Source organism: Lupinus angustifolius, chromosome LG04, assembly GCF_001865875.1.
Source record: "Lupinus angustifolius cultivar Tanjil chromosome LG04, LupAngTanjil_v1.0, whole genome shotgun sequence".
Classification (NCBI taxonomy): Eukaryota; Viridiplantae; Streptophyta; class Magnoliopsida; order Fabales; family Fabaceae; genus Lupinus; species Lupinus angustifolius.
The window spans coordinates 5,424,010-5,496,098 of record NC_032012.1 but is presented as its reverse complement, the minus strand read 5'-3'; the positions used below and the strand labels follow the sequence as shown (position 1 = coordinate 5,496,098).

The following is a 72,089-nucleotide window of genomic DNA, read 5'->3' as shown; positions in this document are numbered from 1 at the left end:
CCTGTGATGTTTCCAGATACTATATATTTTCTTTACATGAAAAAATGTCTATTTGATAGCTATCTTCATTTGCATAATTTTCCCTTCATTTTGTTGCACACTACATTATACATCCGTATTTTTGGTTTTCATTAGTGATTCCTAATTAATCATATCTACTTGTTGAAAATAGTGTTGAGGGTTTCCCTAAATATCATATATAACCTGCTAAAGTACGATGAAACTTATAAATGTTGTTTCAGATAGACTAGAAGTAGCTAAACAAAAAAAAAATTCCTCTATATCGGAAAGGAACTTGTTCTAGAAAACAATTAAAATAGAGAATAAAATATATCTTGATATAAGGTAGGAGATAAATTATATCTTTTATCCATTAAAATTATGACATGTATTTTATTTAATTATTTTCTACATAAATTTATTTCTAAATTTAAATAAAATAGTGCACATATCATATTTTTATTGGTTTGAGAATATAAATTATTTTGTAATAAGAATATATACTTTATTCTCCTTTAAAATATGTCAACTCGCCAAAAAAAAAATTATAATCGATTGAGATTCCTAATGTTATTATTGAAAAACTTCAAATCACAACCTTACATTAATTTAATTTCCTCCAATGCACATTGAATTGACAAAAATAGTTTAAGAGAAAGAAAAGATTGAGATTCACAAAACAATACCTCTACTACTTTGAATGAAGATTATTTGTCTCAAATTGTGTTTCAGTAATGTCTCTACCAATTATAATATATCATTTAATTAAATAAATAAAATTTAAAAAATAGAATTATGTTAGTTGATATAATTTAATTGGATAGAGACATAATTTCTTAGAATATCTACTATTTTCTCATGAAGGTGGAGATTCTCATCCTTGACTAAAAGCAGCTAATAGATTAATGGAATTAAATTAAATAGGCTGAACTTGAAGAGTTGTATTAATTTATGTATTTAGATGCTAAACCGCTGATAGTATATGACTACATTATTTATATTTAATAATTAATAAATCTAAAATATAGATAATAATATAAATAAATGATGAATAATTTATTAATAGTATATAAGTTTTTACGACTGATTTATATATATATATATATAAAAGTGGATGAGTGAGTGTGAGTGTGGTGTGAGGGTGGAGTCCCATCCCATGTACTAATTTCATGCAAAGGAAAGGGGTCCAATCAAAAAGGGAAACTAGGAAATCCGTATAGAGGAATTTGGAGGGTTCCTCAAACCTAAGCCATGAACTGTTGCTATTTTTGCTTTTTTGACATTTATGCCTTTTTTTCTCCCTTTCCATACACATTAAACACACACACCAAGCCCGAGATAAGAAAAGAAAGAAAGATGAGGAAGAAATTATGATAGAGAATGTAAGATAATGAAAGGTAGTTTGATGTAGCTTGTTCATGATTCAATTCATGCAAATGCTTAACATTTTCTTTCATTATTAACAAGTGCTATCCATCTCCATCACCATTATGCCTCTCATCTTATCCCATTACACCCACCTTTTTTTTCTCATTTTTTTCACTCCCTAATTCTTCAAATATTTAAATAGTTGATTCAAGTGTTACATGTTTATTTATTTTAATTTTATGGAGAAATTTTATTTTAGGATAACTAGCCTCATTATAGTTTTAGTGTTTTTGTCTAGGATAACATTGCTTCATATGGTTAGACCAAAAAATGGAAATATTTCTCTATCTCCTTATTATAAGATATTTTTGAAGGATTATACATATAAATAAGAGTTGTCAATTTTCTTCATTTTAAAAAATATTATAATATAGCAATTTTATCTTCTTGAGTGTCACTAAAATGAGGTCCACTGATTTATTGTTTCTTATTAATGAAAAAAATGAAAAATAGGAGTAATGTTAAATGCCTTATAAGAGGGACCACAAAAATCTTTAAAATGACGTATTATATAATAAGAATAAGAAAGAGTAGTTATTAATTTTTCCATGTTATCTATTATCTTCAAAACTAATTAGTTATGACTAATTTTGGTTGATTTCAATAAACAAAATATCTAATATGATTAAGAAATAACTTAAGCAATTTCATACAGATATGCTTGTTTTTGTTTAAATTTTAAAAAAGTCATGTTATATTTTATATTTGCAAAAAAATTATGAAAAAATATTTTGTTTCATGAGCTATTAAATTAGAGTATAAAAACAATACTATTATCCAAAATGGTGAGAGATAAAGTGTTAGTTAAATGTTAAAATTTGATCTATTAGAACAATATTTATTAGGATGGACAACCCACACTTTAAAAAGATTAATTTCTTATAAGATTGATAGATTCATTATAATTTTTAACCCATGTTTGAAATATCATAAAATAAACATTTATTATTCTATATGCTTCACTTAATTATTAAGGACCCACTAGTTGTTGAGTTTCAACTTTCAACCTAATTTCTCTTGCTTCATTTCCTATATTAATATTGGCCCATACAAGAATTAGGTTGTCTAGTAAACTCAATGAACCTACTGCAACCCCATATATATCTTCATATCTTCAATCGGTCCCTCTATTCTAAATCTATAATTGTTTAAGGTGAACACATATGAAGAAATTATTAGTTGATGTAAAAAAAATTTGTATTTTGACAAAAACGCCTATATGTATTCCTTTTTTATTTTTCCATCTCTATATTACTTACTTGGTGTGGAACTATTACTTGGAAGACACAAAAATAGTTTGAAAAGAAAAAAATGTAAATTTTAGAAATCGTAGTCTTCAAATTTTATATTCTTTCCTTATTACCTTGCAGAGTAATACTAATAATTTTTGTGTGCATAAAAATATTACTAATAATTGAATATCAAAATCATAGCAACAAACACTTCTTTAATCAACAATGAAAATAATAAGAATGCTAACACGTGATTTAAAAACATTATTCAAGTTTTAAAACATAGAATTGAAAAGTAATATATTTAATATATTTTGAAGTCTTAAAATTGTAATTTTCAATGTAAAAAATCCTTAAACATTATCAATGTTTGTGGCATTTACCAATAATGTATTGATCTAATAGTATAATGTTTTGCTAGATCCTCAAAACAATTAAAATGTCAATTATTCAATTCCAGAGCGACATTTGTTGGGAGGACATTCATGCATTCCGAAAATGATTAGTTCCTTACCTAAAAGGGGTGATGATACTATTGGTAGTATCAAAAAATTGTTTGGGAATTTGTTATTGCTATAATTCTCCTTTATTAAATTAATTGATGAAGTAAACACAGCAATAATTGTTTTCATAATCATTAATCAGTATATGGATGTGTGGGAAAAATATTGCGGCTAGGGTTAGCTTCTAGAAATATGAATAATTAATGCTTTAATTTGTTCCTTAATTTTGTACATGATTCCATTAAGGATGGTAGTAATAATAATACAGAATAATGAAGATTCTATGTTTGAATTGTACGGAAATAGGAAGGGAAAGCACTGAACAAAATGTGCAGAAGTGTGGGGAGTTTTCAACAGATGTTCTTTGTAAATCCACAATCACACACAGGACCACAGAAACATCAAGGTTGTCTCATACTTTGGCTTAGCACACTTATGTAACTAGTGTCTGTCACAATCAAGTGATATCCAAATTTTTTGATCAAAGTAAAGGTCTAGTGCATCATTGTTTGAGCCTCTTAAAGAAATCAGAGAAAAGTCACATATTCGTAGAAAAATAATACATTTTTCTATTGTTGAAGTATGTTAAAACTAATTTATTAGAAGATATAATATTAGTATTATAGTTGATATATATAGCCATGAAACTCATGTTTATGATCAATAATAATTACCACAATTGCGCTTTAAGGTGGTATAAGGGTGTTTCCACTTAAATAAAATTATGTTTGGAGTTTTACATATGGAGATAATCTTACTGAAAGAAATAGTTACACTATACTATGAATTATTCCATCTATGTCAAAATTACTTCTGAAAATAAAACACTTATCACTAGAAAAAGCAATCTTACCTATCCTAGATAAATTGGGCACTAAGGTATGGAACAAATTGATCAATGTGTAGCATTAATTGTATAGAATATCTATTGCCCTACGTGTATCAATTTCAAAGTCCTATTATGTAATGTATGCCCCACTAAGTTTGTGACTATCATCCAAGTTATGAATGTGATTTTTGGGTACAAAAATCAAAGTCCCCATACCACATCAATTCGCCTATTCTTCTTCACGTTCCCTCCCCACACTTAAATTGGACAAACAACAATAAGAAAAGAGTGAGTTGTTATATATAATAAATAGAAGAATGAGTTTAATATGGACTAAAAAATATATCATAATATACTAATAAAGAGTCGGTCCATTAATGTTACACCTTATTCAATATTTCTAAGTAGTATAATACAAAAAATCAAAATTCAATCTTTAGAGGCAACATTTAATGGAATGGATAATCACACACCCAAAATAAATTTATTTCTTACTCATTTAGTTAGAGGTAGTGAGCCACCATTGATGGGAAAAAATATTCACCCAAAACAAGAGAGAGTAATAAGCTAATATTTTTAAATTAGTTGTTATATATATAATAACAAAATTAGAAATACTACTTAATTTTACAGAATATAATTAATTTACCCCAAAAAGAACCAGATTTTAAATGTTTGTTGAATATGGCTGGAAAAGTTCTTATTTTTTTTTTGTAGAACAAGAAATAGATATAAACCCATGCTTGGACAATAATACAATGGACAAGGATTATCTTACTCATAATTTCTTTGTCCTCATATCTGCACCAACTAAAGTTCATAAAATAATATTAAAATATTAACTTCTATTTTTATAATTTTTCTTTTTAAATGAATGGAGCTTTCTCATTGGCTTGGTACATCAAATGGGACATGATTGAGGATAGTGATCCCCATCCAATACAATACAAGGTAGATATTTTGGACAAGGATCTGCTGTCCCAAACTCTGTCCCAAACCAATCATATTATGTCACGTCAGTTAAAAAAAGTTAAATATTCATAACTTTACCAATTTTGCTTCATTGTGATTGGTTAGGGATATGGTTGGGTACAAGGTTGGGGACATCAGATCCCCTTCCAGATATTTTGTGTGTGATACATACCATATTCAAGCACGTGGCTCTCTTTGGACAATTCTTAGATTTATGTGTATAGAAATACTATTGGGTGATGTTCCTATTTAGGGTTTGGTTGTATTTTGGAGAATAGTCGATTGCTCATCGAGTGAAAGGATATTTTGACAAAAAATATTAATAAATAAATTCAATGTGGGATGATATTTTGACAAAAAATATTAACTAATAAGTTCAATTTTTTATACAACTGCCTTGATAAATGAAGACAGAAAAGTCATGGAAAGATGAGTTGTAATTTTTGAACTAAAAAATAGAAAGTTGGACAATTTTTTTTACAAATAAGTGGTATATATAAAATTTAGAGATTAATACTTTGCTAATGAATATGACTTATTATACAACATTACACTCATTTTGATCTCAAACCTAATGAAACCAATGCTTTAATGTTGTTTTACAAATAAGCTAAGTAGGATGAACTTGAGCCCTAATTAGGAGCATTATGCTTTAATGAATAATTGAACTTCTGATAATGTTACTAAGTTGGTCTAGTAATCGATATTCAGGGTGTATTCAATTCCAAGCATCAACCCACAAGATAGTGTTTCTGATAAACTATGTCTATGCACTTGTAAAAAAAGTTTCCATGAAAGATGGTCCACACTACATGCATTTAAGGAAACACAGAAAATCAATGGGTATTGTCCCAGCCACACGCTTCACATACAGTTACTACTTTTTGAGCTCACTATAATTTGAACAAAATACAGTGCTTTCATTGAACCATTTCGTGTACTCAAGTGATCATCCATGAAGAGAGGAAAGACAGACTATATATATATATATATATATATATATATATTTGTTTGCAGTACAAATGTGTTTTTTTTTTGTAAAAATATCCAAAGGGTTTCTATGGCATGGCTTTTACAATTAGTTTGGTGTGTTGGTTATTTTGATAGTTGAAGATTATTCATGAAATAAAAAGCATTTCTTATCATTCTGTTGTTTGTGTGATTAAATTCCTTGACATATGTGGCCTATGGCCTAAGTAGAGTGGTTTGTGTATGTGCAATGGACATTGATGCTTGAACAAATAAATGTTTCTAGAGAATGTGTAAGTTTGTATATACTTTGTTTTAAACTTTGCTTATCTGGGCTATATATATATATATGATAGTTTGTGATTTTGATAGTGTTTACAAATTGATTGTGGGTATAACAATCATATATGCTCACAATTATTCATAATCAAGGAATGATAATAATTAGGGTGAACACCAGTTAAGTAATCCAAAATGGAATCTTTTTCATTGAGAATTGATGATTTTATGTACATTAATAATTAAAAATATGTAACTTCTAATGCATTATTTTCATTTTTTGAATTACTTAATTAATGCTATAACACTAATATTCACTCACAATTATTTATAATTAGGGGAATGCTAATGAGGGCGGAGTGGCGGACACTACTTAAGTTAAGTAACTAAAATTTTAAACTTTTATTTGATTGAAAATTGATGACTTTATGTACATTAATGATTAATAATATGTAATTTTTAATGCAATACATTTTTGAATTACATAACTAATATTATTAGCACATTCATAAATCATAAACATTATTCCTATAGTTATACATGATAAATATAAAGATGAGAGTGACTCCAAAAATTTTATTTTTTATTTTTTTGGCATCTACTGAAAATTCTTGTAATACTTGCAATTGGTGAGTTATTTAAGAAGATCATGCACTGGTGTATTATATAGTACATTGGTTTATCCTCTAACTTCAATATTTCTGCTATTTGATATTTGAGAGTTTTAAATGTAGGTTTTCTGTTTTTTAATTTCATTGTCTGCTGGTTCATTTATTTCATTATCCTACTAGCAAGTTATGCGTGCATTTGCATGAGACGATATTTTTTGCCGCATGATTAAGAACACATATTACATGTGCATTTATGATTAAGAATATATATGTTGCTCGTGCATTCGCATGGTTAAAGCCATATAGGTTACCAGTGCTGTTAAAAATTATTAATTATATATAAAATCATACAGTCAAACCATACGTTTAACTGTTTAAATCGGATAAACATAATATGTGTCATCTACTGGTTTAACATCTTGCTCGACTTTCTCAACATTGTTTTTTACACATATATAACATGATATAGTTAGTAGTATCCTATTAATAAAAAAATCATCAATAAATTTATAATTTCATTACTATTTGATTCTAAAATAAGATTAGTATAAAAATAAATATTATTTAACTCTAAAATAGCTACAAACAATATGTTATGATTCATATTATTATCATTATTTTAATATTGATACAGTAACATTATATTTTAATATTGTATAGGTAATCATATTCATTTTATTTTTAAATAAATCACATGTCATGATGGCTTGAGAGATTGACACATGTCATGAGAGCTTGAGAGATTGACACATGTCATGAGGGCTTGAGAGATTGACACATGTCATGAGGGAGTTCTTGAGAGATTGACACATGTCATTGAGAGATTGACACATGTCATAAGGGACCTTTAGTGTTGATGAGAGGGAGTTCTTGAGAGATTGACACATGTCATTGAGAGATTGACACATGTCATTGAGAGATTGACACATGTCATTGAGAGATTGACACATGTCATTGAGAGATTGACACATGTCATTGAGAGATTGACACATGTCATTGAGAGATTGACACATGTCATGAGGGACCTTTAGTCTTGATGAGAGGTTGACACATATCATGAGGGCTTGAGAGATTGACACATGTCATAATGGAGTTTTTTTTATTATATAGGTAATAGATTGATCTTATTTCAATATATTTTTATCCCAACAAACAAATTTTCATTTGGATGGTTAGAGATAAGATAATGTGATTAAAGAACTAAGAATTTAACTTTAATTTGAAAACAATAAGTATTCAGACATTTTAACAATTTATAGCATCATATTAGTCTTACAACACGAATCCTGATCTATTCAAATAGGATCATCACATTATTTCTCTGGAGCAAAATTAATAGCGTAAGCTAACTAGTAGTTCATGCTAAATTATGAATCGGTTGGTTGACAATAAATTATATTTAATTGGGCAAATAATAGTATTAGTCAAAAAGTAGTGTAATTTCTAGAATAAGTAAAGCCGACATTAAATTAGTGTTGGCGTCGAAAATACGAACACTTGTTTCACTTCGATCAAAATAACTCAACTCTGTGGTTGACGCTAATTAGTCCCTTAGCACCAACTTCTCTTATGTGAGAGCACATCTACTATCCTAATGTATTATTATATATTCTTTGTATTATTATTAGTCAGAAATATAAAGTTGATATATTTTTGTTTTTGTTTTAGTTTTCACATCAATGAGAAACAAAATATACATATAATCATACAAATTTTGGGACAAAAAATGTGGCTCTAGCCACTCTCTCCAATTTTCTTGTAGTGATTAAATGCAAACCTTTTGTCCATGTGTCTTCCTACATGCCCTATTTTTTGGTCATGTGACGTCTATTATATTATTGCTTCCCTTTAATTTGTTGTGGAAGGACAATTCACATGTATACAATTACATTTCTCTTTGTAATGTTGAAGGTGTCATAGTATAGTTGCTTCAGCATTTTCCTGGTTAGTGTGATAACCCATTTGGAAAGGGTGGCTTTCATATATAGAAACACAACAACAAACGTTTGCCTCAATTAATTTAGATGAAGCTATATTTGACCTTCAATTTTCTTCCTCTATGCCATGGTGAACTTCACAAAAATATTGATTGAATCTTTCCACACACAAGATGATGAGGACGTGAACCGCTTTGCACTTTGAAATAGGCAAAGGATCATGTAAAAGGTGTAATGGTTGCCATGAATGTTTACTAGGTGGGATGAAGAGGTTGTTGTTAAATGTAAATAATAGCCTAATAGTATTGAGCACGTAGATCAACCGATATAAGATTCTTCAAAGTTAATCACAAATTTCTAATTCAATTATATGAGAATGCAACTCTATTAAATAATTAATGCTACTCCATTAAGATATAATTGTTTCTAGTGAAACATCCATCATTTATTATACCAAATAAATAATGGCCATTGGAGTTGAAATTGATTGATAATGTTAGTTTAACTTAAAATAATAATTTGAGCAAAAATAAATAAGAAGTGGCAGTTAAACATGAAGGCTAACCGAAGCTTAAATATCGACTGAACTAGCTTTTAAATCCTAAATATGAAGGCTAACTGAACTTTGAATATCGACTGAACTAGCTTTTAAATCCGAACTGGACCTTAGACCTGATTAAATATAATGCATATTTATTTTAGAGAAAATATTTTCAATATTTCTTATTATTATAAATATGTAATATGATATATGGAATGATATATATGTAGATATTTTACTAATCATTAATATATATGACAAAAAACTAGAGATTTAATGATATAAAATGATACACACATTGTGATAATAAATCAAGTGTACAATATTATCCTAAATATCTAGCAAAAATAATTGAAAAATATGATTAAAAATATGAAATTATACTAATTGATATGTTTTTATAATAACTATGTATTTTGGATCAAAAAGATATCATTATTCCGTATAAAATTGAATGAGACGTAAAAACATGAGTAATGAATGACTAAGAGATGAGTCATGTCATATTTGTTCCTTACTCAACTCTAAATATTGACCTAAGCTAATTTTTGAACCAGAAATCAACCTTTGACCCAATAATACCCGATCAAATTCAGGTTCAATCGTAATTAAAACATGAATAGGTAGGGTATAACCCTCCTCGCCCATATTTAAGATATTCTATACCATAGTTGGTTGATACATGGTACACGATTCATGGTGGTCATTATTTTTATGTTTTTATTATTGTCATCTTACACTTTCAATTGTCATCTTAAGATTCTTAAGCTTTTTAGTATGAGTATAATATATGTATCGTTAGTGCAAAGATTTATACATAAATATCATTTATCATTTATATATATTACTTATATTTAAAATCAATAATGATTAAATATGAATGATGATAAATGCAATGCCATTCCAAAAAAACTCTTACCTTGTTATTCTTGATTTCTTTTATATTGTTTGACATTTTAGGAAGTTTATGTGTTTGTGAGTTATTCTTTATATTAAATGAAGTGTGATAATGGTAAGTTTTAGAAATAGTTTATTCAAATAGATTAATATCTATACACAGTTAGTATAAAAATTTATAAGAGTTAATATATCATCCACCATTCATTTGTAATATTTATATTTAAAGTTGATAATGATTAAGAATGAATAGTAAATGATGTATTAACAATATAAAAAAAGTTTTACACTATTAATACATATATTTTTTCTGGTATTCAAAATACATTGGTAATTAAGATTTTTATTGGGAAGATGATGTAATATCTACTCACCTCTAGAATAACGATACTTATATATAGTCAATGCATCATGTACCATTCATTTGTATTAATTTTAGTTATTTAGTTAAGATCAGTTAACGATGATTAAATATGAATGATAGATGTAAAAATTCTTACACTGTCACTTAGAGTATCTCCGACAAATATTTATACATAGCTAATTCATTATACACCATTCATTTGTGTTAATTTTAGTTAAGATGAGTCAATAATGATTAAATATGAACTATACATGTAAAAATTCTTGCACTATCACTTAGAGCATCTTCACCAGAAAATAAAATCTTCATTCTTATTTGGTCTTACACATTATTTTATAATTACATGAAATAAGAACAACATAATTTTTTTTATACAATAACAAACATCATTCTTATTCTTATTTGGGTCTCACAATATCTATATTTTTTTCTCACAACATCTACCTCTCTCCTCAATTTCTATTGGCTAAGAAGAACCAAAATTTGTTTTTATTTAGGAACAACAATAAAAAAATGAGACAATGAAAAAACAAAATAAAAATGTTCTTATTTCGTTAAAAATAATAAAATAAGAAGCAGGTTCTTATACATCTTTTGCCCTTAGGAAGATGAGTATGACTTTGATTAATATTTTTTTTGGTACTGCAAATGATATATTTTCACATTTTTGATAAAGAACTAATCTCTTTCATGTCTTCTTTTTTCAATAAGTGTCGCTCATAGAAATTGAGCTTTTGACTTTAGAGTTCCACTAGGATCATACACGACTAGATCAACATGTTATTGATAATTTTAATTAATAATTTTTTGGGTACACTTTTATAATCAAACCTTATAAAAATGCTGTATCATTCTAATCTTTTGTACTGGCTCATGTTTTATCATTAGCATAATATAAAAATCTATCTCATGTATCATTTGATTAATTTAATAAAATAAAAAAATAAAAAAGCAAAACAGTGAAAACCTTCACTCTCTCTCTCTCCTTTGAAAAAATCTGACACACTCATAAAAAGCTTCCCCAAAGTAATGGCAGTTGTGTTCTCATTGATTGATGCTCTGTGTAAGAAAGAGAGAGAGAGAGAGAAAGAAAGAAAGAAAGAAAAGGGGTAAAGCAACAGTAGCAGTAGTAGTAGAACTGTATAAGTATGAATCACTGTGTAGTAGCAGTATTAATCAATCACAAACCATAACACTATAAACCTCAGCAACAAGAAATCACTGCTTTTTCCATTCTCTTTTCCATTACAGGAAATGACCCAAACTCTAACCTCATCACTTCTCAACCTTGTTTCTCTGTCTCACCCTTCCTTTCATACCCAAGTATAAATAAGTACATATAATACCATAACTACTGCAAAAACTTCATCTTTTTTCAACTCCATTTCTTATCTTTTCTGGGTTTTTCTTCATTCTCTGAGATCCCTTGTCTTTTGGTGGTTCATTGCTCCTTTGAGATCTGTTTGTATTTATCTTACCGAGAAGAAGAAGCTTCGTATCTTTTGTTACTTGGTGTTGTGTTGGTTCTGAAAGAATAGATATTGTAGTATGAAGTGTACAGTTGAAGATTGGAACTTGGGGTGTTGGGGGTTAACTGGAGTAGAAGCTAATGAGGCATAAAGCTATTGTCTTTTGTAGTGATACTGGTTTTGGTTGAGAATTGAAGTGTGGGAATCTTGTGGATTTTGTTTAGATTTGAATGGGTTTTGGTTGGTGAATGAATTAGAGGACTAATAACAAGAATGATATTCTGCAATTGAAAGTGTTGTAGGTGTCATTTTCTCATAACTGTGTTGCTTAATTGGTGTACTTAGGAAGTGTGTTTTGGAATCATTGATTGTGGGCTCAAATTTGAGGTTCTACCAATTGCTTTTCCTTTTTTGATCAAATGAGACTTTCTTCAGCTAGTTTTAGTCCTCCACCCCAGGAAGGTATGTTAAGTTGTTAACTCTTGCTTCTAGAATCTTTTTTCTTCTCTTTTTCTCCATCTTAGCTTCTCTATTTTCAACCTTTTCTTCCTGAAACTAGTTATTACATCCTCAGTATTTGGAATTATTAACATGGGTGTGGTGGTTATATATTTTTGAATTTTTTGAGGTGGGTATATGGAAATTTAACCTTTTACTAATTTAGTATGGCTCTCTTTATGGCATAGTTCAGAGATCAGAAAAGTGATTTGGTTTCATTTGGCTTCTATTTACTGTGATATTTTGTTTTGAGATCTTGGTTTTGGGAGAATCAATTTATGCTTTGTGACAAGTTATGAACTTTATATTTTTCATAATATTCATGACATTGGGATAGATTTTGCAGGGGAAAAGAGATGTCTAGATTCAGAACTTTGGCATGCATGTGCTGGACCTCTTGTTTCATTACCAGCACTTGGAAGCCGTGTGGTTTACTTTCCACAAGGTCACAGTGAGCAAGTGAGTAAAATATATGCATTTCTCTCATAAAAAATCCTTCTGATACTGTCTCAACTTTCTCTTACTATGGTAACAATAAAATAATAACACAGAATCTTCAATTTCTGGCCAACAGCATCCTATATTGTCTCTTGTTTCTGTCTAGTGCTGCTTTTAATTTGGAGGATGTGGTTATTGTAATACTTTTATTTAGAAAAATCACTTTTTTCTTTCACTATGGTGATTCTTGAACTGTTGCAGGCTAATGAATTAGCTTCCACTCAGAAATCATAATATGAACTTTAAAATTTGATAGCATTCTCTGATTCAGAACTTTTTTGCTCAGGTGGCTGTGTCAACCAACAAGGAAGTGGATGCTCATATCCCCAACTATCCGAGCTTACCACCGCAACTCATTTGTCAGCTTCATAATCTGACTATGCATGTATGGCTTGTTTACTTTTTCTGTAATAAGGGTAGTTTGTTTTTGTTATTTTGCTTTTGTTTCAATTATACCATTTCTGGTTCCTTGTCCTCTTTTTCTTCTATTATCTGTTTGTTTATGTTTGATTCAGGCTGATGCTGAGACCGATGAAGTGTATGCGCAAATGACCTTGCAACCTCTGAATCCTGTATAATATCCTGTCCTACCTGATAACTGGTTTTGTATCTTTTATAGTTTTGTAACCTTTGACTATGGCCATGTTTGCAGCAAGAGCAAAAGGAGGCATACATTCCAGCAGAGTTGGGCACTCCAAGTAAACAGCCGACAAACTACTTTTGCAAAACTTTGACTGCCAGTGACACAAGTACTCATGGGGGATTCTCTGTTCCTCGCCGGGCAGCTGAAAAAGTGTTTCCTCCACTGGTAAAGCATTTTCATGAAGCCGTGCTACGAAACTGCTACTAATCAAATATTTTAGTTTCTTACTTAACTTTGGATTGTGACCTACAGGACTTTTCCCAGCAACCTCCATGCCAAGAGTTAATTGCAAGGGATTTGCATGGTAATGAATGGAAATTCAGGCATATCTTCCGAGGTGAGTTATATAAAGCTAAGACTGTTTCATTTCTTGCATGTTGTTGCAAATATTGGATCTTTCTTGTCAGTTAGGACTTATGTCTCTTGCCGGGGACAAATTATTTACAATGTTTGGATTCTTTTTTTCACCAGGCCAGCCCAAAAGGCATCTTCTTACAACAGGATGGAGTGTCTTTGTGAGTGCTAAAAGACTTGTTGCTGGTGACGCTGTGCTATTTATCTGGCAAGTAAATTTAATTTTCCTGCTCACTATTTTCGGGACAGGATTGACTTTATTCTACTCCACCCCTCACTTTTTCATGTACTTTTGTGTGAAATTTTTCCTTTGGCATTTATGTGGCTGATTGACATTTCTCCATGTGGTAGGCATGTGTTTTGTATGTCATTTGGCCGTTCATAAGAATATAGAGAAGCATTCCTGTTTGATGTGTGGCTCAGCCTTTCATAATTGTGGATGCTTTTTTTTCTCTTTTGTTGAACATTGTTAACTTTGTTAGTAATCATGTGATATCTTATCAATGGTGTAACTGTAGTGTATTTTCTTCAATAGGAATGAAAAGAACCAATTGCTTCTTGGTATCCGGCGGGCTAATCGACCACAAACTGTGATGCCTTCTTCAGTTTTGTCAAGTGATAGCATGCACTTGGGGCTTCTTGCTGCAGCAGCTCATGCAGCTGCAACAAATAGCCGTTTCACCATTTTCTATAACCCACGGTATAAGTATTTCACATTTATATAACATTTTAGTCATGATATGTTTCCTTTGATTGACATTATTTTCTTTTTAAATTTTCAGTGCCAGCCCATCAGAATTTGTCATACCCTTAGCAAAGTATGTTAAAGCTGTGTATCATACTCGAGTGTCAGTTGGTATGCGCTTCAGGATGTTGTTTGAAACAGAGGAGTCAAGTGTGCGGCGGTAGGTTCTTAACACTTTTATTGTTGAATATTATCATGTATAAATGCCCTCAGATGTAAACTTTATTTCAGAGTTTGTGATACATGTTTGTAATGTAAATGTTATACTAATATTTTTTCTGTGCAGATACATGGGTACAATAACTGGCATTAGTGACTTGGATCCTGTCCGGTGGCCGAATTCACATTGGCGTTCAGTCAAGGTCTGGAGGCAATTAATTTTGATATTTCATTAAGTCATATAATTAAATTGAATTTTCCTTACAACTCCGGATGTAATATTTCTGATATGTTGCTTCAGAATTTCAGATACAGTTTCTATCTGTTTAAAAAGGATTCTAAAATATTGCTTTGACTTGGATTGCAGGTTGGATGGGATGAATCCACTGCAGGAGAGAGGCAACCTAGAGTGTCTCTATGGGAAATTGAGCCACTGACAACCTTTCCCATGTATCCATCGCCATTCCCCCTTAGGATTAAACGGCCGTGGCCTCCAGGATTGCCTTCATTCCATGGTAAGCTTGCCACCTTGCTAGAAATATATCCACAAATTATTATAATTATTTATTTTTCTGTGTACTCTAGCTTCAGTTTTGAAAGCTTCTTACATTTAGTTGCATAACCAGTGCTCGGCCGAAAATTGGGGTTGTCGCACCCCGGTCGAACACTGGTTACGCGAGTCATTTCAAAGACTTATATTTAGAGCATTAATGGAAGCTCATTCTCATTGCTCTCAATTTTCCTTGCTTGAAATGCTAGCAGGCATGAAGGATGAAGATTTCGGCATAAATTCTCCAATGTTGTGGCTTCCAGACCCTGATAGAGGGCTTCAGTCTATTAATTTTCAAGGGATGGGAGTTAATCCTTGGATGCAGCAAAGGTTTGATCCGTCCATGCTGAATATGCAAACAGATATGTATCAAGCTGTGGCTGCTGCTGCACTCCAAGATATGAGGACTATAGATCCTTCGAAACAACATCCTGCTCCCTTAGTTCAATTTCAGCAACCACAGAACTTCCCGAACAGGACTGTGGCTTTGATGCAGGCCCAGATGTTGCAGCAGTCACAGTCACAGCAGCAGGCTTTTCAAAACAATCAAGAGAATCGGCAGTCATCTCAATCTCAGACACAAACTCAGATGCATCTTCAGCAGCAGCTACAGCATCAGCACTCATTCAAAAGTCAGCATGGGCATCATCACAACAAGCAACAGCAACAACCACAACAACAACAGCAGCAGCAGTTACCACAGCAAATGGTAGATAATCAGCAGATTTCCAATGCCGTCTCTACAATGTCACAATTTGTTTCGGCACCTCAATCTCAATCTCAATCACCACCTATGCTAGCTCTCGTTCCAGTGTCCCAACAACAAACATTTTCTGATTCCAGTGGGAATTCTACCGCTATTGTTTCTCCCCTGCACAGTATCTCGGGTTCATTTCCCCAGGATGAATATTCCCACATTCTGAACCTTCCTACAACAAACTCTTGGGTTCCTGTTCAGACTTCAACTGCATGGCCACCCACCAAACGTGTTGCAGTGGATCCTCTCCTTTCTTCTGGAATATCTCAATGTGTTCTGCCGCAGGTAGATCGGGTAGGGCAGCCACTTAGTACCATGTCACAAAATGGTATTACATTGCCCCCATTTCCTGGTAGGGAGTGCTCACTAGACCAAGAAGGGAGCAATGATCCACAAAACCATCTTTTATTTGGTTTTAATATAGAGCCCTCATCACTTCTAGTGCAAAATGGAATGACAAGCCTTAAGGGAGTCGGCAACAACAGTGACTCCTCAACCATGCCATTTCAATCTTCTAATTTCCTCAATAACACTGGCACTGATTCTTCATTGATTCCTGGAATGATACATAGCATTGGTGATTCGGGCTTCCTGCAGACCAAAGAAAATTTGGGGCAGGGAAACTCATCAAACAAGACCTTTGTGAAGGTGAGTTTTACCAGTGGGATTATTATGTTTCAAGTCATCATTCAGAAATTTTCCACTCATTTTTCTTGTCTTCCTTTCTTTTTTGATAATTTTTGTTACAGGTTTATAAGTCAGGGTTCCTCGGAAGATCATTAGATATCACTAAATTCAGCAGCTACCACGAGCTACGCAGTGAGCTTGCTCGTATGTTTGGCCTTGAAGGCGAGCTGGAGGACCCTCTGAGATCAGGCTGGCAGCTTGTATTTGTTGACCGAGAGAATGACGTCCTTCTCCTAGGCGATGGCCCTTGGCCGTGAGTTTTCAACTGCCCATGCTTTGTTATTTGTTTTTTTCCCTTTTCTTGTAAAGACCAATCTGAAAACTAGATGCACCTATTTTTCAATAATATGATAGTTTTATATTTTTATATATAACTAACTTCTTCAGAAATAATGGAGTCTCGTTGCTTTTTGGCCTTTCATATGATGATTTATATGTTGTATATGAGTACTTGTTAACTAGTGGACCTCTATTATGTATATCTTCTTGAACTACATCATCTTTTCTTATGACAGGGAATTCGTAAATAGTGTATGGTGTATCAAGATACTTTCACCCCAGGAGGTGCAGCAGATGGGCAACACCGGCCTTGAGCTTCTGAACTCGGTTCCAATTCAAAGGCTCTCTAATGGCATCTATGATGACTACATGAGCCGTCAGGACCCGGGAAGTTTAAGCACTGGAATAACAAGTGTGGGATCTTTAGAATACTAGATGGTGTGACTGTCAATACTATGGCATTTGTTCTATCTCATGTAATATCACCATTACTTCTCAACCCTTTGCCAATGGTAGGAAATGCTGCCTAAATGTAGTTTATAGACCTACTCTTTAGCCTTTTGTTTTCCTGTTTTTCCTGCTAGGACCATTCATAAAACTGATCTTGTAACTATATGACATCTTATCATTGTGCTAGCTACATTATATACCATACTTAATCTGTTAGGAAATCAATGTGTGAAGCTACTTCTCTCCTCTGACATAACTTTATGTATATCTTGTTTTGGCTAAAAACTTTGGGCATGCATGAATTCATTATGTTGACAATGGAGGTGATGTTGAACTTGTTGACCTTAATGAGTTGGGTGCAGCATGCACCTTCTTATTTTAGTTATGATCAATTTTTTTTGTAATATTAGAAAACAATACTAGATGGGAGTTTGACGCAACGGTAAGGTTGTTGCTTACTAATCATGGGGTCACAGGTTCAAATTCTGAAAATAACCTTTTCGCTTGTGGTATAAGGCTGCATATATTTACCTCCTATATCCCACTAAGTGAGAGTCTAGTGCATCGCCCGCCCAAAAAACAATACTCATTTATGATATTCTCACCCCAACTTGTTGGAACCACCAACTTCCAATGGTCACCTTGGCCTCCATGGATCACAGTTGTCTCCACCCCAAACCACACAACCCAGTAGCACCATGCCACCATGAAACTAACATGAGCGGCCATGTTTTGCGCCACCACCATGCATCTGAATTGTGCTTAAAGCATCAAAAGATTGGCTGGAATGGTGTACTTTGTGACACATCAAAGAAGGATGCTTGGAATATGAACACAATGGTGGATTTTTGCCTTCTAGATTTCAACTCTGATTGAAGATTTTCTCTAGACGAACATGAGTTTGATTTGAAGAGCTTTTAGCAGTGGTGATAGCCATATGAGGTTAAGCCTCAACACAACTTTGTTGATGCCTTGTGACATAGAGGTGACATATTCAATACTACGAAATATCTTCTCCACTTGTGGGATTAAGTGTTGTCATATACTCGTGAATATACACATTTTCTTAGAAAAATGGGCGTATATTAAATCGGGCCACCCTTTTTAGCAGTGGTTGCCATGAATGGAGGTGGGTTCCTGGTTGTTGGGGTGGAGTTGGATGAGTAGAGTTGAAAATGAAAATTATCTTAAACTTGTTCAACACAGTAACATCTATTCCACCAAGTGGTATCACTTAGATGGATTGAACGATAATATAATATTTTATTGAAGATTTGAGAAGCAAGTTTTGCTAGACCAGTCAAAACAGTGAGAAAAAACATCTTGTTGTGAAATGAGAGACTATGAAATTATAAAAAGATGGTGATAAGAGGTTCCTTTTGGTGAGTACGGAACGGTACTAAGTTACCACAAAACCCACCTAATGGAACAGACATGACAGCACTGCAGATGATGTTGGACTTGGAAGACTAAGTTGAGTGATGGATAAAGCATTTGAGAAAAAGAGGAAGATGTGACTCTTTTGAACATGGAGAGTACACCAAAGCCATGTGATGTGTCTCTCTGATCAATCAAGTATGGTAAACAAATCACTATGTCCTTCCATTAATGTGAGAATGGCCTTCTTTGTCGTCTTATTGGTTTTTAGCCATGCAAACTTTTCACCTTCCTTGTAATGCTTTTACTCCATCTCAATACCAAAGTGAAAGCTGTACATTTTGTCCATTTCTATCTTGTTTGATCAATACCACATACCAGTTTCATGCTGGAAGTGTCCCACATATTTATAATCTCTAAAGTTTTGGAATTCCTTGCCTTCATTGTCCTCTAAAGTTTCACCTTGGTTCACATATATATTACTAAAGACTCATGGGCTAAGAAAATATTTTTGATATCGATGTGGTATGATGCGGCCCGATACGGCTGCATTGTGGCCTACTGCTGTCCAAATATGGTTATGTTACGATCGCATCATTGTATTTCAGTATCACACTTCAATTGTAGTGTGATGCAGTTACAATGGCCGCCGCAACCGGAGTTTTGCGGGTGCATCAGATGATGCAGTCCACAATTTGAAAGACTGGTGCATAGTTAGGACTCTAACTCGAGACCACTGATTAAGTAGGATAAACCCTTGCAAGTTGATTGGTTGGTCATGCATCCATAGTCTATGGTGACTTTCTTGTTGGAAAGAAAAATAAGAAATATTTGTTTCTTAATGAAGTGTAAGGATGACTAGATTTAGAAAATGATTAACCAAAAGTAAAAGGACAGCAACAATGCTAATTGCTGCAGTAAAGTCAAGGATTCCTAGTCTTAAAAGTATTGGTTGAGCTTAGGTATATACAACTTCTACAAAGTAATACATTAGTGGGGGACCAAAAAGAAAATGATAACCATAAATTTGGTGGTAACTCTAGACTAGATTAGGAATATAAGTTGATAACTTTTGTATCTGTTATGAACTTGAAAGGCTGAGTTACTAGTTAAAGATATAGTGCACAATGATTGTACCAGTAAAAAATGGCACCAACAATAATTTATGGCTATTGAATCTGCCATTGACACACCAATCAATGTCACATGCATATAGAAGGTGGACCCTGATAGTGAAATTTAAAGGGCCCCTCTACAAGATACTTGATCATTCTAAACCTATCTTTGACATAATGCAAAAATCATTGCACCATGTACAACTCCAGCTAATATATATAAGAACATAAACAGAAAAAATGGTGGAAAAATAGGGGGTGTATAAGACTCAAACATACAAACTAGTTTTAAGATAGTTTGATTTTTATAGGTTACTTCTCATAGTGTATAACTTTTATTATTGTACATTTTTCATGTCCTCCTAAGAAATGAAAAATCAAGTTAAACACAATATACTTATATGAATCAGAATTTATTTTTATAGTAATGGTAGAAATTGAAATTTAAATGAATATTATAAAATTAGTATTGGACCCGACCGCGAAGCTTCCTACCATCTGACAGTTTCATTGTTATCTGGGACATGAAAGAGTAGAGAGCCACCGATGAGACACTATATCTTGAACCAAAACCATAATAATTATATGAGTCTTGTGTACTTATAAACTGTTTCATTAATCTCTAATCCAATGTGAGATTTCGTACTTAATATATCAATTGGAATATAAATGTTGAAAAAGAAAGCCTTGGATCTGTAGGTGTCGGCAGATATGACAGTAGGAACTTCACTTTCATAACATGCAATGTTATAATTCATTTAACCAATTTAGTTGGTAGTTTTTATCTTTCTTTCTTGCTATGAAAGGTGTTTCACATTTCAATGAACGTGAGAAAGAGGATGGAAGAAAGAGCCTAATTGAGATACTTTGTAGTTGTGGTAAGAGCTACTTAGCTTGTGGGCACTACTAGACATAAGAGGATAAAGTTGGAGTTGAGTGCAGGTTTGTGCAATTTGTTTTGATGCATGTTGTGGGGTTGAAGAATTGGTTGGGAGCTTTTTTATGGGTATGGAATGGTGACAAGGTAGGGCACTATCTATAATAATAATAATATCATTAAAAATATAGGGGTGGCAACCCAAAAACCCTATCCCTACCTTTTTATAATTTTAGGTGAGCTTTCTTTTTTTGAATTCATGGAACCTCCTCATCTACATTAATATGATTACTAGTGATGCAAAAAATATTCATTTAAAAAGACAAAATAGTAATGTTTTTAGTCATTATTTACTTAATTGAAAATGAGAAATTGAGTTCGTTCATTAATTACCATTTGAATAATCTCGTTAAGGGATTATTCTCACATGGATTAAGTAAATTTGTAATTTGGTAACTTTGTAACTTTAAAATCAAATAATTTTAAGCGAGTGGTCATAAATTTAATTATCGGATTCTGATTAGACAATGAGATTGATCAATTTTATTTTATGGATAACTAACAATGTAAAATAAATTGAGTTAGTGGTGTTTGGAATAATTTTTTGGTAAATTGAGTTAAAAATTGGTGAGAAATTACCAAAATGATGAAATTACTCCCAAATATTGTTGAAGTTGGCATCTATGATGCATAGTCTCTCTCAACTTTGTATATTTCTTTTTCTTTGATGTGGATGTGGAGTCACTCTACCTCAAGCGTCGCTGTCACCCATAACATGACCAAAAAAGGTTGTAATAACCTTGTTTAACACGTGCATGGATCTTGTCGTTTTTTGTTTCCCGCTCACGTAGAAAATTCATTATTTGATGTTTGTTCTATCTACACTTGTTTGTCATAATATTGGAGTTACAATAATAAGGCTTTATTTGTTTGCACTTTCTGAGCCCAAGTGGTTGCTGGATACAATACATATTGAGAAGCCAGTAGTGTTGATAATAGGGTAATGAGGTCTCATTTGCATATAAAAGGGCTTTATGGACTTGAAAAGCCGAGCTTTTCCTACCAACATAGCCTATTTCTCAATAATATTGACCATGACAATAAGGTATACATTTGTTGTCCGACAATCTATGTGCCATGAACTTGTAATTGGTTAAAAAATATATTTTATTTAAAATTTAATTATTAAATATTTTTCTGACCAATCATAACTTATAACACATGAAATTATACAGATTATGAGATAGAAGATGTGCTCCCGACTTTTAAGGCTTACACATTCGATCGAAGGAAAACAAGTAAATTTTCTATTGCTTAATATGAGAATAAGAGAAAATGAAAACTCTTTTCTTTTCTCCTCCATTTTTATTTGGTTGGATAGATAATAAGAAGAAATAAAAATGATATTTTTTTTAAGGGAAATAATCCCCTAATGAGAAAAAAAGAAGTAATTTTGAGTGTGAATGTAATGCATGTCTCTCTTTAATTTTTTTCTCCTCCATCAAACTAGAGAAAATCCCACCTTTTCTTTTTTCTCTTGAAACAAAGCAATAAATTTTCTTAGTTTGATTGATGTTTTATTTTAGTAAAAATATTTTTCTAGTCTATTATTGCAAAATGTCAAATATCATAATTAATATCTAATAATTCGTTTTTTAAGTATTCACATACATATATCTAACTATATTTTTTTAGTTGATCTTGAAGGGGGGAATTTGCTTTTTTCTTTTCTCCTCCTCATATTATTTGAAAGTATTCTTCTAAGTAAAAAAAAGAAAATTGGCCGAGTAAAAAAATAATTATTAAAATACTTATAAGTGATAAAAGAATAACCATGTACCCAAAAGAAAAATTGGGTTTGGGTTTTAGGCTCTATGGACCGTGGCCCTAAAATTGGGTTGCAGGTCTAATAGCCAATAGGGAAATGGTTGAATTAGGGTTTATGAGCTGAACCTCTGTGCTTACTTTTCTTCTCCCCACAGTCACTTTGAACAACAACACAATGGTTCTCATTCCCATTCTTCGTGGTTAATTTCAATTTTACAGATAAACTAGTGCAAGTTTGTGTAACACAGAGAATAATTGATTTGTTGAGGCTTAATTTATTCTAACATATTTAAAAATACCTGATTTAGATTTGAGAAATTTTGGGTAATACTCAAAATGACTTTAGTTAGAACACTTTTCATTTGATTAGTATTAAAAGTTATTTATTTATTACATGTCATATGCATATATATTTTAATCTTAATTGTTTAAATAAGATTCAAGGATCAATATTAATTGTTCTCCTTTTTTTCATAGTAGTGCATTAATACACTTTTCCCACGTGAGTCGCTCCCTCCTAAAAATTAGGACTTATATTTCAAATTTATCTGTATTTTCTTCATGGATGTAGATAACCATTAATTTTACTAGTTAAGTTGTAGCACTAATTTTTTTCCATTGTTAAGTTTCAATAAAAAGGTGGTAGCTTTGCTTATCTAGTATGCTTGTTTTGCAATTGTTGTCTTAATATGTGTCTGGTTTTTTTTGTTCATAGCCTAAGCAAATCCATGATATTAAGGATTTCCTTCTAACTGCTAGAAAGAAAGATGCTAGATCAGTTAAAATCAAGAGGAGCATACATGTTGTTAAGTTCAAGGTTCGATGCTCCAAGTACCTTTACACTCTTTGTGTCTTCGATACCGAGAAAGCCGATAAGTTGAAGCAATCTCTTCCTCCAGGTTAGTAATGGAAATTGCATTCTTTACATGTTATATTTTGTTGTAGGATAACTTTAGTTTTCACTTTATGCATATCAATGCTGATACATATGTTTAACAGATATTTGGATTAAGGGAGACACATTTCTTTAGCCAATTGAAGTTTGAACAATAGAAAACTTTTTAAAATTACTTCAATATTATTTAACATTGATAATGATTATATGCTTGGATATGTACTTATGGAGAAACTCAAAAGGAGAATAATTTTCTACTCAAACATACATTACATTGCATTTATGCAGTTTTTAATGCATGATAACAGTTAGTGCTACATAGTTTTGTACATAATATGAGGTGATGTGCAGCAATCATTTCTTAACTTATAATGCACTTGATGTTTTCAGGTTTGAGTGTTCAAGATCATTAGGGGTACTAACCTACAGGGTGAAATCAAGGAGAGGCATTTCATTCTTATTTCTGATATATGTTTCCTTGTAGCTTAAGTTTGAGAGTTTTGTGAGTTGGCCTTATATTTATATAATTTCTAAGAAGACATGGTTGTTTTCATGTTATAGGAGGTGAAACTTGATTTCATGTCAAATGAAAGATTGAGCAATGTGGGCTCTTCCTAGTCTTTTTTGTTTATGCAAGTTTTGCAGGATGGTGAAGTGTAAGAATTCATTGTAACCTGTGACTTTTTCTTCAAATATTTCTAAGGTTATAATGCCCCTAAGTTATGTCTGAAGAAAGATAATTCAATCCTATAAAACAATTTTCAATTGAATATATTATTACAATTACTTGATCAAATCTATAATCTAGTTTATAGTAATGAATATAGAGTTCCCAAGTTAAAATTTCTACCTGGAAACTTCATGCAGTATATATACAATATTTACTAGAAAAAAGAAAGAGGGGAAAACCTTTGCAGAAAATGATGGTTTATATTTAGAAGCTTTAGCAGCACCCTCAGTTGTGCATAGCCTACCCTATGATCTTAGTGCTATCTTTCTCATTTTCCAACATCTGATGAGGATTGAGGAACATAGTTAAGATTGGCTACACTGTCACCATTAACATAAACTACTCTGAAAATATCATACTTCATGTGAGTAGAGAAACGTTCAAGATATGGCATCATCCACTTTCTATGGTCTGAACTGAGAATCCATGAGTAACAAGAATGCAGAGACTTCCACACATGAATGCATACAACTCTTGGTATGCTTTGTCCCTTCAAGCAAAGGCCTGCAGTTATGCCTTCCATTTTCGCAAAACGACACGGAAAAAGTGCTAGGACAGCATAACATAGATCATTAAGGTCATCTGGGTTGCTGCTAGCGATGATGGCCGAGTTCATTGAAATTATGTCCCCTGTAGAGAATTTTGCAGTTGAAGAGCCCTCTATTGATTCTCCGGCATATGCTTCAAGGAAGCTATGTTCAGTTAACACAGCCATGCTTGATATATTGGGTAACATTGATTTCTGTCAATTATAAAAGTTGAACATTATTTTCAAACCACTAGTTGAAGTGCATGAAAAGCTTCTCAAAAGAAAAGGAGATGTCTCAATTCTTACAAGTTACAACCATATATTTAGGAAACAATATGATAACTAATCTTCATAGTTCTTTGAGAATGTGTTTAAAAGATGAATAATGGGATAGTAAACATGTGCTTCAGTTAATCATGCTAGTAGTTATGATCATACTTACAAGGGTTGAGGTTAGCTGCACTTTTTCCTTCTTGGACCGTTTCTTCCATGCTCCATACCATATGATCTGATTAAAGAGCACAATTATTCAGCTCAATGTGAATAAATGGAAAACATGAGTGCATGATATGCTTGGTGAAAAGGAGATTAACCCGATAAATCATTCATTGTCGTTTATTTGATTAATAACAAATGGCGTTGTCGGATTTAATTATGGTCAGGTTAGATGTATGAGCCCTTATACTTGTATCTCTTATGGCATTATGGATTATGATCTATGAACAAAGTTACAGGATTTTGTAAAAGGGTTTGAGTATCCTTGTATTCCATTAATATACTTTTGCTTATAAAAAAATTGTGGGATAGAAGAATGAAACTGACACATTAACTGAAAACAAGGATAACAGTGTTTTACCTGAACTTAACAACAGAAAGATCAAGTTGACTCCAGGGAAACTTAAATCAATATTTAGAAATTTTTTATTCTGATTTAGAAAATTAATTACTATTGAGAATCCATATGTTGAAAACACTATTATTAAGCACAAGTACAAAATGTTAAGCTATATATTTCAATGAATTTATGGCAGATTAACCATTATATATGGTAGGCTACCATAGAGAAATGACATTGAAGTTGTCACTCACTGAAATATAGAAGTTCCAAAGTAAACTCTTCAGGAAAATATAAGCTCCAAACTCCAAAACCAACTTGCAAAAAAAGCTAAAAAAAAGTATATGATCAATTTGGGGTGCAATCTTTCAGTTATGGTCTCCCCAGTCAATATGCAGTATTCAACAAAAGAAGTGGATTTTCATAAACTAATCAGCAAACATACCATATTTTCAGTCATAGATTTTCATGAAAACAGAAGAAAGCAAAAACATACCATATTTCCATGGATGCTCCTAAATATAGAGCTTTGAACACAACCAAGAGCCTCAGTGCTTAAGGAAAACTCTTCCAATCCATGAACAAGATCATCCACGATTACTACAGTTGGTTTGAAAACAAAGAAGCTTATTTCTAAATCCTTGTTATCAAAAGGCACAGAACAAGCCATATTCTTATCTCTTTTTCTTTCTTTCTAAAGTTTTAATCTCTTCTTCTGATCACTCATGCTACTTACTATATTATCAATGGCTATTTTTTTGTTAAGGAAATAAAGCCATCAAATATGAGAACAAAACCACAAGACACACATGCCCAAATCTTCCATGAATACTAAGGTTGCTTTCTAGAATGGTTACAAACTTTGACTTTGGCTCTAGAGGAATTCAACTATTGTTTTCTTTCTTCCTTCTCTCATGTTGTTTCTAGTAAAAGGTGACACTATAAAAGTAGTTAGGCTTAGAAATGGAACTAAAAGACAATAGTCACGACCATTGACTAGTTCAACTTTACAACATGTTTAATAAAATGTTGTTTGATATCTGGGATATTTCTAGTTGATGTTGTTATATATATATTTAATGAAATTTCTGGAAGTGAGCGTGTTTGAAAATTGATTAAGTTGATTTCAACTTTCAAATTTTTTTATTTTGACTTTTATAATTGAACAAATTGATAGGAATGAAGTTGACTAATCTTATTTAAAGTCTTGTGATTTGAATATCCAAGTGGACTCTTAGAAGATAGTATGGTGTAATGGAGAGTGAGAAGAGAAGCAACATAGTAAAACCAAACAGAAAATGATTTTCAGTTAAAGATTTTATTTATATCTACTTTCTCAGTACCTAAGTCCAGTATCCTTTCATGAGAGAGCAACTGTAATCAAACTCAAAATGTAACATTTGCAAAGTATCATCAAGGAGACATAATTTTTCATTTTAATGATTGAAGATACATCTTTTAGCCAGCAGATTAGTTGCCCTGTAGAGTGACTGCAAAAGAAATTTAGGAAATGATCATGAATTTTATAAGCTCTAAAAACTCATATTGCTAACTATAACAGCATCATGGAGCTATTATAAATTTGCTCCCAATACAGCTTTCACGAGTTCAATTAGAAAAATAGGGACTTCATAAGAATAGGTTGTCTTCATCATATCCAGAAATGCTATCTCTAGCAAAAATGTTAATTCTTCAGACAGATGAATAAGCTGGGGATATTCTATAAGAACATTAAGGTGTTCTACAATCAAATTATGACCACCAGTATGTGGTATATATTGTCACATGCTTCAGCCTGCAAGAACATGAAAGCATACGTTAAGATTTAAGAAATATTCATCCAAGTGTCAAAGGAAGTGGAGTGCTTACACCCTACCTCACAACTTTATCTACTTATATAGCATGAAAGTGATTTCGAAGTGATTTTCCACTGACCGAGCAACATTTCTATCCCACTCAAATTTCACTCCCCACCCAACTTTCTACCTACCTATTCACTTTCCATCACCTTTAACACATACTGAATGTTAATCACTCCATAATGTACAAACAACAACAATCAAGCCTTAATCCCATTAGGTAGGGTCGATATCACTTCACAATGTATTGAATGCAAATTTTAAGATCAGGAAGAAAAGGAAGAAAGGAAAGTGACACTATTCCAGAATTGTGATCATTTAGCAGGCACATCTGTTCCAAGAAGGGGGACACATCAAACCAATGCTTGCCACTGATCATAGTGAATAATTCATTTCCTAGCGCTGTATGTATCGCTCTTGATGTGAAAAATGGAGATTCAGTTCCACGAGCATTACCTTACTACAATTTCATGGGGACTCTCAAACCATCATGAGCAAGCTGCACTGGAATTCCTTCCCTGAGCACAATAAGAGAAGAATCAGCTCTATTTTCTAAAAAACAAACATACCATAGAGTGCAAACATGTACAGTTGAATTAGATTCACATAGTAGCTATTGGATTGTCAGGTTAGTTATTACATAATGTATTTGCAAAAGTTAAAAAAATGACTTCTTTAAAGATGGATAAGACATGTACCTTCTAGACCACTCTGTCAAAAACTCATTGTCCTTATGGTGATCAAACTCATGAGTCAGTCCAATCAAAAGGGTTTGCTTCGGACATAACCTCTTCACAGTTTCAAGAGTCTGTAAAATTACCCATTAATAACAACATTGCACCACCAGGGAATTATAAAAGGTAACACTTCTTTGTAAAATGCAAAACAAACCTGTGGAAAACAAAGGTGAACATTATGTGATCCATCCTGCAATAACACAGAAAAATATCAAGAAAGAAACATTTATCAATGAAAAGGTAAAGAGAGAAGAAAACTAAAGCATGGAATTGACAAACAAGTATAATAAAATTCTCACCCAAAAAAAGAACAACACATGCATAAGAAAAGGCAATAGTCTAAATGTTACTTAAAAAAGAAGCAAGAAAGGAATATTGGGTTTTATTACTTTATAGATGAAAATGTGCTGAAGAGCCTGAAAAGTGAAAAGTTTAAAGCATTTAGGATTTTAGGTCCAGTGCCAATGCATTGAGTATTCATATTATTGGCCTTCTTTGATATGGTCATTAACTTATTATACTAGTAACAATGAAGTGATTTCTTTTTTGTATAGGATAAATAAATAAATGAAAAATAACTCATGGAAAGAGACATAATATTCAACAAACAAATCGACAAAGGATTATGTCAGAGCAAGCCATAAGAAACAGCAATTAAGAACTGTATCACACTGCAAGCAGGCAAAATTCTCTCCCTAGGAGAGACCTGACGTGAAAAACCAAGAACTTGACTGGCAAGAAATGATGCAAATACCAGGTTCACTTTCCTTAAAAATGCCTATGAGATACTTCTGCATGTTGAGTGCACATGCATTCAAGCCTTTTGTGCGTGAAGACATAATTTAGTGGTATATCATTTACATTACGCAAATTCAGTAGCGGAATGTAATTAACCTATACATCTGGATACAGAATTGTCATATTTTTTCTCACAACAATTGAAAATGGAACTGCTGCTGACCTTATACAAACAATCCAATATAAGAAGATCCAATTGCCCAGCTCCACTTTTTGAAATGACTGTAAAAATAAATTACTGGTACATGTCAGATGTCGAAAAGAATAACTCAGCACAGGGTTTAATTATGTTGCATAAATGCTTCAAGAATGAAACTGACTTCTAGAATTGAAAATGTTGCAATCTAAAAAAGTAAGTCCTGTCCAAATTATAGCAATAATGACAGTGTACACCACACACCCCTAAGTGACAACAATCGTTGTTCAATGTTATTGCTCTTTTTCAATCCACAGATAAGAGAATCACAATTGACAATAAAACTGATGGATAAACTATCTCTCGTCACAGTTTTGTGGGATAGCATTGATGAAGAAATACGCACGTCCGAGCAGGAAGAAACTGATTAAAAAACGTACCATACTCAGTACTAGCAGGAATTCGTGAAACATCAGATATATATGCCACCCTACTTTTGTCACCAAAAAGAAAGCCTAAACAGATGTAATCCTCTCCATGCATAACCTACATCCATATATAAAGCAATTAAGTCCTGATAATAAAAAAGAGGATTGCATTCTTACCATTAATGACATAGAATCTGGTAATTAACTGGTAGTGGGGTAAATTTTAAGCCTGATGCAAAAAATGGTTGATTAAAGTCATCAGCAATAATGTTCCAGGCCATCTGGGCTACCCTTCGTATTTCTTGTCCTTCCTTGAGTTTTTTCTCAACCAAATAAGGAAACTTCTCTGCTATGCTGTTGCAAAAGTGTAAACATGGATTCAGCTGCTGGAGAGCATAAGAAAGCCATAAAATCAAATGAACAGGATATAGTGCTTGGACAAGAGATGCATTGTAATCAATACAACTTCCCAAGCATCCCAATTCAATGGTGGGAAGTGCACACAACATACTTGTTTCATCTCAAAGATTTAGATGCAAAAGTAGTTTTGGAAAGACTAATTATTTTAGCCATTTATTTAATTGAGTTCTTGAACATTACCATCCTGTGATAGCATACAACATGAATTGCATCATATATGTTGAAAATTGAAGAGCCAAGTGATTAATATTTAATAGAGTTCCTCTTGACTGATACACTATCACAGAATGTGGTTCAAATTGTTGTTTTTTAGTGTTAATGAGACTATTTTACATTGTTTGGTCATAAATACATGCAAATATGAGAACAGTTTGAAAAAATATGTGACAAGATGTTGTTCACTTATGTATATCTTCTAAAAGAAATGAGTTTATCTAGAGTTCAAGTGTAATGTCAGAGAACCTCTAGTTTTACCAAGTCATGAAAAGTAAAACTAATATTTTATGGTGGCTAGTCTGCACTTGGGCCTTTTCTAGGCCAATTTACCCAGTAAAGACTAAATTATTGAAGCCTTGATATTTGGCTAACATTTTGCCTTTGAACAAGGTATGATGGTTCTGTTACTATTCATGTTTAAGAAACACACCAATTGGGTTACTTAATGCCTCATTAAATCTTAAGAGATGCTTACATAAGTCAGAAAATAAGGGGTAGGTGTGTGTATTTCAGCTAAATCAGGGATGTAGTTCTATTTCTTCAATAAATTACATTAGTAACATGTAGAGGCAGGCACCTATTCATTGAATGCTGACTCAGGTATATGGGGGTAGGATCAATATCATTTACTGGACTAAAAGGCTGCACAGCACGTACATCATCCAATCCAAGGACTGCATCAGCATGTTCATGAGTCAAAATAATCTGCAATTTAAGCAAGAATTACTTTTTTCTCAATTGTGTGCTTGAGGTCATTAAAAAAATCATGGAAATAATATAGATACAAGGTAGAAAAAGTAATCTAAAAGAAACATTGTAATCAATCCATGTTCTCGGACTCCAAAGTATATAACATATACAATTACCATACTCCACGATTTATGATTCATCCATACGCTGTTTTCCCTAAAATGACTTTCTTCTCAATCAGAATGTTAAAAAAATATGAACTTCAGCATCACTGCTGTCAAAAAATTAATGTCCCTAACCGAATGGCACCATAGGTTTTTCACACAATGTTGTTTTATGTCCCTGAAATGACTTCCATATATTGTTTTACACAATGTGCCAACGGCACGGCACCTACATGTATTTATAAAAAGTTATTTTATAGTTATATAGGTTTTTAGTAAATCAGAATCTGTTTTGCATATGATTACAATTATAGAAAGTGGTTTTATTACAATCTCTCCACTGAAGCTTTTTTTTGAACCTGAATAATATAGCTTCTCATAAAACAAACTGAATTTCAGCTTCTCTCAGCTTCTACTTTTAGTAAAAGTCTAACCAAATATCCCCAAGCTAAGCTCAGTTGGTAGCACATATAGCCCATATAGCCCTGACAACTATTCTCTCCCCACTCCCAGTTACAGAATAAAAAATCTAAACAAACAAATTACATTTATTTATGAAAAAAAAAACTAACGGTCCTCAATATTATTTGTAGGTTATTGTTTTAAATCCCCAACTCCATATGTCCCAATATCTACATTGAAACATTGAGCTTAAAACCAACAAGGGCTTGGTCAAGTGGGGTAAGATCCCGCCCTAGAACGACTAAAAGGTCAATGTTTTTATTCCTGGGAGCGACACTGGTTGGAAGGGGTTTCACGCATCCCGAAAGGGATACCATTAACAAAAACACTGAACTTAAAAATAAAATGATAAATAAATAAAGGTGGAGAATAAACTAACAGAATCAATTCTTGGAATCCTATGAGGAACAAACCACCTAAGTACAGCTTCCCTGAATGATTTTCCAACATCAATCAAGATATAGTTATGATTCCCATTGGTTTCACAATAATCAATCAGAAGCGATGTATTGCACCTGTAATGCATGAAATCAACATTTATTCATTGCTAATTATAATTAACTTCAAGTTTCAACATCGTATAAGAATGAGGTAGGTACCTGTAATTAGGGTTTTGGTGGGGTGGAATTGAGAGTGATTGAAGACAAACGGGACAAGGTGGATCTGAGGGATGGAGAAGGCACATTAAGTTGGGAACCATGCTGGAACAACCTGTACCCATGAAGATCAATGCAGATTCGGTGGTTGTGCGGTGGTTTGAGTCGGAAGTGGCCATGGTGGTACGGTGGATCTAGAAGAGAGAAGGGAGATTTAAAGGGACCCCGCCAAAATCAACTGCTTTTCATGATGACACACTTTTTCTTTCACGTTTATCCTTTTCTCAAATGACTGGATAATTTCACGTTAGAGAGTCACGCCCTCTATTTTTTTAATATTTTCTAAAAATAATCAAATAGTTATTTTCTCCAAAAACTATATGGGTTAAGACTTTAAGTACCTAACTTTTTTACTCAATACTTGATGAAATAGTTCATCAATACTTGCAAGTTGAATTTTGGAGGAGAACGAAGAAAAATGGAACATCTGAAAGTTATTTTAGTGTATTTTATGGCTTTTAAATTTTCCTTTTTTCTTTCCCTTCATTTCCCTCCAAAATCGAACTCTCAAACTAATCATAAGAGTTTTATACTCTCATAGGATATCATATATGATATGTTAATTATTATTATTTTTATAATCAAAATTTATCAAAGGAACATTAGGTATACTTTAACCAAATATAAAAGGGTCTACCATAATGAATAATACAAACACAAATCCATATACAAATATGTAAATTAAAAAATGATGTTAATCTAGTAGTATAAGATCTAGAGGTCAAGAGTTTAATACCAAACCCCAAAAAGATTAGTTTATTACCCAAAAAATATAAGCTATAAATGGTAATCAAATTCATGGCGTGAAAGCCTAGGTATTAAAGATTAGCATGATTGAACCAACAGTAAAGACTAAGTGACTATCAACCATAAAATTATCTCATATCATAAGTATTATTTTTATGATTGGAAAAGATACCTAAAAATATTGTAATAATTACATACAAAAACAAATATATTGTTTAATTTGCTCATCTATTCCGTTGGTTTATGAAAGTGTTACTATGAAATGTCAGAGGTTAAGATGAAATAATTTTTTGACTTAATTGTATTTTAATCGTTCATTTTTTGTATGATTGTGTAACTCCACTCTATTTTATGATTTTTGATCTTTTAACTTATAAGATTGTGTTTATTTGTGTTTTGATTCCTCAAACCAGGACATGTAGAAAACATTCGTTTAACCCGATAAGGTTAAAACTTGGTCTTGCGTACCCTGAAGTGAGCAAGAGAATTTTCTCTCTTCAAGCTAAAGAATGCATCAATTCTTTAGCAATAATGCTCTCACCTTGCACTCTAATTGTGCATTGATTAAGTGATCATTGTATGTTAAGTGAGTTTATATGATGAGTTATAAGGTCATCAAGTGGTAAAAGTGGAGGGCTTAGGGAGTGAACTGTGAAATGATAAGAATGATAAGTATGTTGAGAATTCAAATCTCACTCATCATAGAAAAACTTGTTGGGAGATCTTCAACCATGGGTGGCAGTTGGCTTAGCCTTTCCTGGATCTACCGGCCACTTGCCGCTTCAATAGTCCGTTGAGTCGTCGAACCATCGGCTCTAATACCACTTGTTGGGACTTCATCCATGAGTTACAACATTTCTCTATGGGCTAAGTAAAAGAAACATAAAAGTGAGATTGACACCACCAAAACCTTAAAACATTAGGTCTATGGGTTCATCCACTTATATGCTCTTTAACTCGTCAATCTTTGCTCAATATGGAACTTCTTCATTCACACTTGGAATACACAACAAAACTAACATATTAACTCACCCATGGGTTACACCATTCCTCCATGGGCTAAGTGAAAGAAACATAGAAGTGAGCTTGACACCATTCAAAACCTTAAAACATTATGTCTATGGATCTATCCACTTATATGTTTTTTAACTCATTTATTTTTACTCAATATGGAACTTCTTCATTCATACTTAATACACAACAAAACTAACACCCTTTAAAAAGATGAGTTTATAGGACTTATTATTTATATCACTCAAGAGGCAGTATAAATATTAGGCTTTTTCCCTCTTTATCTTCTCAAAATTTTGGTAAATTCATCCATTATATGAAGTCTAACACTACACATCACTAGAGGAGCTTAGAAGACATCCTAGCTCTGAATCTGAAGCCTTTTGTAGATCTTAAGTTTCCAGCTCATACAATTTGTAATACAGTTTAGATCACTAGTCCAGAAATCATTCCACAACAATTAATGCATTCATCCATTCTTTAGGTGTTAACTTATTGAACTTGCTCTAACAAATTGTTGGTTGTTGTCCAAGTGATATCTTGTGTTAGGATTGATATGATGCTGGGTGCTAACTTGTGCACCTTTATTCTTGTATTCATCTCTTTTTAACATATAACTTCAAAGGTGAAAAAATAATGTGTTAGCCACATAAGAAACTCAAGTGATTTATGTTAGACAGAAAGATTATTTGGCACAAGTTGTGAGTTTGGTAAACCAAATCATCAAAAGAAATAGAATGCATCAAAGTCACACAATTATAAAAGATGGGCACATGAAATTTAGTTTATTTTTTACTCAAAGAAAAATCACACAGCCACATATATATCCATATCTGCTTAGCACACACACACACATATATGAAATGTGCATGTGTTATTATTTAGAGAAATATAAGATTTAATACGTGAAAATGAAATATGACTGGTGACATTGCTAAGTCCTATTGCTTATTCCTACAAAGGCCTCTTAGATATCCACCTACTGTACATAGCCAAACATTCTTCAGGCTTGTACTCTGGAGCTGTATGGCCTCCACCCTGAAAGCATATCCATCAAGAAAAAAAGTTATATATAGAAACTTGTAGTGATTGTCATATTCTCATTCAGTGCATTATAGGTTTAATAGATTCGGTAAGTAAAATCCATAGTTACATGGTATGCAATACTGGTCCCGATGTTCCATACTGATTATATATGGTTCATCAATTTTTATTTACTATTATAAGACTTCTGATATGATGAACTCGTTTCACAGTATGCGATGTGAAGGCTAAACGAGGGAACCATGTAATTATGGTGAAATATATGTGAGAATGTCATTAAGCAAAGGGGACATGAGACTTGCCTTAACAGTTGCAAATGTCATCTGATTGGAGTAAGTTCTTGTGTATCTACTTGGCAAAAAAACAAATGTTAAGTACATAAAGATTTTCGGATATTTCAAGCCTAGTTATTTTGTAAGTATAGTAAGGGGAATACCCTGCAACTTGACCATTTGTATACCATGGCCTCCAATCATCCACAATGGAGTAGTTTAAAGATCTTATCCACGCTTGAGTCCCGACGAAATTAACCTTCATGTCATGATCGCCACTGAAAGTAGTGTTTGCCATATGAAGTTCAAATTAGTTCATCTGTGTTATCTTACGCAATATTTGAGCAGAGAGAGGATATCGACCTGTATATCAGTGCACGGTAGCTTTTTCTACTGAGAATTACATGATATGGAAAGCTAGTAGGGATATCGTGCTCGTTTGGTATATCAAAGGTACATCGTTGCCATTTCCCTATAGTTCCCTGCCGAAATGCAGCCAAGCTTTTTATGTTATAGTTGTTTTGCTGACTATGTATGTAAGAATTCAGTTTCACTTGTGTCAGCTATACCTTTCGGACATTCAGTGCATTTCGAACATTAACATCATTGGCCCAATGACTGCAGAGGGTGTATGCATATGCCTAATGATGGAAAGGAAGGAACCAAGACTCAAATTAGCACAAAATATTAGAGAAGTTTTAGCTTCAAACATCACTGAGATAAGACAGAATTAGTATTCAAAAGGGATAAGGAGCAACCATTGCATGGCATAACTAGATTATTATCATTGCATAAATACCTGGAAAAGATGCATTAAGGAAACAAGGTATGAAGATTACCCGACAGTTTAAGGCCGGCAATGTGAGATGTGTATCGGTAATATTCGGAGGGTGTTTCTCATTTAGAGACCTCCTCCAAGAAACTTCAAATGGCTTAGGAGAAGCAAGCTCACATTTCGGTTCCAAAATATGGACAGGATTAATTCCTGAAGTAAGCTGCAGAAATAGATCAAGAATGGTTTAACTTTGAGACCGAACATTTAAGACTAGAAACTCTACCATAAAAAATTGATAACAAGGATAGAAGGGACAGAAAATTAATGCAAGCATACCTCATCATATGACTGGAGGTCTCTAGAACATAACTCATTTCTCGTAGTTTCGTGTATGTAATCTCCTCTACAATTCTTTTGCAGTGACTGTTCATTATGTACATAATAGAGATCCATTAGCAATATCATTTGACTTTTGTTTCTTTAGTACAATTTTTTAGCTAATGAGGACTAATAATTAATTTACCTTGTAGAGTTCATCAGAAATAAGTCCCATTCCGTGAGCAAAGGCGACTTTGTAGTTATTTTCGATTGAATCTGTTATCGCATTTCCCAGCAAGTATCCCTGACAAAAGGAACATTTCATAATCAACTCAAAGACCATGGACACTGTTTTGTCCTATACCAGTAATTCAGTATGTTTGATATAGTTAATCAAACAATCTAGGCTCTTTCATTTCTCTTTCACTCTTCTCTATCTTGTTCTTTATAAATTTTTCACATTCATCACAGCATAAAACGTAATTCATTCTTCAACACACCACTCTAGTTAAACTACTGTTTGTACCACTAAGGGAAAATAGAATTATAAATGAGAACCTGTAGATTTATCCATGGTTGGACCCCTTCTTCGTTTCCTGCAAAAAAAAAGGAATTTGAGGAATAATCGAACGGTCAACACGACATGCTTATGGCAACCTATAACAACACAACATCATAGCCGAGATATATACTATGTTTTACATGTCAGTCATGAAAAAGACAATGTGAGCATTATCTTTGTGTGTATGTTATTAGTTTCATTTTTTCCTTGTATATGAGTACATGAGCTTTGTACCTTGTGAAATTTCTTCAACAATAGCTGGAACAGGAATACCAGAATATGAATCACCACCAATGTAAACTTCATTTGAGAGAAATTCTGGATGCTCATTAAGCCACTACAAAGATATAAACATCACCATAACAGTTTAATTGACTGATTGATATGAAACTGCAAACAAAACTATAAACAAAGTGGAAAAAATGAATGTCAAGTAAACACAATAGAAAGTCAGGGGGTGACTACCTTTCTAAGAAATTGATGAGTTTGATGAACTAGTTTTCGGTCGCTTCGCTTCGCTGCAGATTCCGTTGTAGCATATGTGAAGCCTGTATTAACAGGCAAATCTACAAATACAATGCTACTTACCTGCCAAGAAAAGTTATTACAACCAGCAGAAAATAACCATAAAATGATCAAGAAATTAATAACAAAAGTAAATCTAAAAGGGTGTGATGAAATAAAGAAATCAATGCCGAAATATCAATTTCTGCAAACAAAAATGTGGATATAGTCCTACACTTGTCCATGAATGTGGCCTCAAGACCAAAGTAGGCAAGCTCCCATTATATTCCTCATTTTTAACTGTAAATGGACCTGCAATACCCAAATAAAATAAACATCTAAATTCAGCTATGAACCATTACTTATGAATTATGATCTTACTTATGTAAAGGTATGCCCAAAACTTGCACAAACTTTTCACTGCAATGAACCATTATACTTCCAAAACTAATTGTGCTAAAAGTTCCTTTCCCCTAAAAGTAATTGTGCTAAAAGTTCCCTTCCCTTAAAGAGCATCACCTCGTCACAACACTAAAGTTGTTTATCTTGTGACTTGGAGATTAGGGTTCAAATATACGATCAAGTGCGTAATCAGTGAGTGAGACTATGATAGTAGGAGAAAAATGGATAGTAAAAGTGTTACCTATTTCAAAAACAAGACCAGACAAAGCAGAGCAACCAGGACCACCTGTGAGCCAAAGTAAGATAGGATCTTCCTTTGGATTATTTTCTGACTGAATAAAGTAGTAAAAGGCCTGCACTTCCTCTCTTTCACCTACTCCTACATATCTGATCAACCAATAATATAGATATTATATATCATACACATGTATATATATATATATATGTGTGTATATGTATATGTATAGAAATTAAAGTAAGTTATTTAAATCCTATAAATGAAAAACCATATATGGTGTAGCTGCAAATTGTTACTGACCCAGTTTCTAGGAGAAAAGGAAGGGATCCCTGGAACCCAGGAAGGAACTTTACTATAGAGGCACAATTTGCAAGTTGATAAGAAAACTGTAATAGCAAAAGAAGAGAAAGTAGATAACTTGAACTAAACCACCATGACATTTTTAGTGGCCTCTCTTTTCTCTCTCTCACCATCTCCATACTTTATATGGTTTGTCTTTAATTTCTTGAATTAATTTATAACTTTATATCCCAAACTTCATAAAGTCAAGACTTAAACAGTTTTTTCTTGTTTTTTCCAGAATAAGGTGTCCATCTTAACAGTTTTATACTATTTTTGTTGGGACATTATATTATATTATATTATCAGGATAATATAATCTTTCCTTTTATTATTGCTCTGAATTGAATATATCACTATGGACTGAACAAATGTAGAGAAGTTGAACACTCAACTAAGTGCATGCAGCATAAGTAAACATATAATTGTATCACTCAAATCAAAAGTAATTTAAAATATAATTGTACCTTAAACTACATAGTTGTTACTTAGTAAAACACATATTTGGTACTGACTCTCCCGTATTAGAAGAAAATATAAAAAAATTCTTAATTTTTAATTTATATTATTAAAAAGTAATTTAAATTTATGATTATTAGATATAAAAAGTTTAATATTGGACTCGTAGAGTATTTATTCTAGTTGTTATTATGCCACATTACTTTTATGGAAATAAAGTTTTAAATAAATATTGGAGTGATTGTAGATGTTAAAGTCCTAACAAATTGATAGAACAATTATAGGTATAGTAGATCACTCAATCTTGCTCGGTTACATGCACCGTACGTATGAAATACCAATTTATTTTCCTTGAACAATCCATTATGAAAAGAAAAACATTGTTTAGATTTACATCACAAGTTTCTTAATTGTTAACCTAATTTTACAATTTTTGTGTCAATTAAGATTACAATGAGAATAATCTAGAAAAGGGTTTTTGTTTTTATGGAATTGTTTTTGAAACTAAAAGTGGAGATGTGGAAACTTTTTAGGCAGAGATAACGACCAATATCATGTGAGGAAGGAAACATGTTATTGTTGAGATGGGTATTGTGTCAGATTATTGTTGGTCGCCGTTAATAAAACAAAACAGTATGGAAGAAAATGACACCAATTAATGGTATCACCTCAAAACTATCTACCCCACACCACTAATAATTTATTTGCTTGGCTTTATAAGGAAAAAGGAGAATACATAGAATTCAAAATCATCTCATAAATTGTATTTAATGGTTTATCTTCCTTCCCATTCTAAAATTCAATTCGTAATAATAGTTTACTAAGAATGATTTAAATGACTAAAATGAAACCCAACAAAACTTCATATTGAAAAACTAATAAAAAGGACGAAAATTTTGTTTTTGCATGTTAAACATTTTCTTTTATAGTGTATGTATAAACTCAACTGATACATTATTTAACATTTATTTATATTATTTTTGGATTAGTCAATATGAATAATGAATAATACAATAATAATATATATAAATTTTATATTGTTAATGCACACATTTTTTATCTTTCTTTTATAAATAATGACTATGACAAAATTATTTCATTCATGCGTTTCCATAAAAATATATAATACATGTATAAATGTGAATTTGAATGAAATACTTTATATATATTACAACTTTTTATTATTTTTAACTTTATATATTTCATATATTATTATAAAACATATAAATCAGAAGCTGTTTTATATTTTGGCTATAATATAAAAAAATGTACCATATATTTTTTTATTTCTTTTATTGAAAAATAGAGTTTTTTTTGTATTAGTAAGAGTATGTTCTTACTCTTATGGGTAAAAAATTAGTAATCTCTTTTGTGATTGTCTGTTTTAGTAAATGTCCTTCTCAAGAATTAAAATTATGATTATTTTATTATTCTAGGAATCCAATAAAACCTTATAATATTAGATATTTGTTACCCGAAAAAATGGAGCTTATAAGAGTTGAATTTCAAAATACTTTTTTAATAAACAGTGAACCCAATTGAGAAACCCAAATTTGATGGACCAATCAAACACAGCCCAAGTTAAACCATCAACGACCTTCAACACTGAATTGCAGTATTTGAATGAAGAAACCAACTTGGTGATGCTTTCTCAGTTACCCATCTTACCCGAAATCTTGAAGGTAATAAATATCATTTTTTTATTAAAATTTCCATGTACTTTTTACCCAATTCATAGTTTCTGTGAGTATTCTTGTGTTGTACCAGAATATAGGTTTGTTTTTTTGTATAATCCAAAGCATTGCTTGCACTGAATGATGTTATGGCGCAGAATTTGAATCTAATGAGAAGGGTTTTAGCCTATAGAATCTTGACCCATTTATCATGTTCTGCAAGATATTTTGCTCATTCTTCTTATTCAACCACTGATTTTAGAGTTCAACATGAGGGTAATTGTAACATTAGAAATGTCAATGATAAAAGTGATGGTTTTCGGAAAGTGGGTTCCGGGTTTCAAGGGGAGTTAAGTTTTGGTGCAAGTGTGAATTATAATGTAGAAGATGAGGGTGATGATGACGACGAAGTTGGTGAAGAAGAGGGTTCTAGTGATGATGAAAGTCTTGAGCTTATCGGTTCCTTTCGTGGAAATCACAAACAGAGAGAAAATATTGCAAGAGTTGAAATTGATGAAAATGAATTTAGACACCCTTTGGTGAAGGAGGTTTGTAGGTTAATTACTCTCAGGTCTGCTTGGAACCCTAAACTTGAAGGACAATTGAGGCATTTATTAAGAAGCCTCAAGCCCCCACATGTTTGTGCCATTTTGCGCTCACAAGTTGATGAACGGGTTGCTTTGAATTTTTTCTATTGGGCTGATCGGCAGTGGCGCTACAAACACAACACTATTGTCTACTATACACTGTTAGATGTCCTAAGCAAGACCAAACTGTGCCAGGGTGCTAGGCGGATTCTTCGCCTTATGACCCGCCGGGGAATTGAATGCCCACCTGAAGTTTTTGGCTATGTAATGGTATCTTATAGTCGTGCAGGCAAGTTGAGGAATGCCTTGAGAATTTTGACCTTGATGCAGAAAGCTGGAGTTGAACCTAATTTATCTATATGTAATACTGCCATCTATGTGTTGGTGAAGGGAAATAAATTGGAAAAGTCTCTGAGGTTCTTGGAACGAATGCGGATTACCGGAATTGAACCTGATATTGTAACTTATAATTGCTTGATCAAGGGTTACTGTGATTTACATCGGAGTGAAGATGGATTGAAGCTTATTGCAGAAATGCCATCTAAGGGTTGCCTTCCTGATAAAGTAAGTTATTATACCGTGATGGTTTACTTCTGTAAGGAGAAAAAAATTGAAGAGGTCATGCAGTTAATGAAGAGCATGGTTTCGGATAGTACATTAATACCAGATCAGGTTACATATAATACACTTATCCACACGCTTTCAAAGCATGGGCATGCTGATGATGCTCTTAATTTCTTGAGGGAAGCAGAAGACAAAGGTTTCCACATTGATAAGATTGGGTACAGTGCAATCGTTCACTCCTTCTGTAAGGAGGGGAGGATGGAGGAGGCAAAGAGTTTAGTGAACAATATGTACTCAAGGGGTTGTATTCCCGATGTGGTGACATATACTGCTATTATCAACGGATTTTGTCGCACAAGGAAGATAGATGAAGCGAAAAAGATGCTGCAGCAGATGTATAAACATGGGTGCAAGCCAAATACTGTTTCATATACAGCTTTGTTGAATGGTCTCTGTCACAATGAAAAATCATTAGAGGCAAGGGAGATGATAAATGTAAGTGAGGAGCATTGGTGGACCCCAAATGCTATCACATACAGTGTTGTGATGCATGGGCTCCGTAGGGAGGGAAAATTGTCCGAAGCCTGTGAATTGGTTAGGGAAATGGTTGAAAAGGGATTTTTTCCAACACCAGTTGAAATTAACCAGCTAATACAGTCTCTCTGTCGGAATAAGGAAGTTGTAGAAGCTAAATTATTTTTACAAGAATGTCTGAATAAGGGCTGTGCCGTCAATGTTGTAAACTTCACTACTGTAATTCATGGTTTTTGTCAGACCGATGACTTGGAAGCTGCTCTATCGATGCTAGATGACATGTATTTAAGCAATAAACATCCTGATGCAGTCACATACACAGCATTGGCTGATGCATTGGGGAAGAAAGGTAGATTGGACATGGCTTCTGAGTTGATTGTGAAGATGCTCAGCAAAGGTTTGGATCCTACTCCTGTAACATACCGGACAGTCGTACACCGTCATTGTCAATGGGGTAGAGTGGATGATATGTTGAAATTATTGAAAAAAATGCTTGCTAGGCAGCCCTTTGGAACAGTATACAATCAGGTTATCGAGAAACTTTGCGCTTTTGGGAATCTTGAAGAGGCTGACAAACTTCTCGGGGAGGTTTTGAGAACAGCATCAAAAGTTGATGCTAATACATGCCATGTTCTGATGGAAAGCCATCTGACTAAAGGGGCTGCTATGTCTGCATATAAAGTGGCATGTCGGATGTTTAGCCGAAATTTGATTCCGGATTTAAAGCTCTGTGAGAAAGTGAGCAAGAAACTGATGTTAGAAGGGAAGTTGGTGGAGGCGGATAACCTTATGATACGACTTGTTGAACGTGGAATACAACAATGAGATGCAAAGTGAAGTTAGCTGCTATTCTAAGCTTAAAAGTTAAAGGATGGTCCTATTTTAATTCCGTTTATCATTTTCCTATGTTGGCAATCCATCTTCTGCTCCAAAATGAGCTATAAATGGAGGGATCAAAATCATGTTTTAGCCTTTATCAATTTCAAGTTCATTTATGCAGTTTTTAATGCATGATAACAGTTAGTGCCACATAGTTTTGTACATAATATGAGGTGATGTGCAGCAATCATTGCTTAACTTATAATGCACTTGATGTTTTCAGGTTTGAGTGTTCAAGACCAGTAGAGGTACTAACCTACAGGGTGAAATCAAGGAGAGGCATTTCATTCTTATTTCTGATATATGTTTCCTTGTAGCTTAAGTTTGAGAGTTTTGTGAGTTGGCCTTATATTTATATAATTTCTAAGAAGACATGGTTGTTTTCATGTTATAGGAGGTGAAACTTGATTTCATGTCAAATGAAAAAATAGTAATTAATTTTCTAAATCAGAAGCAAAAATTTCTTAATATTGATTTAAGTTCCCCTGGAGTCAACTTGATCTTTCTGTTGTTAAGTTCAGGTAAAACACTTGCTATCCTTGTTTTCAGTTAATGTGTCAGTTTCATTCTTCTATCCCACAATTTTTTTATAAGCAAAAGTATATTAATGGAATACAAGGATACTCAAACCCTTTTACAAAATCCTGTAACTTTGTTCATAGATCATAATCCATAATGCCATAAGAGATACAAGTATAAGGGCTCATACATCTAACCTGACCATAATTAAATCCGACAACGCCATTTGTTATTAATCAAATAAACGACAATGAATGATTTATCGGGTTAATCTCCTTTTCACCAAGCATATCATGCACTCATGTTTTCCATTTATTCACATTGAGCTGAATAATTGTGCTCTTTAATCAGATCATATGGTATGGAGCATGGAAGAAACGGTCCAAGAAGGAAAAAGTGCAGCTAACCTCAACCCTTGTAAGTATGATCATAACTACTAGCATGATTAACTGAAGCACATGTTTACTATCCCATTATTCATCTTTTAAACACATTCTCAAAGAACTATGAAGATTAGTTATCATATTGTTTCCTAAATATATGGTTGTAAGAATTGAGACATTCCTTCTCTTTTGAGAAGCTTTTCATGCACTTTAACTACTGGTTTGAAAATAGTGTTTTACTTTTTTACTTGACAGAAATCAATGTTAACCAATATATCAAGCATGGCTGTGTTAACTGAACATAGCTTCCTTGAAGCATATGCCGGAGAATCAATAGAGGGCTCTTCAACTGCAAAATTCTCTACAGGGGACATAATTTCAATGAACTCGGCCATCATCGCTAGCAGCAACCCAGATGACCTTAATGATCTATGTTATGCTGTCCTAGCACTTTTTCCGTGTCGTTTTGCGAAAATGGAAGGCATAACTGCAGGCCTTTGCTTGAAGGGACAAAGCATACCAAGAGTTGTATGCATTCATGTGTGGAAGTCTCTGCATTCTTGTTACTCATGGATTCTCAGTTCAGACCATAGAAAGTGGATGATGCCATATCTTGAACGTTTCTCTACTCACATGAAGTATGATATTTTCAGAGTAGTTTATGTTAATGGTGACAGTGTAGCCAATCTTAACTATGTTCCTCAATCCTCATCAGATGTTGGAAAATGAGAAAGATAGCACTAAGATCATAGGGCAGGCTATGCACAACTGAGAGTGCTGCTAAAGCTTCTAAATATAAACCATCATTTTCTGCAAAGGTTTTTCCCTCTTTCTTTTTTCTAGTAAATATTGTATATATACTGCATGAAGTTTCCAGGTAGAAATTTTAACTTGGGAACTCTATATTCATTACTATAAACTAGATTATAGATTTGATCAAGTAATTGTAATAATATATTCAATTGAAAATTGTTTTATAGGATTGAATTATCTTTCTTTGGACATAACTTGGGGGCATTATAACCTTACAAATATTTGAAGAAAAAGTCACAGGTTACAATGAATTCTTTCACTTCACCATCCTGCAAAACTTGCATAAACAAAAAATACTAGGAAGAGCCCAAAATGCTCACCTCCATATGTTGAAAACACTATTATTAAGCACAAGTACAAAATGTTAAGCTATATATTTCAATGAATTTATGGCAGATTAACCATTATATATGGTAGGCTACCATAGAGAAATGACATTGAAGTTGTCACTCACTGAAATATAGAAGTTCCAAAGTAAACTCTTAATGAAAATATAAGCTCCAAACTCCAAAACCAACTTGGAAAATAAAGCTAAAAAAAAGTATATGATCAATTTGGGGTGCAATCTTTCAGTTATGGTCTCCCCAGTCAATATGCAGTATTCAACAAAAGAAGTGGATTTTCATAAACTAATCAGCAAACATACCATATTTTCAGTCATAGATTTTCATGAAAACAGAAGAAAGCAAAAACATACCATATTTCCATGGATGCTCCTAAATATAGAGCCTTGAACACAACCAAGAGGTTTCACCAATTATTATAGACAAGTCACAACACATCATTATTATACTAGTGACTAGAACTTGTTGTTGAACTGAAATGATACATGTAATACTTTATTACTATTTCATTCTTTCATTTCATTCTATGCTCATTGCTATGAAGCGGGATCCTCTATCCGATAACACTTCATATTTTTAGCCAATCAAATTTCACTAGTTAATATAAAAATATTAATTTTTAATTTTTGGAATTTTCTTTTTATTTAATTTGTCGGGATAGGAAAAGGGGACATGCTTAGGGGCAACTAATTTAAGTTTGTGTTCCTCGGCTATCTATTGTTGGGAACATAGAAAATGTTTGGTAAATATATATCTCATACTAAATTGAAACAACTAGATATTCATTTGACACTTGATTCATTATTTAACTTCATAAATTTGGTTCATGAACCAAATGAGTTGAACTTGAGCTATTGAGTTCGTTAAATAGACGAGCCAATTTTCTTGTATAACCAATGATATCTTCTTATTTGATGGGTAGGGAAATGATCTCTCGGTGTATGGTTGGTCATCCAGTGAAACCTTACACCACTAGACTAGCGTCTCGTTGATAAACATTATGAGCATTTAACATTGTGAGTATAACATTTTAAATAATTTAACCTTTGTAACATATTGAGATTTATAGCATTATAACTTAATTTGATTTATGTGGCAAGTGAAACTAAGGCTTGGTCGTTGATCTTAAAGATAGTTAAATTGTAAGAAAGCATGTGTTGCCAACTTTGTATCGATTAAAAGATACTCTATACCAGTTTGGTGTAACAAAAAAGTGATACAATTGAAGATGGAGAGAAGACTTTTAGAATTGTGCAATAAGAAGAGCAGAGTTCATAGCAGAGAGTAAACTTAAACCCATAAGGGCTGCTAATCCATTAGAATCTATTGCCACCAAGAACTTCAGAACTTTTCTGTGTAATCAATTCAATTTCCCACCATATGCAGTATTATTTAAAGGCACGATTCCAGTTCAACAAGAACCAGTTTGCTGATTTTATGCGCCCAAGTGTAAGAAAGTAATTTTATTTTACTATTATTCCGACCTCTCTTGGAAACAATATTTTTACTTGTGAGAGTAAAACTTCGTACATCTACCATCCTTGGATTACTGTTATAATATTTCACTTTGTGGTTGTCATAGAATTGCAGCATTGCATCAAAAGAAGTTGGAACTACTAAACAGGTATCCATAATGGAATATAACTTGTTGGATTCCTTGCATTTTAACACATTCCATTTGCTTATAATTTCTTCAGTCCAGTGATAACTATAATATTTACAATTCAGTATCAATGCGGGGATAGCTCAGTTGGGAGAGCGTCAGACTGAAGATCTGAAGGTCACGTGTTCGATCCACGTTCACCGCATCTTCCTTTTTCTTCATGTCCTTAATTAATAAGGTGAAAAAAACAGGATGAATTTGAGGCAATGAATACCAATAATAGCCTGAATAATGTTGGATCATTTCTTGTATTTACCATCTAAACAACAGATTTGGTCTCGTATTTTTTTTTAAATTATCATACTATTCAACAAAGTTTTAAATTTGTTGTAATAGTGCAATATTCACATTTTACCCATATTTATTATTATTGGTTAGTTATAGTATCCCGCACAATAAAAATGAGGATTTCTCAATAAGTGACTCATCCTAATATTATTCTTTCTCAACGAATAGAAAAAGATATTCATTCTATCACTCTTTTATTTTATTTGCTTAGATAAAAAATGAGAAGATATATGATGTTATGGTTCAAAAGATAAAAATATCCATAAAATAAATAATGAGAACAAAAGAATATTATTTTATAATTAATTAAAAATTGATGTTACAATTTTATATTATATACTTATTATAATTTCAATTATTTTTAATTAATATTTTTATATCTAGTTTTTTTTTATGTATGTTACTAGTATTTAAAACAATAGAGAAGATGTATTTATTGCTAGTGTGAGAATAGGGATGGCAAAAAACCTCTACCCATGGGTAGGGGTGGCAATGTGGGCCGGCCCGACCCGGCCTGTATTGTTAAAAGGGCTCAAAATGCCAGCCCAGCCCATATTTTGCAGGGCTGACGGGCTGACCCGTTTTCCCTCCAAAATGTACATAATTAAAACTTTTAGACAAAAAATAATCAACAAACTTGATAGATGTCTTTTAAAATAAAAAATCACAAACATAAGTCTACAATATTACAATAACAACATAACATCTTAGCTTAAAACTTGTAAATTCTAAAGAAGAAACCAGTTGTCACGCCCCTCGCACAGCACAGTGTCACACACTTTAGTTTTTTTATTTTTCAACAATGGCCCGTCGGGCTAGCCCGGCCCGTCTTGGCCTGTCTAAAAAACGGGCTGAATATGGGTTTTTGGGCTAAAATCCTCAGCCCGACCCGCTAAAAATAGCCATCCGAACGGGCTGGCCCGTCGGGCCAAGCCCATATTGCCACCCCTACCCATGGGTATCCACGGGTAAAACCCGTACTGGTATGTACGGGTCACAAACATGTATTTGGGTATTATAAACAGGTTTTAAAAATAACCATAGTACATACGGATGAGTATAGGTATTATGGTATCCATGCATGCGGATAACAATTATTTATATGATTAATATATTATATTTAATTAAAATAAAAAAATACATTATTCTAACATTCATTACACTATGTATATTTTTTTCTTTTATTTTGTTTACATATTTTATTGAGTTTGGTGGTGAAACACCCTACAAATATTATTGCATGTGTAGAAACACACATATTTTACAAAGAAAATGTATATTTTTTTTAATGAAATGAGAACAAAAAATCACACAAATAGAAAACACCAATAAATTTAGCATTTTTGTCAAATATTCAATCAAAAGGTACATAAATAATTAAGTTTCATCTCATTTGAAACCTAATAGAAGTAAAAAAATTAAAAAGTCATTTATAATATAAGAAACTCGCGGGTATCCAGGAATACCTGCAAATACCCGCACACAGGTACGAGTACAAGCGGGTATGGGTAATGTTCTCCTATTTTGAAACGGGTAGTGGATAACTACTACCTGTTGCCCATTGTCATCCCTATGTGAGGGTCATCTACACAGTTACTATATTATTTACCATTCATTTTTAACAGCTAAGCGCTTTATGAAAATAAGGTCGAGACCAGAGGCGCCTCCTTTGGTGGATTGTAATAATAGAGCCGTAAACCCCACTATTAATTAAAATTAATACAAATGAATGATAGATAATATACTAATTATGTATAAATATTTACTTTCGGTGCATAAATATTTCATTTTTAAAACAAAAAATAGAAAATTTTGAAGGATATATTTGACATTTCAATCAAAATCATAATTCTGTCTTCATTTTCTCACCAAATTAGAGGACAAAGAACTTATGGTTAACCCACATCTTTTTATTCTCTTCTCTCTTCCTCCCTCTACAACTAAAAGGGAGAAATATTCATTTTCTCTTCAACTTCTCTCTCACTCCTTTATCTTCTCTTCATACCAAATAAAGACTTAAGTCGATGAGATTTAGTGCATTACTACTAGTATGATCATACCTAGTGAGATAAAAGTTTGGTTGTAGTATTTACACACAAAAATAAATAAATATCAAATATCAAAAAACAATAATATTATATTATGATAATTTCTATGGTTTTATATATTCAAATAATTATTTTTACTAATTTATATCTGAAATTAAATAAAATATTTTTATCACACCATAAATTTTTGTATAAATATTTTAAACCTGAAAATATATTTTTAAGTGTGTCTAATGAAAGACTGTTCCATCATAACTGCAATGATGATTACAAAATAAATTACATAATAGTATTAAGTATAATACTACCTTGGTAGCTCTCCATTTGACTGCACATAGGAACAAATATGAGGACTCAGTCATAAATACTATTTCAATACTAGCAGACAATGGAGTTAATATATTTTTTGATATGCAATTGATTGACAAATTCAAACTTTTCTACATTTTGCCCACAAAATACGTAATGACGTGTCCATATATTTGGGATAGGTTAATTATTTTGTGACATAAAATTTCATACAAAATATGAAGGTTTGTAACAATATATAGTATAAATGTTTGCTATTACGAAATATTATGTAATCCAGTTGAGGTATTCATTTAACATTCTCAACACTTAGTCGAAGTGATTTCAAATTGAATTTAATACATATACATTGATAGTGTAAGTACTTTTACATTGTGACTAAATCATTCACCATTAATTTATTAACGACCATTGACTTTTGGTAAATGATGTACCGTCAGTGTAAAAAACTTTATACTATCTATGCACAAATCTTAAACTCTTTCAAATTATTTTGAAATTTCATCAATTACATCTCTTCCTTTGTCATGTAGCCTGTAATCTATAAAGGACCAGGTCACTACACACAAACATTTTGTAATATCCTCCCACTTTTTTTTTTGAATAAGGAACTAATCTTTTTCCAGGGTTTGTCATTACAAAAAATTTGTCATATACCTACGAACACTTGTAGTGACTGTGAATAAAACAATAGGTATAGATATAATATACCTATGGAGGTTAAGAAATCGTAGGTATAGATGTAATATAACCATATATATCTAGGTTGGTAACTATAGAACCCTAGGTATAGATTTATACACCTATGAAAATTAAATAAATCATAGATATAAGTGTCATATAGCTACAAATGTATAGGTCAGTAACTATATGTATTAATGATAAAGAATAAAACCGTACAGATTTAAAAATACTAAGAGATGTACAAATTTAAAAATAATGAACAAAAAAGGAATAAAAAGCAAGAATAAATAATAAAAAAATAAAGTAAAAAAAATTAGAAAGGGGGTTACTGGGTAACGGAAGGTTACCCCCATAATCCCCAAACCAATTTAGAAAAAGGGTTTCCCCATGCCTCCACGCCCAAATCAAAGGGGAATCTAAAATCCCTAAATCCTCCACTGGCACCGGCGATCCAGAGAGGCGACGACGGTGAAGCCTCAAGGTGGTTCGCAACCGAGAGCGAGACGGCCCTGGTTCACGATGGTGGCGGAGGGAGGTGACCGGGAGGCCCTAGTTCAATAAATGTCGCTCATAGAAATAACCTATCTAAAAACACTTTATAATAAAGTAATTGTGTAACTTAAATAAGAGAATTGACAAAACAAAACCTAAATATAATTTAGATTCTTTCAATTTTGCAAGTGTTGATGTTAATTATTCCCTGGCATAATATTTTCTTCACAAAACATGAAAGTTGAATAAATATATAATGTAGATAACTGTAACTAAAAAAATATTATGTTATGCAATTGAGATTTTTTTTACTATTCTCAAGATTTAGTCTAAATGACATTTAGACAAGGTTAAAGGCAAGGCAGATTAAGAGAAAGGTCATCTCATGCTAATAAAGATATGTCCTAAACCATGTCCGGAGTAATGATATTGAAGGAAAAAGAGAAAAAATAATAAATATTTAAATTTTTTAATTGTCATAATATGTTTTGATTAGTCTTAAATATTGTTCTGGAGACCATTGTTTTGGTATTATCAAGGGTATTCCTCACTTTTTTAGTAAGGAACTATTCTCTTTCGGTTTCGTGGCTGCCCCTTCTAACAAGTGTAGCTCATAGGAATCGAAATCTCTACCTTAGGGATTCAGTGACACCTTATACAACTAGACTAACATTTTATTGGTGTTTGGAACGGAGACACCATATCTTTATCCTTCTTATACTAAGAGTCTAATACTAAGTATTCTTATTCCTTAAATTATAGTAAAAAATGCACTTTTGATTCATGCTTTCTGACAAATTTTGGCATTATCATACTCAGAATTCTAAGTCTTTACAACAGCAAGAGCCACGAGGAATGAATGAGTCACAAGGAATGAAATGAAAGAATTCTAAGTCCTTCTATAAATGCATGTACTTTGTCAACTTAGTACATGCATTTATAGAAGAACCTCTTGAAGAAACATGATAAAGGCCAAGAAGGTGGTACTAATTTTCCTCATATTTGTTCCTATGATGCAGTCATATGGAGAGCTACCAATGAAGCATAAACTCCACCATCAATCTTAACCAACACTTCATGTCTTCCCTTCTCAGCAATCACACCATTTTTCACTACTGCTATAATATCAGCCCCTTTAATTGTTCCAAGACGGTGAGCTACAACAACTGTAGTTCTATTCTCACTCACTTTCTCTATAGCCTCTTGAACTATACGCTCCGACTCGGCATCAAGCGCACTAGTTGCCTCATCAAGCAAAAGGATTTTCGGGTCTTTAAGCATGGCTCTTGCGATTGCTATACGTTGTTTTTGTCCTCCTGATAATTGTGTGCCTCTTTCCCCAACAGATGTTTCATAACCATTTGGTAGAGAACTTATGAACTTGTGTGCATTGGCTGCTTGTGCTGCTGCAATTATCTCTTCCTCGGTTGCACCTCCTTCTTTGCCATATGCTATGTTGGACCTAATGCTTTCATTGAAAAGAATTGGCTCTTGACCAACCAAACCCATTTGTTGCCTCAACCAGCTTAGTCTAAACTTTTTTATATCCACTCCGTCTATTAGTACCCGTCCCGAATCCGGGTTATAGAATCTCTCTAACAGGCTTATAACTGTTGATTTTCCACTCCCACTTTCTCCAACCAATGCAACAGTCTACATAAACAAATGTCACCACCAATGTTATGGAATTGATTTGTTTAAGTATAACCCAAATGCTTAATTAATACAATACTAAAGTTATGAATGATGATTACCTTTCCAGCTGGGATGCTTAGACACAAATCTTTGAATATTTGAATATCAGGCCTTGTTGGATACTTAAAGCTAACGTGTTCAAGTTCAATATCACCTTTTACAATTTCTAGTGTCATGCCATCATTGCTGCTTGAGTCAATGGCTGGTTTTGTGTCAAGAATTTCAAATATTGAAGCTGCAGAGTCTTTGGCCTTGTTTGTATCTGGTGCCAGGGCACTAGACTGGGAAACACCGATTGCGGTAACTGTTAAAGCAAAGAAAACCTGCATTGCATGCAATATGGTAAGAACCAATTCAAAGAAACTTCAAATAAAGTTGGATAAAAAAAAGTGAAGTACCTTGAAAACCTCTCCAAAAGTTGCTTTTCCATGTTGCACAAGTATAGATCCTACATAGAAACATAGAGCATTTGTGCAATATAAAACAAAAAAAGAGACACCAAGTCCTACACCACTGACAAGCCCCAACCGAACACCTTGTTTTGCTGGCCCTGAACATTTCGCATCGTACATATCCATCACTTTCGGTTCAGCACAGAATGATGCAATGGTTCTAATGCTACCAACGGCATCATTTGCCACTTGACTTGCCTCTTCATACTTCACCTGCAAAAGACAGTATTTTTATTATATTTGGAATAGGTATACGTACACTTTCTATTTGGTAAACTAGACGAAATTGAATTTAATCTAACCTTTGCATCAGCACTGAATCCTTTTAAAAACTTGGTCTGAATGTATCCTTGTATAAGCAACAAGGGTGAAACGGCCAGGATCACCAAAGCGAGTATCCAATTAGCTGAGAATGCTATAACTAAACCAGCTGTGATTGTTGCTATATTTTGAACAATGAGAGCAAGAGTGTCACCAACAAGACTTCTTACTGTTGAAGCATCCGTAGCTAACCTTGCACTCACTGCACCGCTGCAAGGAGATTCATTTCAAGTTGGATAAGTTGAAGGAATCAACATGCGGTAATGAATGTATCATTATTTTTCTAGAAGTAAATAACTTGCCTTGAATGCGAAGGATGATCAAACCAACTGATTTCTTGATGCACAACCTTTTGAAATGTTAACGATCGAATTCGTTCTATAAGTTTTCCACCAGCAATTCCAAATAAGTAGTTTTGCACGGATAAGGCCACAAGAGTAATAATCCCCAAACTAACAAATAGGACTGACCAAAACACAGAATCTTTTCGAAGTTGTTCTGGAGGTTTATAGAAAGTATTAATAGCTGATGAAAGCAAGAGACCAAATATAGGTAAAACAACACCATGCACTGCAGCAGCAATGGATCCTAGTAATAGGACAGGAATCTCAGGCTTGTTCAACTGAGCCAATCGTTTGATAGAGACATTTTGGCTCTTCTTATTACCAAGTTCATTACTTTCAAGGTCCTTATTATCCCCTTCTGTAGATTCAAGCGCGCCGATTGGGTAAGGAAGACCAAAGCTAAGTGAGAGAGATTGTCTTCTCCCTGATGAACTTTGGCTTATTGATCTCACAAAGGATGTCCTCTGGGGGGATGATCTAGACATGTGAGTGTTACTATCTAAATTAAAACTGTTGTTTGTCTTATCCACTTCATACTTATGTTGTCTTTCGTTGTCCTTAGCTCCTTCTTGTAGACGAATAAGCTGAGAATAAGCACCATCAACATCCTTGATTAACTCGTCGTGAGTTCCTGAATATAACGAAAAATTGCAAAACTAAGTACATATGATTCAAGTATAATATGACATATATGTTTTTACATATTAAACATGATATAATATATGTATCAAAGTTATTGTTGACAAGAACTGCAACACTTAGTTTAAGTATGTATTACCTTTTTCCACAATTTTCCCTTGATGAACAACTGCTATGGTGTTAGCATTTCTAATAGTTGTCAAACGATGTGCAACGACTACGGTTGTCCTGTTTGACATGACTTGTTCTAAGGCTTCTTGAACTATTCTTTCAGACTCAGCATCTAATGCACTAGTTGCTTCATCAAGAAGAAGGATTCTGGGGTTCTTTAAAATTGCTCTCGCAATAGCGATTCTTTGCTTTTGCCCACCTGAAAGGGAAGTGCCATTACCTCCTACCATCGTATCAATGCCCTGAAAAGAGTATGAGACAATTTTATAAACTAAAAACATTCTCAAGAATAAAAAGGAGAAATCTAAAACAAAGATCACTTGTGTTAGTGCAAGATAAGAGTGTGTATGTTTGTATCATAAGTAAAAAAGAACTTGTTATTATATACACCTGAGGTAACTTGTCAATGAACTTTTTGGCATTGGCAAGGGTTATTGCTGTTGTTATCTCCTCATCAGTTGCGCCTTCTTTGCCATATGCTATGTTCTCTTTGATACTGGCTGCAAACAAGACCGGTTCTTGACCAACAAGCCCAATTTGTTCTCTTATCCATCTAACTTGAAAACTCTTAAGATTCACACCATCTATAAGTACTTCTCCAGAATCAGGATCATAGAATCTTTCTAGTAAACTGATTATAGTGGACTTCCCACTCCCACTTTGCCCAACTAAAGCAGCAGTTGTGCCACTTGGTATGTAGAACGAGAATCCGGAAAATATCTGAATATCTGGCCTTGCAGGGTATCTGAAGTGAACATCTTTGAGTTCAATATCTCCCTTTATGTCTTCCAAGACAACACCATTTGTGTCATAAGCATCAATTGTCGGTTTTCGTTTAATCGTCTCAAACATCTTATATGCTGCTGCTTGCCCTGCTGCAAATGCATTAAGGCATGGGGTTGTCTGACCAAGTGCCCTGATGCAAGTTAGGTTAAAAGTATAAGGTTGTGATACAGAATCAAATCATGTTTAGTACCGAACATGAACAAGTTCTAGAAAAACAAAGAAAAAACATGTCTCACTTACATTCCACCACTATTAACAGATACAATTATATTGAAGACATCTCCACCATTGTATCCTTTCTCAATTATCAGTTTGGAACCATACCACATAGCAAGTGAATAAGTGCTGAAGACAATCAACAAAAGAAGTCCCATTCCTAACCCTGATGCTAGCCCTTGTTGAACTGTTGTAGCATATGCAACTTTTAGCTTGTTATGATACTTATCTATTGCTTTTTTCTCACCAGTAAAAGATGCAACCTGATTAAGTATCATGAAAAAAGATAAGGACCATGGTTACATATAAAAGCAAATCATTCAAAGTAGTTGTGAGTAATTGATATGTGTGCCTTACTGTTCTAATGGCTCCAAGTGTTTGTTCAACAACATTTCCAGCTTCAGCATAAGCAGTTTGGCCACGGCTTGACATTTTGGCCATCATCATTGACATGATTCCACCAACAATGACAAGACAAGGAATACATGCAAGCAAAACTATGGTGAGTTGCCATCCTTTTGTAAAAGCAATCATGAAGCCACCGATAAAGGATGAAAGTAGTTGTAAGAACTTTCCAACCTGCCATAGTAAACCTCTTGTCAGATCTCAGTTGGATTAAAATTCTTATCAGTTATTGTTTCTTTGGTATAACCAATGTGTCCCCTCACTATATGCATAAAGAAGTAATGCCTTTCGGGTGCATGGTTGTTTTTCCAAACATGTGTTAGCTCCCAGGAATTGAACCTTTGACTTTTAACTTTTGGTCTACTTCGATACTTATCTGGTAGGGTCTTAGATCATTAAACCAAAGCCTAGTTATTGTTTGAACCAGAGATTTGCTTATAATTATGATAGTACTGTTTGGTTACAAGAAACTAAATTATGGTTTCTAAAATGTAAAATTGTGTTCCATTATGCAGTTACCTAATGTGTGTAATAATATAAAGAAAGATGAGAACAGATAATTATATATAAACTTACCTTTTCTCCCATGGCATCTTGAATGAGAATGGTATCACCAGACATTCTCCCAATAACCTCACCAGTGTTAGTTTCAGTATCAAAGAATGCAATGTCTTGTTTCAATATAGTTTTCAAGTACAAGCTTCGAATCCTTGCAGCTTGTCTTTCTCCTGTTACCATCCAACATGATACCTCTGCACCATTTAACAAAATGATTCTCTTATCATGCATCATAACGCTTCAATGATATCTTTAATTAACAAATAAACAAGTACAAAATGAGAGGAAAAACAAATGTGCTATCTTACGTAGGAATGAGGCAATTCCAGCCCAAACAGCCAGATACACAAAGAACAATAAAACCTGAAAGTGCCAATCCCAGACATATTATAAGTTAGGGCAATGTTATTCTTCCAATATATGACTATTTTTCCAACAACTTCTCATTTAATAATACCTAAGCTTGGGTTATAAAACTCAATCATACAAAAGTTGTACGTAAAAATAAACAAGTTTTGTTAATGGAATAATATATTATATTAACCAAACGGGCATGCAATGCCAACAAGAATAAACAATAATGACCCTTCATTGAAGAAACCTCCATGCAAAAAGGGTTACATAGATATTTATATATGTATATATACCTTAGAGACTTCCTTAACAATGTTGGATTGATCTGTGGTACCAAAGGCATTGATAAGTTTCCCAAAAATGAGGGTCATGAGAGGTTGTGATAACCCATTTCCTATGGCACTTATGACACCAATGGTCATCAAAGTCGAATCAAGGCTATCAGCAAAAGTGAACAGCTTATAGAAATGAACTTTTTCATTGACTTTGTTGGCTTTGTGTCCTTCATCTTCTGCCATAGAAAATGAGGTTTTAGGGAAATGAGGAGGCACTTTCACTCAGATAACAAAATAAAGAGACAATAATGATGTATTTAAATACATGCATTATCACATGTATTAGTCAAAAACAGAAACTTGTTATTCGGTTTGTTCTACCAAATCTAGCTGTGGCTAACTGTCAACCGTAAAAAATGCTGTTTCTGATATAAAATGATACCTTTTACCTTCTAGAAATAAATTGTTGATCATTTCTAGGCCTAATTTGTGCCAACATTTTTTCCTTAAGTTTTTTAAACAATTCCTTTTTATCATAGACAGTTACTATTTTTTCTCATCAAACTTATTGTTTAAAGATTTAATTAAGTAATTAAGAAATATAATTTATATACAGACAATATTTTTTATACCGCATCGTCCACTATTTCATTATTATTATTTTTATGTTAATTAAGTTCAGAGAAAATTAAGTACCAGCCTAATTTTTTGTTTCTAGTAGCTTTGATGACACTTGAGTTTTAAATAGATGTTATTGATTTACCATTTTACATTTTGGATTATTTCATCAATGACTTATATTATCCTTGACTGTCCCATAATTGTGAGACATTTTTATTCCTCAAGTTCATTATCCAGTGAACATATTTGGATTGTCGTCTTCTCTGTCATTGTCCTCTAGAAATTGTCTTCAGTGGGCTCATTGATCTTAATTTATATATGTGAACACCCAATTTTATCCGGTCCAGAAAAAATTCAAAACTTTTTCAAATTTAAAATAATTGAATTCCAAAATAATTTTTCTTTTCAAAAACAAATAAAAAATGCAATAAAAGATAATTTCTAGAAACTCATATATTGGCCCCTAAAAACAATTATAAAATGGTTTTATTTTATTTGTTTTAAATTTTTCGAAATTATAATATTAAATGAATAAAAATAATTAAAACATTTTTATGGATTTTTTATAATTATTTCTGGATTTATTAAGGTAATTAAATAAAAATGGCAAGTATATTCTCTTAACAAACTTTCATTTGAAAATTTAAAAATAGGAAATAATATTAAAATATGTTGGTCAAAACTGTTTGGTTGGGATTCCTAAAATTAAGTAATGAGATGATAAATCGGTTAACCTAATTTTAGGAATTCAGTGGTTAAAATTTTGCTATAAATAGAGCTTAGGTTAAACAAAAAATTACACTGTAAACATACTGAACATACCGTAAACACTGCCAAAAGTGAGAAGAGAGAAAAGTAAAAGGCTAAGGAGGAGGATCCAGTGTGGATGAGAGTACCACTGCCTGGTGCTCTTGCTTTTAGCCCGATCCTGGGCCGTTTGATCTACATACAAGCCTTCCTTAATCGTTGACTAGAAGATTCCCCAATCATGTGACAAAAGCTCATCCGGTTTCACTACACGCTGCTGCACTGGACTCCACTTCCTAATAGAGAAAGTGATCATATGTACACGAGTACATTCTGGACTCCACACACCCTCTTCTACAACCATTCCTCAGGCGACACGTGTCCTAGTCAACATTGGACTTTTCGTTGCCAATAAGAAGTGGACACGTGTCTTTGCACTTTTGTTTTCCTTTTACTGGATCATAGCTCTCAGAGGTTTATATTTATTTCCTCTTTTTTTTGTATTATGTTTTATTTGTATACTATAAAATCAATATTAATTTAGCAAATGAAATGTAATATTTTTGTTTTAACATGAGATCAATCGTGAAATAAAAAATATTATTTTGATTAAATAAATATTTTTTTTATGGAATAAATAATTAATAACAAAATGATATTTTTAGCATTTAATGAACAAACTTTTTTAACCTAACAAAGTGGTAACAAAAATCAATTTTATGAACACATAGTAATAACCAAAAAAAGAATAAAAAAATTCTTTTAATATAGTTAACACTCAACAAACTCCTTTTGAATTCAAATAGAAATTTTTTCTAACCAAATAACTATAACTTTTTTTACTATAATTAAAATTATCATTCATAAAAAATTTATTTTTGTACAAATATTTATACTTAAAAATATTAATTATGAATGCTTATGATATAATTTGAGATTTTTGAGATTTAATCGAAGATAGAGAGAAGGTCGCCTTGGAGGCCTCTTTCTTCTGAGATCATCTTCGAAAGGTCGTGCAACGCCGCTTCTTTTCAATCGGTTAAATCTCAAAATCAATTAAACGCTATTTTCTAAATTAAATAAATAACAAAAAATTAATCAAATCAACATTCTTTTCAATAATAAACAAAACTCGCAAAATATATATTTTTGACTAGAAAAATACATTTTTATTAAAATACACTCAACCAATAAATCGTTTTCTACTTAAAGAACTACGTAAGCCTTGATCCCCTTAATAGGGGTACGTAGGACCAAAGTCATTCTTGTCAGACACAATAATAAAATAAATAATTGTTTTCTTTTTAATAATTAATTAATAAATCATAAAATTTAATAATAATAATAATAATAGTAGTAATAATAATAAGCTCATATACTTTAATGAAGGATACCGCTTAAGGCGGGCGGGTAGGGTGCTAATACCTTCCCTACCTTGTAACCGACTCCCAGACCTGGATATCAAAAATCCAAAAGCCCATGGTAATTGAGCTTTAAAGATTTTTCTACATTTTTAATTATAAAATGTAGTGGCGACTCTAAACAAAGTCTTGTAGCCGAAAATCGGGGCGCGACAATATATAATTTTTTCAATTAATGGCTCCTAAACTTTTAATCCTTCAAAGAATCAATTGCTAAGTAGAACATATATAAGGGAGTCATCTCACTTATTTCTTATTGGTTAAAAAAATAAAACATGTATTATACATATATATATATATATATTAATTTTATATTATGTGATCAATAAAAATAAAATGGTACATGTTCTTACCCGGCGATCCAAAAGTCCCACAGGCTTGGTCGCCGAGGTAGGTCTAGCGTGATTGGCCCACAAGAGTTGACCGTGGAGACACTTCTTGGCATGTCGTCTGTACCTCACCAACCCACCTGCCAACACGGCAGGCAGACTGAAAAACGGCTACCGAATCGGCCACAAGCTAAAAGACAAGGTAGCACAGAGTACGGCCCTGGCAGGCCGCCTGACACGGAAAAAGCAGCCCCCGACAATACTCTTGGTCGGTTACGTACTACACTACCTCTCAGGAGCCCAAAGTCAACTCTCCCCTATAAATAGAAGTCTCTACCAACATGAAGTATTCTAATCTCTCTACTCTCTAAGCATTACTTACTCTATTGCTCTCTCATCCCTCATATTCTCATATTCCCATATACTTCTCACCCAAGTTCATATACTGACTTGATCGTCGGAGAACCTTTTCAGGTACCTCCACCGGCGGGTCCAACTCTTCCACATTATCCTGCTACACTGACGTTCTTCCTCCTCTTCATCCTTTGCAACCGATCAACTACCGTCCCATTCCTTTGTGTTCTAGGAAAGAACATTGGCGCTGTCTGTGGGGACTCACACCATGGTGACTACCTGAAATCGAGCTCTATCTACCAACTTAGTTGACCCTGCCCCAAGTACCCTCCCCCACCAAGACAACCATCCCATCAAGCCAGCCTCAGTCATCATACCACACCAGAACAACAACCAACCACCCAACACCTCCTCCAAATGCTAGAACGCCAAGAGCGGCTCATCCAGCAACAGGCCGACATAATACAAGAACTTCGCCAATCTAAGACAAACCCTGGCGATCACTCAGAGCGTTCTATTCACGAAAGTAACCGTGAAGAGTCAGCGAGCGAATCCCACCTACTATCCCAACCAATCCCACACCAATCCTGCGGTGCTAGACATCCCTTTACACCAACCATTATGGCCTACCCATTACCCTCACACTTTACCCGCCCTACAAATATGGACCAGTATGATGGTACGACGGACCCCCAGGATCACCTTGACGCTTTCGAGGCTTCCATATTATTTCACGGGGCGATCGACCCAATTATGTGCAGAGCTTTCCCCGTAACTCCCAAAAAGGCGGCTCTACAATGGTTCACTCGTTTGGCTCCAAACATCATCAGCACATGCGAAACTCTAGCTTTAGCCTTCAACACAATATTCACAGCAAGCAAAGAGCAACCCAGGTCGTCGTACACGCTGTCTGGCATTCGCCAAGGACCTAACGAATCCATCTGGGCGTATCTAGATCGGTTTAATACCAAGGCCATGAAGGTACGTACTTTGAGCCTTGAGGTCGCGGTGCACGTCCTCGTTATGGGACTTCAAGAAGGTCTCTTCCGCATAGAGCTAGCCAAGTACACAGATCTTACAATGGAAGACCTCCGCTCCAAAGCCCAACAATTCATCAATTTAGAAGAAACCCACCATATTCACACCCACACCGAGCCCCAAATACAGACCCTTCACGGGAAGCCAAACGACCAAGGCTTCACGACTACCCCCACGACCTACCCTCACAACCCAAAAAGGCCAAATACTCCACATACACCCCTTTGAATGCCTGCCGCTCAAGAATTCTACAGGAGGTCCTCTCCATCCACCTCTTCCAACTTCCCCGCCCACGCCCTACCAAGCCAGGCCCACAAGACCGATCCAAATACTGCGATTATCATAGTATGTTTGGCCACCTGACCAATGATTGCACACAACTCCGTGACACCATCGAGGACCTCATCCAGGCCGGTCATTTGCAGCGGTTCATCGCGGGTTTGGAACAACGTCGACGATCGCCACAATATCGTCGACCCGAGTCTTCGAAAAGACGGTCCCCTCCTCAATTTCAGCAATGGCGTCTTACCCCACGGCCTCAAGCGGATAGGCATCGTACAAACAACCGAAGGTCGATGAGCCCAATTGACATTAACACTATTTCAGGAGGCTTTGCCGCCGGAGGCACCTCCAGGGCCGCCTAGAAGAGGTATGTGTGGGAGGTAATGCATGTCGCCGCCGAGACAGAGCTACAGTTCAGCGCCCCCTATTACATTCGACGACCGTGATTATGAAGGTGTCATCCGAGGGCACGATGATCCCCTCGTTATCACTGCCAAGCTCAACAACAAGAAGGTTAGCCGCCTATTCATTGATCAGGGCAGCTCAACTGACATTATCTTCCAGGATTTGTTTGAGAAGATGGAACTCCGTGACCGCGATCTCCTGCCATATGATGGGCAATTGGTCGGATTTTCTGGTCAAGGAATTACCCCCAGGGGGTACGTGAAGATTTGGCTAACGATCGGCGATCACCCTTTGAGTAGGACGATCCAGACAAAATTCTTGGTGGTCCAGTGCGATTCAGCGTACAACACCATTATTGGTCGACCAACTTTGAACAGGCTTAAAACAATCGTCTCTACACCCCATCTATGTATGAAGTTCCTCTCAAGCAACCTCCAAATCTGCACAGTGAAAGGGGATCAACACTCAGCTCACAATTGCTACCAGATGAGCCTCCGTCCCCACTTCAGCAAACAACATGCACCCCCCTCCACAAAAATCCCGGGGCGTGCATATGGTAGAACTGAATGTCCGTGCAAACGAAGGGGATTTTCGACCAAAGTCAGAAGGGGTAAAACAACTTTGCAATTGGGCCAATCATCAGGACAGGTGGTCTATCTTGGAAACACCCTTCCGCCAAATCAAAGGTTGAAGCTGGAGGCATCTTTGAAGGCGAACTGGGACCTCTTTGCCTGGTCAGCAACAAACATGCCTGGTATAGATCCTTCCTTTGTTTGCCACCGGCTAACGAAAAATCAAGGTGTTAAACCAGTGGCACAGAGAAGGCAAAAATGGGGACTGACATGACCAAGGAGGTCGCCTTGAAGGTTGCCGAGTTGCTAGAGGTGGGTTTCATCCGCGAGATCACTTACACCACTTGGTTGGCAATGTTGTGTTGGTAAAGAAGCCTTCTGGGAAGTGGCGGATGTGCGTGGATTACACGGATCTCAATAAGGTATGCCCTAAAGACTCTTATCCTCTTCCAAATATTGACCATTTGGTGGATAATTCTTCAGACTATCAATACATATCCTTCATGGACGCATATTCTGGGTACAATCAGATTCCGATGTACCCTTCCGACCAGGAGAAAACAGCGTTCATCACTGATCAGGCCGCCTACTGCTACAATGTCATGCATTTTGGGTTGAAAAATGCTGGGGCGACTTACCAGAGAATGATGAGCAAGGTGTTTGCCGGGCAGATTGGAGAACACATGGAAGTTTACATGGATGATATGATCGTCAAAAGCCTCCCCGACAAAGATCATATTTCCATTCTGGAAAATATTTTCCAACAACTCCGCAAGTACAACATGAGGCTCAATCTAGAAAAAGGTACCTTCGGAGTGGAAGTTGGCAAGTTCCTCGGTTTTCTTTTGACTAGTCGAGGGATTGAGGTGAATCCATCCAAGTGCCAGGCAATCATCGACATGAGGAGCCCCCGCACAGTCAAAGAAGTTCAACAGTTGAATGGGCGACTAGCTGCATTGTCCAGGTTTCTCCCATCCGCCGCCAAACACTCACTTCCCTTATTCCAATTGTTGAAGATAAGCAAGAGCTTTGAATGGTCTGACAATTGTGAAGTGGCGTTCAACATTTTCAAACAATTTTTGGCTGCCCCTTATTCTCTCCAAGCTAAGGCCTAATGAGGTTCTGTATGTGTACCTGGCCGTGTCCGATGAGGCAGTCGCAGCCGTGTTGATCCGAGTGACGGCAGAAGGACAAAATACTGCCTATTTTACAAGCAAAGCCTTGCAAGGCCCAGAATTGATATATCAGAAGCTGGAAAAGGTGGCTTATGCATTGTTGATAACCACGCGACGGTTACGCCAATACTTCCAATCTCATGCAACTGTTGTCAGAACCAACCAACCAATCAGGCAAATCTTACATAAACCAGAGTTGGCTGGGCGGATGATCACGTGGTCAATTGAACTCTCACAATTTGACATCCGTTTCAAACCTCGCACAGACGTCAAGAGCCAGGTCCTGTCTGATTTCATGGCCGAACTAACCGCACCAGAGGGCGATCGGGAGCAGGTGTGGACTATCTTTGTCGACGGGTCTTCTAATCTAAGGGGCAGCGGGGCTGGAATTCTCCATCCCCTCACCTTCACGTTTCCAACCTCCAATAACTAGGCAGAATATGAGGCTTTCATCGTCAGGTTACAACTAGCAAAAGAGGTGGGCGCCCGTAAGGTATTAATTTGCAGTGATTCCCAATTAGTTGTTTCCCAAATTACGGGTGCATACCAGACCAAGGATACCCTCCTTGGGAAATATCTGCTCAAGGTAAAAGAACTCATGGCCGACTTCGATGAAGCAACCATTCAGCATGTGCCCTGTGAAAGCAATGTCCGGACATATATCTTGTTCAAACTTGCTAGTACCAAATGCCTCGGAAACAATCGGTCCGTTGTCCAGGGCACAATATACCACCCAAGTATCATGGCAGTGGAACAAGTGGAGATTCCAGACAACTAGACAAGCCCATTCATCTGATACATCCTCCATGGTAACCTGCCCTCTGATTTAAAAGAGAAGCAACAATTCCTCAGATGTTGCTCCTGGTACACTCTAGTCTGGGGGACCCTATATCGGCGGGGATTCACCGCCCCCTTGCTTAAATGTCTTGGTCCAGAATGGGCGAATTATGTCCTTAGAGAAATCCATGAAGGAAGTTGTGGGCATCACTTGGGTGCTGCTTCACTCGCCAAGAAGGTACTACGTTCTGGATACTACTGGCCCACAGTGGAAAAGGACGTCGCAGACCTTACCCGAAAATGCACTCGTTGCCAACTTTTCGCTAACTTCCACAAAGCCTCGCCAGAGGAATTAACCACAACTCAAGCGCCTTGGCCTTTCTGCAGATGCGGTATGGACATCCTGGGACCTTTCCCTCAAGCAATAGGGCAATTGAAATTTTTGATAGTCGCCATAGATTATTTCACCAAGAGGATAGAGGCAGAAGCATTGGCCACCATCACCTCAGCGAATATCCAAAAATTCACTTGGCGAAACATAATCACCCGGTTCGGTATCCCATCCGCCATAGTAATTGATAACGACACTCAGTTTGGTGATCGAAGGTTCCAAGAATTGTTGTCAGGCCTCCGCATTAAACAACACTTCACTTCAGTGGAGCATCCACAAACTAATGGGCAGGCCGAGACAACAAACAAGGTCATCTTAAAAGGTATAAAGAAGAAGCTGGACGTTAATTTTATATTATGTGATCAATAAAAATAAAATGGTACATGTTCCTACCCGGCGATCCAAAAGGCCCACATGCTTGGTCGCCGAGGTAGGTCTCACGTGATTTGCCAGACCAACTCCATCACGTGCTATGGGCGTACCGGACCACTCCCCATTCTACAACCAGCGAGTCACCATTTAATTTAACATACGGCGCGGAAGCCATGATCCCGATCGAGATAGGAGAATCTACCTGGCGAACACTTCAATTTAACGAGGGTGGCAATCAGTCAAGAAGAAATTGTGTAGCCGAAAATCGGGGGGTGACAATATATAATTTTTTCAATTAATGGGTCTTAAACTTTTAATCCTTCAAAGAATCAATTGCTAAGTAGAACATGTATAAGGGAGTCATCTCACTTATTTCTTATTGGTTAAAAAAATAAAACATGTATTATACATACATATGTATATATATATATATATATATATATATATATATATTAATACACACACAGACACACATATATGTGTGTGTATTTTTAAAAAGGTATACTGATTTCAAACTACAAAACTTAATGTCCAAAAAACCGTTACGAGGTAGGTCTCGCGTGATTGGCCCACAAGAGTTGACCTTGGAGACACTTCCTGGCATGTCGTCTGTACCTCACCAACCCACCTGCCAACACGGCAGGCAGACTGCAAAACGGCTACCAAACTGGCCACAGGCTAAAAGACAAGGTAGCACAGAGTACGGCCCTGGTAGGCCGTCTGACACGGAAAAAGCAGCCCCCGACAATACTCTTGGTCGGCTACGTACTACACTACTTGTCAGGAGCCCAAAGTCAACTCTCCTCGTATAAATAGAAGTCTCTACCAACAGGAAGTATTCTAATCTCTCTACTATCTAAGCATTATTTACTCTATTGCTCTCTCTCTCTCTCCCTCCCATACATTTAACACCAAGTTCATATACTGACTTGATCGTCGGATAACCTTTTCAGGTACCTCCACCGGCGGGTCCAACTCTTCCACATCATCCTGCTACACTGACGTTCTTCCTCCTCTTCATCCTCTACAACCGATCAACTACTGTTCCATTCCTTTGTGTTCTAGGAAAGAACAGTACATGAAGTGGTACATATCTTAAGATAGAAGGTGTGGTCCAGGGTTAGTTTGGGAGTTGAATTTTGGAGGGGAAGGAATGGAAAGGGAAAGCTTGAGAGCCATGAAATGAACTTGTGAGATGACTCTCAAGCCTTCCGTTTCCTTTTCCCCCCTCCAAAATCCAACTCGTAAACTAACCCTAAGAGGATAAATGATTCAATAGGTCAGTTTAGTTGAGGTACTAAATCATGATAAGTAAGCTTTCATACATTTAAGTGCATTGCTCAATGTTGCTTACATATGATTCTTTATATAAGAAGCATTATTGTTGCCTCATGCATTCATATTTGAATCCCACGAGAGTGATGGTCAGTTAATCAAATATATGATTAAGGATTCATAATGTGGTTGGTTAATGGAATGGAAAGATAAAAAAGTTGAAAGTTTGAGTCTCATCCACTACAAATACTATTATATTAATATTTATCTATATATAAATATGATTAAAGTATATGTAAAAATATATGATTAATGTATGTGTAAAAATATATGATTAAAGCACGTTGTAAATATATATGATTAAAACATGTATATTTATATATGTGTAAAAATGAGAGTGGTGGTCACTTAATGAAATTATTCATATCTAAGAATAATATATATGAGAGTGGTTTTGTAACCTAGGAAGAGATGAAGTCGATTTCAACGTCTCTTAAAAATTTGGGGTTGTCATTATGTTTTTGCGGTTAAAATATAGAAACTTTCTTTTTATGTCCAAATTGGAAATTTTGATCTTTTAACCTGGATTTTGAGCACAATAGTCAATTACATAGCATGAAATGTCTTAGTACTCCGTCTGCTTGAAACAAAATAATGTACTCACTAATCACATGAACTTTTATATGCTTAAAAATTATTTATCAAAAAAAAATATTCTTTACTAATCATTTCATTCTTTCTTTGGAAATGTGTCCCAAACGTTTATGCCACAAGTAAGCCGAACATTAATCAATTAAGCCATGCTTAATTTCAACGTTATGATGTAAGGTTAAAAGTGTTTCAGAGAAAAGATTGTCAAGATTTAATTTATACAATCCATCACATAATATATCATTACTAATTAAATGAGTATATTTATACAAACTGAACATTCATTACCAAATTTAAAAGAGTATCCAACAACATTAAGTTTAGATAAAGAAACCAAATTCCTAGATATATTAGATACATAAAGGGTTTCAAATAAATCTAAATGATGTCCTATGTCAATGATTAAACGATAAGTCCCGACGGCTTCCACTGGAACCTTCACTCTATTTCCCATAAAGACAAAATTTTCATTTGGTCTTGTAGTTCGGGTCGTAATGAATCCCTGCATAGTATTAGAAACATGAGCAGTAGATCCAGAGTCAATCCACCAAGTATTATAAGGAACTTTTGTTAAGTTTGATTCAAAACATACATAGGCATTAGGCTTACCTTTCTTTTCAAACCAAACCTTTGCATTTTGGACAATCCTTTTGGAAATGCCTAATCTTTCTACAGAAACGACATCTGTTATCATGATGTTCCTTCTTGTGGATTTGAGAAGATGACTCATTAATCTTTAAGAGTCTTTTCCCTTTCTTGTCATGTTTCTTACTGACTTTCTTTCTAACTCCTCAATGATTAACATAATTGATGGAATGATTTCCTTGACTCCTCATTCTGGTTTTCTCTTGAACTAACATACTATGCAGTTCATGCACATTCCATTTATCTTTCATGGTGTTATAGTTCATTTGGAAAGGACCGTATTCAGAGGGTAATGAATTTATTATAAATTGTACAAGGAAGTTTTCATCCATATTCATTCTCAATGTCTTAAGTCTTGTTGCAATGTTTGCCATTTCAATGACATGTTCATGCATAGTACGAGAACCATCAAATATAATGGTGGTCAATATACTCATTAGTGTCCCAACAAGAAACTTTTCAGCAGTTTGAGAGTACTCTTCCATAAATTCTAGCATTTTTTAGCACTTTCAGTTTTAGGAAGAACTGACTTAATGTTGTCAGCAATACTCATTCGCATATACATTAGACTCAATCTGTTTGATCTTTCCCAATTTTTATAATGAACTTTCTGTTCTTCAGTGCTTATATTAGTAATAGCACTTGACTTATCTTCTCTAAGTGATAAATCCAAATCCATTACCCCAAGGTAAAATTGGATTTGTTCACTCGATTCAGAGAAGTTAAGTCCATTGAAAGTTGGAACAAATGAGAATTACGAATGCAAAACAATAAGTATTGCAATCAATAAAATCAAACAAAAATGTGAAGGCTTTGAGTTACATGCAAAATTAATTCAGATTACTTCATAAGTGTATATTAATGTCTACCTTTGGGTAATCCATCAATATACCATACTAGACATGATGATACTAAAAGAAAATTCACATAATTTGGTAATAATGCATGCATAAATTAGAAACATTTACTATCTTTGGATATATAAATATAACTAATGATGCATTTACACTACCTACATTCATGCTCATTGATTATAAGAACAAATAATCAACCTTTGGGCTATTGTTAACTGTATGAACTTCAATTTACTCATAAACAAATAATTATTATATCATTCATAACATCAAACTAATGTGTAAATGAAATATGATCATACAATGTGGAATTAGATAAACATAAAGATTTGATCACTTTGGTGATTAACAAATCTATCATACAACAATTTCAAACAAATGAAATATGATCATAAAATTTAGAATTAATTAACATAAAGATCTGATCACTTTGATGATTAACAAATCTATCATACAATAATTACAAACATCTAAATCATAATATTATACATATATATGACTTTCAAAATTACACATAAATTATAAAGTTACGAATATATTCATAAAACAATTACATCAATTTTATCGTAAGTTTAATGGTAACTTAATTATATATATATATATATATATATATATATATATATATATTCATGGTTATATATATAATCTGTTATTATATATACAACATATATAATAGATATATGTTCACATTATATATATAACATTACTTCTCTATAACTATGTATATATATATATATATATAACATATATTATCAACTATTATACATATATTAGTTACCATTATACACACATAACATATATTAAATATTTATATAACATATGTGGTTATCGTGATATATACAGTGTGCTAATGTTAAATATATGTACAAAAGATACATTTATATAGTTTGTGCAGACTATATATAAGCGTTTTAAAAATGTATTTAAAAAACGGAAACATGAAAATCACATTACATCTTTTATGTTCTCTAAAGTATAGCAGAATAGGAACACAATAGAAACAGTGTAATAACAGTAATATAATATATATGTAATATATTGCAGTGAAATAGTGAAATAATTTCTGCACAATGTTACTTAACATGAGAACACCAAAGACTATATAAAGTAATCAATGCTTGACTTTTACAATTCGGTTATATATTAAACAGAGACATAATATTTTATAGAGACCGTAAGTTATTATTATATATATATATATATATATAAGTGAAGTGCTTAATTCCTCCATGTTAAGATTATATTTACGGTGCTCCCGAAATAATTATATATTAGTTCTCTAAACAGTGAAGAACATATTTTAATTATTCAGGATCAAATCACTATATATGGAAAACTACAAGTTCTTAAACACAGTGCTCTTATACCACATATAAGTTATTATCATGGAAACCATGTGTAAATGGATCTTAAGAAATCATAGTTTTCACATCATAAGAATAGTTATAGATTACTAACCTTTACTTATGGCGATACGATCCTCCATTTAGTTGTTGTTTGGTGTTCTTGGTTTATAGAGTAACTCTTCTATCTCCTTCCTGTTCTTACTATGCTCTTCCTTAAGTGATGGCTGATAGAACAATCTTTATGGGCAGAGATAAGGATAATGTTTATGGTCCTTTTTCTTGTTAGTATAATGCTTCCATCAAATAGTATATATATGCTCTTTCCCAAGAGTCTTAACATTTCATTGATAACTCTTCAGTCAAGAGTGATGTCATTCAAATAATGAAATAATACATTCATTCATGTCACAAGAGACATATTTCTTACAACTCATTGGAGAAACTCCACAAAACAATCTATTTATGTGTGGGAGAAAAATGAATCTTCTCTTTTCAAATTACTTTTAGTTATGTTTGCTGAAGTTTTATTTACCATTTATTAGCTTATGTTATTTGATGATATTTTTAACTCAATTATGTCGCTTTGTTATAGTGAAATCTTCTTTATTAATTGTTTAATTAGGTATTATGTGATGATATTATTTTTTAAATTTGAATTAAAAAGTTATTAAATAACATTAATTGTTATTATAATTTTTTTGAATTTTTTATTTTAAATCAATTTAACTTTGACAACTAATTCACTAATCCTATCAGCGACCCAATAACCCAGTTGAATAAGTGACCGATATAAATTTAAGAGAAAAATTCATAAAACCCCATTAAATTTTATATGTTTTGCAAGTAGACACGACAAACTATTTTTTTTTCTTAATTAATCCTTAAATTTTAACTATTAGTGAAATTAGTCCATATATACATAAAAATTTAAATTACTAACAATAAAATTGGAATTAACACTATTTTTGGACTCTATGTTATTTGATGGCTTAGAGTTTTTTTGCACAACTCCCTCCATGCACAACAGTTAAGTTAAGAGAAGATTTGCAGCAAAATTCATTTGCATCAAATCAAGGTAATAATGGTAGTATGGAAAATCGTGGAAATTGGTCATATTGTCGGGGTAATGTTTACAGAAAAGGTAGGTTGGTAACTTGGTATTAAGGTATTCTGTGCTTGAATGGTTGTTGTTATAAGCTCGTAGGATTGTTGGTAGACATATTATTATCAACTTAAAATTTTATTTACGTGGACATCAATTTTATAAATAGTTAAAGTTTAAGGGGTAATTAGAAAGAAAAAATAGTTTGTAGTATCTATTTGTAAAATATATAAAGTTTAAGGGGGTTTTGTGAAGTTTTCCTAAATTTAATAATACACATACAACTTTATCATAATATAATAAATGAGTGACATTGATATAATTTTTTATAAATAGAAGTGTAAAAATATTAATTATAAGATAATACATCCTTATGTGTGACTCATTAAGATGTTGAAAATTTATAGTTTATAGACAATTTGCTTGGAATTTCATCGGTTAAAAAAAATGTATTCATAATTAATATAATAAGAATTAATCTTATTACTAAGAAGACGTTGATTTAATAGTATAAAAACTCGTTAAATTAATAGAAAGATTATAAAATTAAATGTTCAATTTCTATGAATGACATTTACTAAGAATGAAAATCACACACCCAAAAAATATTAGTTCTTTATAAGTGAAAGAATACTCTTTGTAATATTAAAAAAGGTTAGCTTC

At 33.6% G+C, this 72,089-nt stretch overlaps 5 protein-coding genes, 1 non-coding gene and 2 pseudogenes across 7 annotated transcripts; 4 read left to right on the top strand and 4 right to left on the bottom strand.

The window, feature by feature from the left end:
- On the top strand, positions 11,678-17,907 carry LOC109345250 (auxin response factor 6-like). 2 transcript variants are annotated; one of them, XM_019584127.1, is made up of 14 exons: positions 11,678-12,493; positions 12,876-12,988; positions 13,314-13,412; positions 13,543-13,599; positions 13,680-13,835; positions 13,923-14,007; positions 14,142-14,232; positions 14,560-14,724; positions 14,807-14,929; positions 15,056-15,131; positions 15,296-15,443; positions 15,688-16,883; positions 16,985-17,175; positions 17,438-17,907. In XM_019584127.1, exons 1-14 carry the CDS (start codon positions 12,451-12,453, stop codon positions 17,634-17,636), a joined length of 2,742 nt encoding a protein of 913 aa, XP_019439672.1. In that variant the 5' UTR covers positions 11,678-12,450; the 3' UTR covers positions 17,637-17,907. The 2 variants fall into 2 exon arrangements, with proteins under 2 accessions (XP_019439672.1, XP_019439673.1); XM_019584128.1 differs by having other exon boundaries at positions 11,679-12,493; positions 15,691-16,883.
- LOC109345248 lies at positions 24,209-26,840 on the bottom strand (annotated as a pseudogene).
- LOC109345247 (putative hydrolase C777.06c) lies at positions 27,180-32,633 on the bottom strand. The gene is made up of 10 exons (XM_019584126.1): positions 32,346-32,633; positions 32,126-32,261; positions 31,008-31,135; positions 30,001-30,148; positions 29,807-29,912; positions 29,394-29,452; positions 28,587-28,622; positions 28,394-28,503; positions 28,152-28,213; positions 27,180-27,631 (listed from the first exon to the last, which is right to left on the bottom strand). Exons 1-9 carry the CDS (start codon positions 32,519-32,521, stop codon positions 28,156-28,158), a joined length of 957 nt encoding a protein of 318 aa, XP_019439671.1. The 5' UTR covers positions 32,522-32,633; the 3' UTR covers positions 27,180-27,631; positions 28,152-28,155.
- Positions 34,884-38,769, bottom strand: LOC109345246 (serine carboxypeptidase-like 2). Its single transcript, XM_019584125.1, has 14 exons — positions 38,576-38,769; positions 38,279-38,424; positions 37,871-37,947; positions 37,597-37,719; positions 37,366-37,468; positions 37,128-37,165; positions 36,775-36,873; positions 36,588-36,674; positions 36,316-36,471; positions 36,046-36,117; positions 35,840-35,958; positions 35,641-35,754; positions 35,507-35,552; positions 34,884-35,198 (listed from the first exon to the last, which is right to left on the bottom strand). Exons 1-14 carry the CDS (start codon positions 38,752-38,754, stop codon positions 35,115-35,117), a joined length of 1,443 nt encoding a protein of 480 aa, XP_019439670.1. The 5' UTR covers positions 38,755-38,769; the 3' UTR covers positions 34,884-35,114.
- Positions 40,762-43,475, top strand: LOC109345245 (pentatricopeptide repeat-containing protein At3g04760, chloroplastic-like). The gene has a single exon (XM_019584124.1). The coding sequence runs from the start codon at positions 40,896-40,898 to the stop codon at positions 43,254-43,256; it is 2,361 nt and encodes a 786-aa protein (XP_019439669.1). The 5' UTR covers positions 40,762-40,895; the 3' UTR covers positions 43,257-43,475.
- On the top strand, positions 44,160-45,186 carry LOC109345249 (annotated as a pseudogene).
- On the top strand, positions 47,105-47,177 carry TRNAF-GAA. Its single transcript has one exon. It is a non-coding gene; the product is annotated as a tRNA-Phe (tRNA).
- On the bottom strand, positions 51,790-57,312 carry LOC109345244 (ABC transporter B family member 9-like). The gene is made up of 12 exons (XM_019584122.1): positions 57,088-57,312; positions 56,749-56,803; positions 56,459-56,634; positions 55,835-56,056; positions 55,502-55,740; positions 54,866-55,391; positions 54,444-54,717; positions 53,624-54,296; positions 53,303-53,531; positions 52,947-53,213; positions 52,608-52,871; positions 51,790-52,506 (listed from the first exon to the last, which is right to left on the bottom strand). Exons 1-12 carry the CDS (start codon positions 57,310-57,312, stop codon positions 51,862-51,864), a joined length of 3,795 nt encoding a protein of 1,264 aa, XP_019439667.1. The 3' UTR covers positions 51,790-51,861.

Bases quoted from the DNA above. Each gene is read 5' to 3' on its own strand.
- LOC109345250 (XM_019584127.1), top strand. From the start codon at position 12,451: ATGAGACTTTCTTCAGCTAGTTTTAGTCCTCCACCCCAGGAAG. The intron at 14,725-14,806 runs GTATAAGTATTT...TTAAATTTTCAG, and splicing joins ACCATTTTCTATAACCCACG to TGCCAGCCCATCAGAATTTG. The intron at 14,930-15,055 runs GTAGGTTCTTAA...TTTTCTGTGCAG, and splicing joins GAGGAGTCAAGTGTGCGGCG to ATACATGGGTACAATAACTG.
- LOC109345247 (XM_019584126.1), bottom strand. From the start codon at position 32,521: ATGGCCACTTCCGACTCAAACCACCGCACAACCACCGAATCTGCATTG. The intron at 29,913-30,000 runs GTTAATTACCAG...ATATGGATGTAG, and splicing joins TAAAATTTACCCCACTACCA to GTTATGCATGGAGAGGATTA. The intron at 28,623-29,393 runs GTCAGCAGCAGT...GTGTTATTGCAG, and splicing joins TATTGGATTGTTTGTATAAG to GATGGATCACATAATGTTCA.
- LOC109345246 (XM_019584125.1), bottom strand. From the start codon at position 38,754: ATGGAGATGGTGAGAGAGAGAAAAGAGAGGCCACTAAAAATGTCATGG. The intron at 37,720-37,870 runs GTAGGACTATAT...TTTTCTTGGCAG, and splicing joins GGCCACATTCATGGACAAGT to GTAAGTAGCATTGTATTTGT. The intron at 36,118-36,315 runs GTAATCTTCATA...TTCCATCATTAG, and splicing joins TGCCGGCCTTAAACTGTCGG to GCATATGCATACACCCTCTG.
- LOC109345245 (XM_019584124.1), top strand. From the start codon at position 40,896: ATGGCGCAGAATTTGAATCTAATGAGAAGGGTTTTAGCCTATAGAATC.
- LOC109345244 (XM_019584122.1), bottom strand. From the start codon at position 57,312: ATGGCAGAAGATGAAGGACACAAAGCCAACAAAGTCAATGAAAAAGTT. The intron at 53,532-53,623 runs GCAAGTTATTTA...ATCTCCTTGCAG, and splicing joins GATCATCCTTCGCATTCAAG to CGGTGCAGTGAGTGCAAGGT. The intron at 52,872-52,946 runs GTACTTCACTTT...CATGCAATGCAG, and splicing joins CTTTTGGAGAGGTTTTCAAG to GTTTTCTTTGCTTTAACAGT.